The following is a 71,505-nucleotide window of genomic DNA, read 5'->3' as shown; positions in this document are numbered from 1 at the left end:
ATACTGTGTAAATATCTTTATTTTCATGAATTCCAAGGAAGATCCTTTTAGTTTAAACAATCCTATGGGTCTGTTAAATACTTTGTTGACAATTTAACAAGTTTTATGAGCCATCAAAGAATGGTAGGCAGGGAGTTGTCTGCCAATCCTGCATTGTGTTGCTGTCATGAGAATATTAGAGAGAGAATAAGTCCTGCCTCAGACAATTAAACTCCTGCTGCACTATGGTAAAGGCTCCCTGGAAACATGCAGAAATAGTCAACATTGCATAATTAGTTAAAGTAGCCCATAACTGTAGATAAGGTCCCAGATATATAGATGGGTATTTTTAACAATGGCAAGTGAAGCAGGCATCATTACAAATCCATCCAACTACCAGCTTAAAGCACTCGCAGTGCTGTAGCAGAGGTGTGCCAGCAAGGTTTTCATAATAAGGCAGCGAAGCAGTAAACTACATTGGGAGTTGATAACCAGTCTCTTGCCCCTTCCAAGAAACCCGAGAAGTAAAGAAAGGGACACTCAGAGCTCCTCATCACCAGCACCATCTCCTACTGCTAAGAAAAAGATTTAAAATACAAGAGGGAGAAAACTGACGAGAAAGAGAAATGGAAACGATAAACAGAGTCAGGCCCAGGATAGAGACAAGAGGATGGGCTCTTCCCTGAGGAAAAAACAGCGTTATGAAGGGTCTTGTATACTTTAGGTCAATATTTAGACATCACAGACAAATGGCTCATCAGCAGGACCTCTTTGTTGTTTTCAAAACACCATGTGTGCACACACGCAGTGCCACAGAAATAACAATTTGGATAGGATTTTCAAAAATGGCAGGTATTTAGGATATTGGGACTTACCCTGTTTCTCCATACCATACAGACTAATCTCTCACAGCTAACTACATCCTAGTATTAAGGGTTGCCCCGTGGGTCCTTTCAGCAAGATATGGCTGCCAATCCAAGGGGCAAGCCTTCATTTTACTGTTATAATCCTTTTGTTTCTTCAAGTTCAGCGTTGTTAACATATTTATACCTTTACCCCACAGTTGAAAGGAACAATCACTTGCTCATAGTTCTGTTTATACTCAGATTCTGAACACAAGTCCTGATTCTTAGTTTATCCCTGCACTTGGGGCAGGAACTCCCTAATGCAAACCCTATATTCTGTGGCAGCTGGTGAACTTTGCAGCCTCTGATGTAGGTTACAGTTTAGTTAGTTACTGCTCTAACTTAGTGCCCTCTGACCATGCCTCCTCACCACCTACAACACCCCCGTACACCAGTGGGGATGGGAGTTTGCCAGAATGGAGCCCTTGTGCCAGCTCCTCATGAGCTAGAGGCCTTCAGCACAGAGTGGCATAAAGGTGCTTTGGTGCTACTCCAAATCAAACCCACAACTTATGCTCATTACAGCTTTTGGCTACCTGTCACAGTGAGGTGGGCATGCTCCCAAGTGCAGTTCTGCACAGCTATCTTTGTAGTGCTGGGAGCTAGGATGCAACCTCTTAGGAAGGACTGGTGGGTTTATCCTTTCAAAGGAAGGAAAGAAACAGGCAAGAAAAATCTCACCACAGAATAAGAAAACAGTACTGTGAAAAATATATTCAGGTGATAACTAGCTAAGCGATCTTTGGTAATGGGCACTGTTTTGTTTTGTTTTTAAAAAAATATTCTAGATTTTTAAAGGACATTTTTCATTATTCAAAAATATTCTCTCCACATTCCATTGCACATGCACTTTGGGCTGGTGCCATTGATTTTGTTTTAATGGGAAAAAGAGCCTTGAAACATTTGTTGTTTGAAAAATTACAAATAGTTTACATGACTCATGAACTTTTCAGAATAACAAGAGGGTGGTGGTGAAGATATACGATGGATGTTTGGATCTACCAACAGTGTCCTGCAAGTTTTCCACCAATATAAATACACCCCAGTATTAATCTATTCACAAAAGATTTTAAAAAAATAGAATTGATAGCAGACCTGATTCCAAAGCCTGTTAAATCATGGTAAAACTTCCATGGAGTTAACAGGCTTAGATCAAGTCCAGTTTCCATTTCTTTTCTGGGCTAGTTAAGCCCCATAAAAGATAGGAAAAGAGTCACAATTATTTCGGCTATGATCTCTGAAAGTCAAATTTTCCAGGGGGTATTGTAGCGCAATAATGACAAAAACAATAGTTTGTTTTATACAAGTGAATTCCATTAATCCAAAATGGCATGGGTATTTATCACATAATTGGGTAGTCGGATAAACTGAAGTCCTATTTTTAGTTGCGGATTCACATAGCTTCTCAGCCTTATCACTAAGATGTGGTATAAGTGCAGTTTCACTGATATGAGGGGAAAACTGAATAATGCTGATGCTTGCTTCGTATTTATACTTTCTTGAAAAGATCAAAATTCAACTTTAGTGTTAAAAACTTTAGAGTTTTTGTTGCCATTCTGCCAACCTGTTGTTGAAACCGTAACAGCCTTTCAAATACAAAGCCATTGATTAGTGCCAAAAGGCACTACGAGTCTAATTGACAAGCTAGTACAAATTCATTAAATACATGGGGACACATTGTTCATTTGGGTAACTAAGCTGTAGGGATAATTGAAATTCAGATAAATGGAATTCACCTGCAGAGCACTTTTCCCCTCCATAAATTTCTAATCCCTTCACAAAAGAGGATATAATCATTCCCATTTTACAGGTGGGGAAACTGAAGCATGGAACAGTGACAAGATTTGCTTAAGGTCACACAGCAGGTGCGTGGCAGAGCAGGCAATAGACCTCAGGTCTCCTGGTTTCCAAATCTGTGGCCTAACCAGGAGAAGTATACTCTCTGAAGTATACATTTTGCAAATTAAACTAAAGTACCTGGAAGTGTTTTTAAAGCAGTCCTTTTAAAAATAGGATTAAATGAAGATTTTCTCCCACCTGCACAAGGTCTCACACTTCTTACCACATACAGACTAGAGAATTACAAAGAGAAATCTCACAGTTGAGTTCAGCTCAGCTTCACCCAGGTTGTGGAGGAGGGCACTGAAGAGAAAAACTTTATTTTCAAACCCATTTGCCATTGAAGTATACGGAGAAATCCTGCTTGCCATCTGGGCTTTCAGTACGCTGCCCAGGGCAAAATGCCAAGAGCTGTGTTAATGAAACAGAACCAATATAAAATCTCCTGGGGACAGATGCCAAGAGACTCAGAGATGGCTGCCTCAGCAGTGGCCTGTTCTGTGTAAGCAGGTCAGACTAAGAAGAGTTAGTTTGTCTGTCTTGCACCAGAGATGAGCAGAAATTAAGTGATGCAAGTACTTATCACTCACAAACCACTCTGCATGCTGGGTTTGTTCAGTAATCAAATTTTCTTAGAATTAAAACAGCAGGGACGGAAACTTTCCAAGCCTTTTAAAGTAACTTTCACTTCCAAGTAGCTTTATGCTCACAATTGCCATACGCTCCCACAAAGCATATCTCAGAGTAAACTCCACAGCCAGTGCTCAGTAAACAGCTGCTTACATGGCTAGGTTGTAATGCCTTATTTAACTGAATGAGTTTCGTTGTCAAGCTAGGTTGCGAAATAGGATGCCATAATCAGAATCCTGGGAAAGAGGAAAGCTCAGAAGCCTTGCTCTGGACCTTTCTTATAAGGTCAGCTAAACATAGATGCAGTAAGAAGCATGCCATCTGCTTCTAGAAGACTTCCTGATGCCTAAAATATAAGGCTGAACCTTGAAAACACTCCTGAATAGCTTCTTGATAGAGACGCTAGATCATACCAGATTTTGTCTCTTTTAGGGCCTGATCTAAATCCTACAAAAGACAGCAGGAGTCTTTCTATTGACTCCATGAGGTTTTGGATCAGTCCCTGTGGGTTCATTCTGTTGTTAGGGACATTTTATTTGTCTTGTGGTTGATGAAGGAGTTCCTGATTGATTAATGACAAGGCCCTCCTTGATGTCCCAGAGCACATCACCAGTCCAACCATTCCTTAATACCCAGGTCACAGTGGAGCCTAGGAAGGTTACCTAAGAACTCTTGGTGATTTGCTAAGGAAGAGGCTGAAGCTATCCGCAGCTGTTTAATATATTAGGGCACAAATAGTGAATACGTATGGTGGGAAAAGTGCCATAAATATTCCTAAACTACATTTTAAAATCTTACTCTATGACATTTAACTTGGAACCATGCAACCACACTTATTTTCCAGTCAGCATGAAATGAGTTCACGCTTGACTACATCTGCCAGAAAAATATTCCAATTGATCTTGGATTTGATCTGTCTTTCTTGTTTTTCTCCTTCTTGCCTTCTCTGCTTATCTTAAAATTTTGGATTTTCTTCCTTTCAGGCTCATGGCTAACATTCAGCACTGTGATATGTAAGCAATGCTTTACTTCCTCTAAATTGCAGTATGTTTATTGATCTCGTGTTTACATGTAGGATTATTAGCTGTAGTTACAATTATTTGTCAACTAGTGGTATATCAACATAAATTTGGGCAAAGTGTTTTTAAAAAGAGGATGTTGATCTAATGATATTCTCTTACATTGCAAAAGTAAGAACTGTAATCAAACAACACTGTATGTAACGGGAATCAAAGCTTCACAAAGACAACAGTTTTTTAGACTGGTCCTTCACTATAACACTTTTCCAAAAATGTTCTCTGTTTGGGTAAAATGATGATCTCACCAAAGTAAGGAGCAATAAGCACATTTGCTTTAGTACGACCAGGATTTGGCTTTCTGGGCCAGATCTTCAGCTGGTGTAAAGTAGCATAGTTTCACAGAAATCAGTAGAGCCACACCAGCTGAGGATCTGGTCCATTTGCACGTAGCTTGCTAGCACCCACAACTCTGGCACTATTCCAGTCATAATTGCAAGAGTGAAATGTCTTTACTGGTCATCTCCCACTGGTGTTAGCTCAACAGATATAAAGGTGTTGCAACATTTATGGTTTTTCTTGCAAACAGAAGTGGCCTTAAATAACATAGATTTAGTTCCTCTTGTGTTTGTCATGCTGTTGACAGCCTCAGCATATGATCCATGTCCTGCTAGTTTAGCCTGTCTTATCAGTATCATGGGTTTTTTTCCAAGTCTGGAGGCCCAGCCCCAGACAAGGGCTGTGTAAACAGAACAAGTGATTATTTTCTTCCTTCTTTTCACAAATTGAAATGAAGATGAATAATAAAAAAAAAAGTTCATTTACAATCCTTATTCAAAATATAAAGTGGTTTGCATATCTGTAGAAAGGACTGGACTATGCAGCTCACTTGAGAATACTGCATCTTCAAATAGAGATTTCATTTGACTGAAATGTAGTCTTGAGCCAAATTCTACTGTGGAGATGTGGCCTTCCCACAAACGATAAGATCTTATTAGCAAAGAGAAGAGAAACCTCTTTTGGGGAAAGAGATCTGATTATTCATTATCGAGCCAATGCAAAATGAAGTCTTTTCCTAGAGACCCCTCAAGTATACACATTTAACAATAATTATATAAGCAGTCTAAAAGTACATACCTTTGGCATATTCCTGCAGGTAATGAAGGAACAGTCCTCTTACTAACAGCCTGAGACCTTAGAGACAGCCCTCTTTGAGATGCAGGTGTAGCTGATTTAACCCCTTCTTCTGACGGAACTCCCCTGGGTCCTGGCTTCCCCCTATTCCCTAGGGAAACTCAGATGCAGCGGTGCTATGACTATAAAGTCATAAAATCTCTTTTAGATCTTGAAGGCTCTGTACTAGCTCTGACTGGGGACAATTTGTGTATGCAGCTCTCTGTTGTCTGCAAAGGCCAAGCAAACACTGAATACATCAAGCAGTAGAGACGCTTTTATTCATTTCCACAGCCTGGCTGGGAGGCATGTACAGCTGGAGCAGGGGTGGCAAGGAAATACCTGAGCAGCAGTGCAGACGATGGAATGGTAGGCTTGGTAGGACTGAACCTGAGTGAGATGTTGGAGTTCTTGTGGAGCAGGTTGACAGGAACGTGCACGGTTGCAATAAGAGATCTCAGCATGTGTGGGGAAGGGGTAGGGAATCAACTGATTGGGGAAAGGAGAGAATTGATGGATTGGGGCTAGAGCCATACTAGATGGAGCCAGAGGCTGGGTTGGTGGGAAAAGTGGGCTACTCCCCAGCAGATGGTGTGGGGAAAGATTTATTTGGGAGCAGAGGGTGGACAGGGATGATTAATTATTTGGAGATGCTTTTGAGATTAGGAAGGAAGAGACAGATGAATTGGGTAATTGAACAGGTGGAGCTGGGTGAGGCAAAGGACAGATGGAAACAAATGCTGGATGGATTGATAGTGCTGAGGCAAAACAAATGAGAAATGGAGAGAGGAGGCAAAAGAGCTGCAAATCCCAACAAGGGCTAGAGCAAGACAGCAGAGGTTCCTTGGGAAATAACAGACTATGGGAGCAGGAAGACAAAACAGAAAAGGGAGAGCCATGGAAATTAGCTTACATTATAAATGGAAGGGGGAGGCAAAGAAATGGGGGTAGGGACACGTGAATGCAGGGATGTGTCAAACAGAAGAAAGAAGGGTAAGAGGGACAGAAAATTGGGGAGGGTGGAGCTTTAGATCAGCACAGGGAAAAAGTCAATCTGCAGGAAAAACTGACCCAAGGAAGAGAGACCTAGGAGAAACAAAGATCACATGAAGAAAGTCCAAACCAGGGAGACCCAATACATTTGACATCTGTTTTGACTGATTAATAGAAAGCACTATGCCAAAATTTGACATCAAGCCAGTCCTTTGCTTGCATGTTATGAGAAGGGCATGGTAGGACAGACTGCCTTTGGGAACCGGGCATGGGAGCCTAGTTTTGCCATGTGCAGTAAGGGGATAAGCTGCCTTTGGTGACAAGAAACAGATAAATACTTTTTATATTTGATTTTTGTTCAATTGTGTCTAATGACAGTGACATGAGGCTTTTAGAGCTTGGGCTTTTTAACTGTATGTTTGTTGGCATTTAATAGACCGTGATTTGCTCCTGGGAAGTTATGCTAGACATCAAAATAAAAAGAGTGGGTAGGTTTCTTTTTTTTTTTTTCTTAAAAAGCTTTGTCTTAAAATCTTCTAAAAATGCAGAAAATTGCACTTCATATTTCAGAGTTTAGCAGCCCTCCTGAGTGCCCATGTAAATGTGCACTGCCCCCCACAGCCTCTTCGCCTTGGTTTACTCACCATGAGCTACAGTAAGGAAACCGTGTACATACTGGACGTCTGAACCTGAACCTTGCCTGCTCTGACAACACGGAGGGCTCTGTAGGACGCAGCATGAGTTGCTGTACGCCCAAATGCTGTGACTCACTTTGATAGACCGCTGTGGCCTGATCAGAGCCGGCGATCAAGTGGTCACCAAAAGCTTCAGTAAGATGGCTAACGATAGACACACACTGAATATCCAGCCAGGCCACCTTAAAGGCCTAGCTACTGGGCAATCTGGGTGGTGCTCAATCCCTTTGGGATTTGCTATGATGATAAGATGATAATAACATGGCCCGATTAGTGTGTGTGTATGCGCCGGGGGGAATTGAGAGGTGAATTCGATCAGTAGCCCCTGGCACTTTTCAGAATACTCCATTAGCTCTGAGACATTGGCTTCTTTTACGGTATGATAGCAGCAAAACGTTATCACACAATGGCTCTCAGGGTAGACTTGACCATGCCATAGCATGCCCTTTGGAATGGGGATCAGTGAGCTTTGGCCAGCTGTTACAGCACAAGAACAACTCTCTTGTCCATTAGGACGGTAGCCCTTATGGGAGTCATTTTATCCTGTAAGGCTGGGGCCAGCTCCCTGCACAGAAAGTCAAAAAATGGCATTGCCCTCCACAGATTTCAATTAACGGGCAGTCCCGAGAGCCACAAGTTATTTCTCCAGTGTGTGCGGTTACTCCCAGCCCCAGTCTGGACACCCTGCAATTCAGTTCGGCAATGTAGATAGACACAAGGCTCTTCATTCCATGTCATTTGCAGCTGCTACCTCAGTCTGCTGGCAAATGCTTCTATCCTGCTCCCTTCCAAGCTGCCAGACAGAGAACACCTACTGGGGGGAGACTGTAGCACCCTGAGGTGCTGGAAAATGGCTTCTGTGCCCCATGAGATAGCGCATTATAGTATTTTCCAACGAAAGCCTGGAGCATTAGGTTTAAAGAGGTTTAAATCCTCTAAACACCCACTATCCTTGGGACTGAGAGTACTTTAAGCTAGCTGCCAGGAGTGTCTCAGAACTCCCTTTTTAAAAAGCACAGACAAAAGTGATTGGTGTGGCTGGGCCTTTGTGATTGCAGTGATTAAGTTCCATGTGATCACAAACCGAACTGCAATACTGCTGACCGTGCTGCAACCAGGAGTCACACAGGTGTGCAGAGCCCTAGGGGGTAAAATAGGATGCCAGCAACAGGATTTTGTCTGTCCATACAGGCATGAATGAACCAAATTAAGATGTAGTAATTTCAGCCACAACCATCTTTAAACACAAGTGTGCTAGAAGTATTTTGTAATTCAGGTTCTAGGAATTGTTCCCCACCAGACTCAGCATAGCACTTTCTCCCCCTTAGGGATTGTACGTCCAGGCCTCGTTTAAAACTTCAGCCCTTTTTTGCTGCTGCTGCCTTAAAAAAGTTTAATTATAGGGGGTTTTGGTGTGGGGGGGGTTAGCTATGGTTGGTAGTTTATTAAAATGAGTGTTATTTATGGTTGGTAGCTTATTAAAATAGCTTAAAGACATTTATTCAAGTGTCATGTGCACACACACCCAAAAAACAACAGAACAACCATCTGGGCAGAGACCAAATATAGAAAAGTTCTGCCTCAAATGTGACTGTGACAAGGCTTGTAATGGAAATTGGCTTTTCAAATATTAATTGAACCTGAATGCTCCTAGCTGGCGGATGATATGTAAATGAAGTTAACTCACTTGCCACACAAATCAGTAGCAGAACCAAGAGTCCAACCCAGGAGTCGTATGGTTTCTTGTGCTAACCACCAGCCCTCATCCTTTGCTCTGTGTAATTGGTGGTAGAATTTAGCAGACATGTTCATTTACAGCAAAGCTAATTTACTCAGTACGCTTTGGAATAGGCCCTATGATTACTGTTACTCTCTCTGTAGCATTCTTCTCCCATTAACAGAAATAGAAACATATGTCTGCTCACTCATAGCACTTCTGCTCTCAATTAATGCTACCCCCCAAATGAGGCAAGCACTGGGTGGTTGTGGTTTTTTGTTTAAATGTCTGTCTGCCACACTGCTTTATTCTCAAAGCTCATTTTAAAAGAGATTTTTTAAAAGGGAATAGCCTAGACAGCAAGAAAGACATTCAAGGAGGCACAATGCCATTAGTATAGGAAAGTGAACTATTTATGTAAACCAGAAGTGGGCTTCTTTGGTGGTTAACTGTTGGAAGGAGTGATTAAGTCCCTTTTCAAGAAACAAAAAGTCTTTGTAGGCAGGCAGAACGCCCTTTCAGACAAATTTGAGATCCAAAACACTGCTAGGAAGGCTAGAGAGCGTAGGTCTTTGTACACAGCTCCCCTTGCTCTCTCCCCACCCAGGACTAGCCTTCTATAAACATGAAAGGGTACTTGCCTCGATGCCCAAAGGCACTCTCATTCATGTCAATGAGTTACCCTTGTTCAGATGGCGAGCGAGAATATTGTTTCCTCCTGCATGTCATCAATGTAAAAACACAGGTGATGGGGTCTGGAAAGGAGCCAATGAAATTATCTCTTGAAGTGCAGATGTGGAATGCTGAGGAACTGCATGTTTATTTTAATTAAGTGATCCAGATTTGCTAATTTCACTGACAAGATCTGAAATTACTAAAATTTTTGATCCAGGTTACACTTAAATCAAGATTGAGGGGAGGGATAGCTCAGTGTTTTGAGCATTGGCCTGCTAAACCCAGGGTTGTGAGTTCAATCCTTGAAGGGGCCATTTAGGGATTGGGGCAAAAATTGGGGATTGGTCCTGCTTTGAGCAGGAGGTTGGACTAGATGACCTCCTGAGGTCCCTTCCAACCCTGATATTCTATGATTCTATGGCTACTGGTGAGTTTAATACTTGTCATCCCCTCTGGAGGACAGGAGTTAAAATCTTACCCCATGTACCTGGAGACACTTACTCCCCATACCCTAGACCTCTGAAGACCAGGAATCTGAGGGGAAGATTCCACCACTCCCTGTCCAACAAGGTGTGTGTGTGCAGGAGGAATATTTGGGGAGGAGAGGCCAGCCACCATTTTGGTTTGCCTGGCAAAGAGCACTTTGAGGCATGGTGGTGGTGGTAAGAGGGCCATTAATAAGCTGCAGTTTCAAAGAAAAGTTGCCAACACAAACTTTCAAATCCAGCAATCAGGTTTGATTTTGAAGGCTATGTTGCCAACAAGAAGGGCCAGAAACTTTTGGTTTGGCTGCTTGGGGTGAAAGCTGGGAGTAGCACTTACTTCTAAATGGTTTAACCAGGGCCCAGAGTCTTCTTCCATAGGATACAAGCAATGTCCATCAAAGTCAATGAGAGTCTGTCCTATCCTGTGCCAAGAGAAGACTACTCCTGAAAGATAGGCTTGGTCAGGAGTGGACCTACTGGAGTTTAGAGCCATTCACTATTAAACTTGGAATCTTTTAAAGTTACTACCTGGCAACTCCCATTGTTTCATGTGCTGTGTATTTATACCTGCTACTGTATTTTCCACTCCATGCATCTGATGAAGTGGGTTCTAGCCCACAAAAGCTTATGCCCAAATAAATTTGTTAGTCTCTGCCACAAGGACTCCTTGTTGTTTTGGCTTTTTTAAGAACATGTACAGATACTAGTTATCATGTGACAAAATTCACTCAGGCGAGGACAGCCAGCGTAGGCCCTCTGCTGCATTTATCTTCAGAAGGTTGCTAAGTGGTGCAGTGGCCCTGCTACTGGCAAAGCATATCCTGCATCTCCCATGTGCTCTGAATAGGGTCTTTGTGCTAATCCCACCTAAGTCCACATGGAGGGTGGCACTGCAGGTGAGGCCACAAGCTCTCCATTTATCCAGATCCAGTGGCCCAATCACTCTGTGCAAATGGCAGAAGAGTCCCCTGTGTTCATTCCATAGGCCTGAGAAGCAGCCCTGTCCCAGCTCTCTTTCTGGGACGGGTTTAGATGTCCCATCCCTACCATAGTTTACTCACAAGGCTTCTGCAATGGGGCTTTAGGTAGATGAAGCAAATTTCCTGTCACCCATTGAAGACAACTGAGTAAAACCAGCCTTGAATTCCTGATCCAAGGTGAGTTTGGAACTAACAAATTGTTCTAGTACTAACAGCACATCAGAGGGTGAATAATCTTTCACTACTGAGGTGCCATGTACTCTGATGGAATGTTTGCTTGTTTTCACAATTTGTGGAACTAACAAATTTTAATGTTTTAACCAAAGTTCTCGTAGGATACTTAAAACAATGCATACTAAATATACTCCTTTAAATGAGAATTTACTATATGTTAGACATTGCATTGACAATCCCATTGTATTTCATAATACAAAAAACCACTGGTTGCACAGAAAATTTATTATCCTCTCCTGTTGCATACATTGATTTAAGTATTCAGAATGACTTTTACCTATGTACATATTTCATCTTAATTTTAAAAGCCAACTGACTTGCAGTGAAAAAGCACTGTAGTAGCATGGAAATCAACTCTGGTAACCATTACATTAACAGATAAGAAAAACTGCCAGGATAGAAAAACTGTGAGAAACATTCTGTGTTAACAATTATTCATAGCCAAAACAAGATAAAACCACACCTATGTTATTATGTGCAACCTACATTCAATAACTTGTAGACACTTGCAGATAACAACACTTAGACAATTTTATTCTACGCTCAGCCTTCTTCTGGAAGGCTGAGTGTCTGCAGTGCCTGTTGACTTCCACTGGAGTCAGGGGTGCTCAGCACCCCTGAAAATCAGGCCCATGGTGTCTCAGGTTGGCCATCCAAGCATTCGGACACACACAATCAGTGGATGCTACTGAAAATTTTGGCTGTAGGGTCAAATCTCTGCTCGGCTATATACGTGCAACTTCCACTTAAATCAAGAGGAGTTTTGCCAGACTCTCTGAGGGGAAGTTAGGCTCTTATTTATGTTTACATCCAACAACCCAAATTCTAGACGTGGACAAGCTCCTCAGCTTCCAATAGAAGTCATGTGGGGGCACCTCCAAGGAAAAAAGCTGGCCTAATGTCTGTCTCTTTAAATGGTTTGAAGTCTTGTGACCAGGGAAAAGGAGCCGTAGCTGATAGTTTGTGATTTACAGGATAATAAATTCAAGTGTGTAAGCACTCTGTTGCCATGTACGTATTTCTACAGCCAGCAAAGAGAGACAGGAACACTCTGGGGTATGTCAGTAATCTTTAGTTTTCATTTGCAAATAAATATGGTTCTAGAACAACAACAAAACACTGAACTTTCATGTGAAACTCCAGGGGTGAGATCCTCACCCCTAGTCCCACTCTTTTAGACTGGATAAAAGAGTCAGAGCAACATAAGGGAGCCCTAAAAGTCCTGTATTCCCCCAGCACAGACACTGCAGAAACAACTCTATGTCTGCTCTCCAAGGACCACCTCACCAGCCCTAGAATAGAGCGCTCACAGGGGGGCAGGGCTGGAGGTGGGAGGGATATGTCTGGGACGGGGGCACAGCATTGTAGAGATTCTGGGCAGAGCTGTAGTCCATAGGACATCCCTGGTTAGGCTGCTGTAACTTACACAAGTCCCAAAGCTGTCAATTATGCTGTCAGTTTCCAGCTCACAGACCAGTCCACAATCATGAGGGGGGCAGCGGTACCTGTAAGTCACCAGAGCCTTCTCCCCACAGGCTGTGAGTTCTGTGCTGCGCCTCTTAGAAAGACAGCACAGAATTTTACACGCATAACACTGTGTGAGGTAAGTCTCTGGGGAAGCACAATGCTCTTCAAACAACTAGAGGGGGATAAAAATTTCAGCTCAGGTGATCCATATTTTAATTGTAATATAGAAATGTATACGGTCATTACAGGGTTTCTATTACTCCCTTCTTCTTCAGCCCCTACAAACAAAATTGGACTTATAGTGTATAAATCCTGGGCATCTAAATAAGGTATCCAAATCCTGCATTGGGGAATGCCCAGTTACTTCAGGGTGCTTTGGATTAGGCCCTAATATGGCACATAAACACAAAATTTTACATATTTAAGCCCTAGCTAGAGCATCTGGAGGCAAATTTGCCCACATTGGAATAATGGGTTAATTCTGTTTAATTTTAACCAATGGAATGATTCATTATAGTTCAACTTGACTTGAAACTCGTCCAACTATAGAGGCAACTGGAATACTTAAGCTCAGTAATGGACTCCATCTTTCTCTAACTAAAGTCTCTCCTCATCTCATGGTGCTAATTTATTAATAGCTCTCTGGTGATGGTTATGTAACAATTGGTAATCAGGGACATTCAGTTCAATGCGTTCCTTCTTAATTGCATTAGTGATTTGCTTAAGACTTATGCTTCCTCTTCTCCTGGAGCTGCCTTTGCTTATATATAAGGCAGCTACTTAGTAACTCTTAATGTTATACTTAATCTGTCACATGAGATGGATAGATTCTGTTTTGAGCAGATTATGATGATCATTTGATTTCTAATCACAAAATTCAAGTGCAGAGGTTGTGGAGGGGGAATATACTCTCCTTAGAGAGAAACATTTTATATATTGTTTGCTGTAGTAAGTTTCCAAAGGATAGAAGAAGCCCTTTGTTCCTGTTTGATACACCCACGCTCTAATCACATTAAGGCAGCCTTTTATAACTGCAACATTTTTAGGAGCCACATCCATATAAACATGATCATCTTCCCATAGGAAACATGCAAACTGGGGTTTTCCCTTTCAACAAAGTCTCTTTAATGTGTGTCATTAGCCTTCGCCCCCCTCCCATGAAAGTGAAGGTATTTTATGCAGACATAAATTCACCTGTACAACTGCCAAGGCAGACTCTGCAGATGAAGTGATGCCTCTGGCTTGGAAACATAAAATGAGCAGAGTAGTAATATGTGAAAAGCCAGCAGAAGGAGGATGCATTACTTACTAAAGCAGTGGGCATCAAAATCTGAAGAGTGAGGAGAGAGCTGCATTAGGAACTAAAGAAAAATGTCCTCTTTCTATGTACTTATTGAACACCACAGGATTCTACACACCAGTCAAATTCCAAACAGCCACTAGATAACTTAGTAATGAATTCCAATACAAACAGAGGCTATCAAGCTTTCCTGAGCTAATCTAATGCTTCAAGTTTTACTTTATTTCAAAGGACAGTCACTTGATTGTGAGCAAATAAATATATCAATTGATCCTGTAGCTATTTGCTAACTGTTCTGTTTGGAAAGATTTATGCATATTTTGTTATTAGTGCCTCAAGTTTAGCTTTCTGTAATGTGTTGGTTAAAGAACCTCAGCACTTTCCATTGTGCTTTGCTCATCACCGTTCTGTCCACATCATTGTCGGGTAGCGTTCCAGGAGCGCATTTCTGAGTTGCGCCGTGTGGATTTTGTCTCTAGTTTCTATAATGCAGGTGACCTGGGAAAAGAATTAGGAACATTCTTAAACAGATGACAACATTCTCAGACCACAATGGTATTTCCAACTAAGCCATAAAATGCATTCATAAAGGCAAGATGATCAGTCTAAGTTAAAAGCTTCTGGTCTCTGTAGTCCCTATCTTATAGCAATGCTATTCTTTCTCCAATCCTCAGAAACAGAATGTTGAAGTCCTCCCTCGGGCCCACCTGTCTCCCCAACCGATCTCCCCTTTACCTCCAAAATATTTGACTACAGGCTACTCCACTGGCTTTGAATTCCTCTTTTCTGACTCTCCCCTGGATGCCCTAAAATATAGTTTCTGCCCTTTCCACTAAACTGCCATGGAATCACCCATTACCACCTTCTGGATGAATCTCTTCGCTGTTCTCATTCTCATGATTTGCCTATCAACTTGACTTCTTCCTCACTCCTGGTCAGGATTCCCTCCCCACTCTGAACTCTAGGTTACAGATGTGGGGACCCGCATGAAAGACCCCTGGAGGATACGCTGCCACCACCAAGTGATTTAACAAAGAATCAGGGAAAGGACCACTTGGAGTTCCTATTCCCCCAAAATATCCCCCCAAGCCCTTACACCCCCTTTCCTGGGGAGGCTTGAGAATAATATCCTAACCAATTGGTTACAAAGTAATCACAGACCCAAACCCCTGGGTCTTAGGACAATAGAGAAATCAGTCAGGCTCTTAAAAGAAAAGAAAAAAGGTAAAAGAAGCACCTCTGTAGAATTTGAAGGGAAGCTAATCTCACGGGGCAATCAAATTTAAAACCCAAAGGATTTCCCTCTGGGCAAAAACTTTAAAGTTACAAAAAGAAAACCAGGAATACACTTTCCTCTCAGCACAGAGAAAATCACAAGCCAAAACAAAAGTAAACTAATTAATTTCCTTGCTAGTACTTACTAATTCTAATAGAGATGGATTGTTTGCTTTCTTGATCTGTCTCAGGCAAGCACACAGGACAGACAGACAAAAGCCTTCTCTCCCCATCCCCCAGATTTGAAAGTATCTTGTCCCCTTATTGGTCCTTTTGGTCAGGTGCCAGCCAGGTTACCTGAGCTTCTTAACCCTTTACAGGTAAAAGGATATTGTGCCTGTGGCCAGGAGGCATTTTATAGTACTGTATACAGGAAGGTTGTTACCCTTCCCTTTATATTTATGACACTCTTCTTGGATGCTTTCCTCCCTAAGTTTCCATGATTCTGTGCTATCATGGCTCCTTCACTATCTCCACTGGACGCCCCTTCTCCTCTCTCCTGCTTTCTGTCAGCATCCTTTAGGGATCTATCCTAAACCCAACATTTTCTCTACACTACCTTGGGTGATTTCACTTGCTCACATGGTTTGTTATCATCTCTCCAGTCCTCCACTCAGTCCTACATCTCTTAGTATCTCTGCTGGATATTCTGCTACTAATTCAAATTAACATGGCTAAACCAAACTCCACATTTTCCCTCCCACTCTCCCCCCCTTCCACCAATATATTGACAATTCTCCTATGTTCCCGGTCACCCAAGCTCACAACTTCACTGTCATTTTCAACTCCCCTCTCGCTCATCTTTTCCAGCCACTCACATCCATGCTGTCCCCGGATCCTGTCAATCCTGTACGAGCGTCCTAAAATCTATCCTTTCCACTCCAGTTTAATACTGATTTTAATTCCACCACCCTCTAAACTTTGTGGATGGAATCTGAAATCAAAAACACCGAATATAGTTCTTTCTTTTGTGGCACATGCTGTCATGAGGAGCACCAAGTACCTTTTACAATGTACTGTATAGAACTAGCTTGCATAGCTTGTAAGATGCTGCACAACACTGCACAATTTAACCTAATGGAGAAGTCCTCTCACTGGCACATAGCAGTTTAGGGGAAAAATGCACTCTGCTACTCCAAAAAAATTATGGATAACATATGTTACATTTTGGATGTGGCCATTTTAAGAGGACCTTCAGGGGTTCATTGATTACTCTCAGTCACCAGCGACTATTCAGAAATGATACGATATGATGAGAAGGACTCTCCATTATGCTGTTTATGTTACGGCTATAAGGAATAGATCCTTTCAAGGAAGCAGTGAGACTAAAATCATTATCTTTCAGCCTGTCATCTGAAAAATGTTCATGGTGAAATTCTAAAAATCAGACCCTTGAGCATTTCATACTTCCCCAACATAAAGTTTAAAATAAAAATAAACGAAAAAGCCATTTGAATGATGAGACACTCCAAAACCCAGCTACAGTCTGTGTCGAGTAGCCCTGAGCTTGTTTTTATTGATTATGGTTTCCCACTAGCTAACGTGCTCTAGGAATTATTTTGGAGAAGTTCTGTGGCCTGTCAGACTAGATGATCACAATGATCCCTTCTGCCCATGGAATCTATGAAAAACCATGAAATGAAGCATGATTTATTACCCACAACTATGTGCCTCAGTCTGAAGATGGCTTTATTATTTTTCTCCTTTAGAACATAAATCAGTTGTGTATTTCTCAAGATGCTTCAAAGGAATGGGAGTTTGGGTGGTTGCAACACTAGCAAGAACTACTGAATTTCAGTGAAGCAAGGAGGAGGAAAGGAAATGGGGGGCTCATGGAATGAGAATGATATCTGGGAAAAGATACCTCTCATGGAGGCTGGCCCTTTCAGGGGAGTCAGGGACCAATCTCTCTATGACAGGCTCCTTTACGGGGAAACAAGCCAACTCATACCCACCTGGAAGAAATTAAATCCTTAGCGGGCTGGTTGGCAGCTAATTAGCTAATGAGTCTAATAAAGGGTTATCAAGGCTCAACGGAAATGCATCTTAGAGATAGAAAGCTCCCAGAAACTCCTCAAAGCACGTAGCTCTAGAGACAGGATACTCTTGGGGAGAGGAGCTCCCAGAAGAACTCATCAACACCAAGAACCCAAAAGGCTCCCACTCTGCGTCAGGAAGTCCTGTCAGGAACTGCAAGCTGTCCCAGAGAAGAGCTGCAGTTGATGGAGCTCTGCAGCCCCCTGGCTCAGGGGAAGCACACTCCCCAGGTTCTGCCAAGAGGTCTAACTCCAGGGAAGAGACCTGAGCAGAGAGAATCCTAGAGGGGAGGGCTATATGCAGTTGGGAATGGATAAATTAAGACTAACTGTCTCTCATGTAAGATGCTGGGGTGAAGGTTTACTTGTATATCCATTGGACCTTTGGTTAGTAAACTAGCCCCTTCAGAAGGGGCATTACTTGCTCTGTAAAGCCTCATTGAGCATATTGATGACAGTAGCGGAAACTGAGGCAGGGAGCACTTACAGTGCTACACTTGGCCAGCAAGGGGTGCTATAGGGCAGTGACAATGTCAAGTACCTATAAGGTACTTCAGAGCTCTGGAATGGAGAGTCACTTTCTAAAATGAGTAACAATGATATAGACATTTCTGGGTAACTTTTTAAAATGTTGTTTTTTCTCCCCCTAGACAACAGTGAAGGGTGGCCTGTCTTGAGGATGTCAGTCACTGCCCAGAGCTAGGCTAAGCCCTGTGGCTCAGCTTAGAGTACAGGATAGCATGTAACTGCTCTGCCCCAGGATCAGGCCTGGGAAAGCAGCAAGAGAGTCAGAGAATTACAAATGCTCCTTTAACTCTCCTTTTGTTCTGGGGATGAGCACGGGCTGATGAAGTTATGTAGATTGTGAACTCTTTAGGTCAGGAACCACCTCTTTGTTCTGTGTTTGTACAGTGCCTAGAACAGTGGGGCCCCGCTCTATGTCTATGTTCATACTATTAAATAGTAAATGTTGCAGTGGCCTTTCAAGTTTACATATTCTCTCACACTTGACCAGCAACTCTAGCTAGTGAGTAAGTGTCTGGAGCCCATTTGCTCACAGTGGGGAGTCTCAAGAGAGTGGGGCTGCATGCTGTACCTGACATGGAAGGCCAAGCAAGGCAGGAGAGAAATGGGTGGGGACTTACTTCCCTGCTTGGTCGAGCAAGGCCTTGTCTACAGTGGGATTCTAGATTCACTGGTGCAAAATCCTGCTGTAGATCTGGCTTACACAAGTGCAGGGCAATTTTCACTGTTATACAGCTGGGAAATTTCCTAAGTCATGAGGGCAAGTTAGGCACCCAACTCCCACTGACTCTCAATAGAGGCTGGGTGCCTAAGTCTAGACATGACTGAGCTGTGCCAAGTACGTACCCACTGGTTTCAGGCAGGTTGATTTTCGGCACAGTTCAGCCTTACTTCTGCTGCCACTACCCATGCTACTGTGGCTATCGTGCTATTTATACTCCAGCTAGCTCAATTACAGTTGGGGCTCGTGTGTGGACACAAGCAAGGGAAATCAAACTCATAGTTTGGGGTAGCTTTTGATTTACTGTAAAGTTAAACTGTCCTATGACAGAAAGGTCTGATACCCTACAGTATTGTTGCATGGAAGCTGCCACCTTCCTTCCAAGATTAGCCAGCTAGTCAAAGTTAGAAGACCCTTCTTCCTCAAGTGCTGCTACAGATCTGTTGGCACCCATAGAGCCTGCTCCTGCAGTCCTTAGGATCAGACAGAACGCCTGCTGAGTTCAATAGCTTTGCCTGCAGTGTAGAACTCATGGGTAGCAACGTTTCCATGTTTCTTGTGAGTCTGACTATTTTAGCTGGATTTTTTTTTTTAAATTATGGGCAAGTCATTGCAAGTAACTTGATTCCCTAGGACTGTTAAACCAGCCACCTATACTTCCATCCTCTGTATCAGGTAATATAAAGACAGACTTCTATCTATGGGTCCAGGTGGCCTGTTTTGGGTGTACAACAGGCCTACAAGTAACTGGAGGTGGAGGGGTCTTTTAGGGCAGTGTTTCTCAAACTGGTGTCCATGAACCCCCCGGGGTCTAGTAGGGCACTCCAGGGGGTCCACGGGCCCTGCTGATCAACTCCTCCCCCTCCCTCCCAGCACCTGCTGCATGCCGGGGAACAGCTGTTCAGCGGCATGCAGGAGGTGCTGCAAGGGAGGAAGGAGTGGGAACTGGGGGCGCTAGGGAAAGGGGGCAGAAAGAGGTGGGGAAGAGGAGGGGCAGGGATGGAGCAGGGGTGGGAAGAATGGGGCAAGGGTGGGGCCTAGGTGGAAGAGGTGGAGTGGGGGCAGGGCCTGTGGGTCCATGAAAACTTTAAAATCAAAATGGGGGTCCTTGGGTTGCTAAAGTTTGAGAACCGCTGTTTTAGAGTGTTATTCCCACTCCTTCCTTGGGGTTTTTCTTAAATATCTAACTGTCAGCTGCAACTATCTGGACAACACTCAAAAGGAGAAAATAGCTAAATTGAATAATACATTGCACCTCTGTATGTAGGTAATGTCAAACTAAACTATAATAGTGCAGATAAAGGGATTCTTATGTTAAGAAGTTATAAATAGAAAAAAAGAAATGACGGTTTGAAAACCTCACAAATAGAGATTTATGAACAGATGAGCTTTACCCTTATGGTAGATTCCATTGTGGCCAAGAAGCCAAGTTGTTGACCACAACTCCATCTCAGACCTTTAGGTCCATCTTAGACCATTTTTAATATGCTGAGCCCTGGCCACCGAGCACGTTGGTGGTAAAGAACAAGATCTTGAGCTTGACTCAATCGTATTCTCTCTTTAAGACTCTTCCCCTCCCCCCCACCCCCGGCCCCGTTCATCCTCTCACCCTTCAGCACATGCTTAGATTTACCAGCAAACTGTTTACCCACAGTTTACTGTTTACCCACTGTAAATCACTCCATCTGAACACGGACCCCTTCTTTGCCCTGACTGATCCATGAAGCAAGCTACCGAGGGAGAGCCACAGCCCCTTTAAAGTTCTTTACCCACTGACTGACTTTCTGTCCTGCCAGAGAAGAGAGTCTTCTCCTTGATGGTTAGGAGATTGGAGCGGAGGAGGAGGAAGCAGCAACTCACCCAATGAACTGCTTGATGTTGGATACTGGGGGAATAGTTGGGAGGAGAGACACTCAGGACCAGATTGCAGTGCTTACCCAAACTGAGTAGTAGCTTGTGCCCCAAACAGTCCATTGACTTCCACAGGGCTACTCTTGGTGGACAGCAGCATTCAGCCTAAGGGGATCAGAATCTAGCCCTCAGGGAGTTAGACTGATTTAGAAAAGGGAGCAGGCATGAAAAGCTACCACCAGCTGATTAGGTACTTCATCCTCTGACTACGAGATACCTTCCAAAGCACTGGAAATGCCCCCCCTCGCCACAGTCTATAAGCCCACAGTGATGTAGGCCCATTTCTCCCCCGGGTCTGACCCAGACTTGAGTTTGCTATTGCTGATTGTCCATCTTTCTTCAATGTCAACACAAACAGAAAGGGATTGCTAGATTTTTTAAAAAATGATTTGGTAAGAGTATCTCAGCATATTTTTAAATATTTAGAACCTGTAAAATGTTCCAAACTGCATCTGGAGTGAAGCAGGTCATGCCAGTTTGTTAGCACTCAGAGATCAAACACATTCCTTTGGAAACTGGGTGGATATTTGCTTTGTTTAATCATTTCAATAGTTCACCCCACCATATCAAAAATGGAGCACTCAGAACAGCTGGAGGAAGCATATTAATGGTTTTCACTCCTTGATGTTGCTACTTTAATTTTGCTGCTTAGCACAATTGGGAGGCTTTAAGATTTTGCATATTTCTTACTGTAGTTCTATGTTGGCACTGACCATCCTCTTCTGCCCCAGATCTCTTTCCCCAAGGTGCCACTGATTTTGTAGACCCACAGACACACACTTTACTGTCCAATGTGGGACCTAGGCTAGGAACAGTGAGGAAAACATTCCCTTCTCCCTTTCCAAGTCCCAAAGTGGTCACCTAGACCCAGCTCCTCAAAGGCATTTAGGCACCTAACAAGCACTGAAAATCAAACTCCCTCTCTGAAATACCTCAGAAGGGAGAGGGACTAGGATTCTCAGCCCCCAGAAGAGATCTGTGGCCTTCGTGCGTAGAAGGGAAGGAATGGTAGAGAGAGGAGAGAGTCTGGGGAAGGGAATATTCTTGCAGGTATAGAACCCATATTTGCACCCAACTCAGAAAGAAGGCTCACTACTATCCTCTACAAACAGATTCTGCAGGGTGTAAACAAGAGGTGCTCATTAAAACAAATAATTCAGGGAATTGCCCATCCCTAGTTGTTTCTAACCTGCCAAGGACTATTAACAGGTGAAAAATCTTATCTTTCAAAACTACCAACTTCAACATGACCTGGCTCCTGATGTTGCTACCAGACCGGTGATCTGTAAACTACTGCAAGACAAACCTCTCACACTGGTAGAGACCCTCTAAATCAAAGAGGTGCAAAACAGAAGATCTCCAGAAGATGTTCTTGCACATTCTAAAAAACACAGGCAACCAATCCCATTGCATAGGTCACCTCATTAAGCAATTGCTGAACCTCATGAAGCCATATCATCATCAGCGAAAGAGTAAGGAGATTTGTTTCCCCCCTTTTCAATGCTGCTTATTTTCTTCAGCACAAAAGTTCCTGCAAACATTTTTCCAAAAGCAGAATGTGCAGTTGAACACACAGCTTTTTTTTTTTAAAGCCGTCTCCACACAACAACTGGCTAACAGCAAAGATCTTTCCACAGATGTGCACCAAATCAGTCAACCCAAGTACATCCAGGCATCCCACCAGTGAGTAAAGTCGCTCCATCATCCTGATAAACAGTGAGTAAAAGCCAAGTTTCTCTTACTTGGAAATGAAACAGTAAATCCTGGGGAAGATTAAGCACTGTAGTGATTTAACTCTCTGAATGAGCCACTACTTTTATCTTTAACTCCATAGTTCAGGCAGAGAATCCATCATCTGTATTTACAATAGTGAGCATGTCTATGCAGGGACACTCCGGAAAGTTAGTCTGATTTAACAAAAGGTGTGTATTTAAAGTGGATTCGTTAAACTGCATTAAACCCCTGTGTGGACACTCATTCAGGCCTAACATGGCCTAATTCAATTTAGCTTAATTCACTTCCAATTTCACATTATTCACACTGCAAAATTCCTAATGGGATTGGGGATTTAGGCACATGTTGAGAGTGCTTTGCTGAGCAGGAGCAACATAAGAAGAAAAGAAATACAAAGTATGTGCAAAGTGGGTGAATTAATGTTGCTATGAAAACCTAACTTTTACTTTCTGACTTCTGAGAATTTGCAGTCAGAACCTTAAACAAAAGTTTTGGCATTGAGTTCTATAAAGGAAAAAATCCAGAACTACTAAACTTGAGGATTAATTTTAATGCACTGGATAAAAAAAAACCCCTCAAAACATTTTGGGATATTTTGGTCTGGATCCCAACTTTGCAGCTCCGGTTTCTCTCTAATTGTATCATAAAGGTATTCCATCCCCTTCCAGTACTGTTAAAAATCATCATCAGCATCATTCAGTTTGTGAAACACTTTGACCTTTAGATTAGATAGCCATCCAATCCTGTTGCAGTACAAGAATGGAAAGCCTATGAAAATAGATCATATTTAAAAGCAGACATGAGCAATGGCACACTCTTTTTGGTCAGAGAGTATATTTGGTTTCAATATTTTGATGCACTAGCCCCATAGCAAAGGTTGCAATAGACACGAAAACTCTTGTAGCATTCTCTGCCAAGAAACTAGGAAAGATGATCTAGTACAGCTTATTTGGCAACATAAGTAAGTGTTAAGCACTATTTCATAAAAAGCTAATTGAGAAACCCTGAGTTCCAAGGGCAGCAAAATCCAGCTTTCACTTTAAAGACATAAAAGATAAAACTAGGACGGCTTTAAAGATTATTCCATATTGTCCAATTGAAGAGTAAAAAACTTCAAAAGTACTGAAGGCTCCTAGAGCTCAGATCGTCAAACGTATCCCAGTGATTTCAGTTACATCATTCAGTTGTGCGTGACAGTGAATAATGACTGAGGCAAGGAATGAGTAAGAATGATGCTACAGCCTGGTGGTGAGAGGACTCATCTAGGATGTGGAATACCTAAGTTCAAGTCCCTGCTCCAATAACTATTGATACAAAGTGGAATAGCTTCAACAGGAGAGATTGAGACTATCCCATAGCCCTGTGGCTAGGGCGCTTTCCTGCTACATAGGAGACTCCTTTTCAAAACCCTTCTCCCCGTCAAGCAAAGGGGAAAACTGGACCCCCGTCTCCCATGTCCTCTATAACCACTAGGCTCAAATATAAGAATGAGGACAGTGGCACCATCACCACCACATTCTCTGGCCATTTTATGCCCTTTAAAAATGCCCAAAACAAAACCTTCAGGTCAAATTAAATGTTTGACTGGAAATGGATTGTTTTCAATGGGCCAACATTTTTCACCATTTTTGGTTTGACAAGAACAGACTCTTTCATTGATTTATTTTTCAGAACCGCCAGCAAGCCGAAAACAGAAAAATCAGTGCAGAACTGAGGTCCCACCTCTGATCAAAGATTCCATAACACTTGGCCTAAGAACAGCAGCGCTAGCCACAGAGGGGATCTTGGCCCAGTTCAAGTTTGGGTAGTTATACTCAAGCTATACAGATTCCTCCTGAAACTTCAGCTGGATGCTGTTGCTCACCACTTACAGTCCAGAAATGTTATATACACAACGCAGCTCTGCAGTACCAATAGCTGCAGGATTTCACCCAGAACTGTGTGCATTTCAATGATAGGAGAAGAGACTCATGGATTATTTATATGCCTGTTAAGAACAACGTGATTAAGTTGCCCTATAACACAGAGTACTGCTGATTATCTAACATCTTGCTTCCAAAGTCTGTATTTTCTGCTGGGTGGCATTACAATGCCTTATCAACCCACATGATTATGTGAAGATATATGAAGGCAGAAGAGTCCTAACTTCTTTATAATTACAATTACAACCAAGTTTGTGAGAGGCCAACACAGCTGAAGTGACAAACTGTATTTCTCCCTCTTACCTCAATAGTGAAGAGATCAGATATCACAAACATGTGTTCTTGTTTGATGTCCAACACCCTAGAACAAACCAACCATAAATTAAAGAGCAGGGCAAATCCTAGTCATTGTCAAATGCTTTCTGGAAGTGTTTGAGCAATAAACAAATTCATGCAGGTGTAGTTGGAGGAAAGAAGTGTGATGTACCTCAAACCTTTTTCATATGCTGAAATAAACATGGGGTCAGAGCAGAGGCTGTTCAGATCCCTAAAATGCTTTTAGTCCTGCAGCTACAGGCCCTTCCCGACATCTGCTGCACCACTGTCATCCTATTACCATTCCATTTAAAGCAATGGATTGTTAGCACATATCTGGGAAATTTATAGCAGCAATCAAATGGATATGCATTACTGGACCAAAGTGCAACAGCTGGATGGGAGCAGCCAGGAACAGAGATAACACATTCAAATTAGACAGCATTGAAAGACCGGGTAGAAGTTTAACCCTGAAGAGTTTTTTCAATTGCATTCTCCACTGTATCTCCCCTTGCATCTCCCAAGTATTCCCTCATGGAGTCACTTAGCCTGCAAGTTTTGTTAGCACTTCACCAATATATATGCCTCTACTTTTAACAACTATGTATTTTATTTATAGGGTTAAGAGTCAAACTTAGCTTTTGCATGTGTACACAAGCCTTGCATTTACATCAGAAGGCAGGATTTGCCCTGTACTCTGTACTGTTTCATGCTTCTAAGAAGCATTTAATATAGAGATTAAAATGACTAGGAGAGAGACTAGCCCAATATGGGCTAATTCAAAATTTGTTTCAATATAAGTAGAGGCCTTGCAACGACTAGAAGCAATGCAATTCTACATTTCAACACTGATAAGCCACCCAGAGCAGGATAGTTGTAGTTGTAATGTGCCTATTATGGAGGGCACATACCAATCTTCCGCCTGTGACGGGGAAGGTTTTCGACAGAGGCTACAACAGCGCTATCTAAATAGATTCCCTGGGTTACTTTGGTCACTTGGGTAAACCACTGGATTACTCCCTTTGCCTTTAACTGTCACTTGTAAGCATGCAATAGTCTTTAAAAACACTGAGTCAATTGTGCTATTTTCTCAACAGTGTAATACCGGGTATTAATATAGGATTCTGAATTACCTCACTTCCTCCCGAGTCAGTATCTCCAGTAGCTTTGAAATATTTCCTGGACAATCAGAGAGAAGGAGAGAAAATTTGCAGACTCTGTTGTCAAGGGGCAGGGCACGATCTATGCACTGTCTCATCAAAGGTAGCTCCAAGTTACCACTGCATACAGTGATTGCCACTCTGAAAGACAAGAGCAAACAGGACTATTTCCTTCTTGTTTATGCAAAGAAATTCCTATAAAATTGTCATACTGGACAGTAATGCAGATATTTCAATAACTGTATGGATACAGTACGCAATATCTGCTTTTGCCATTTGCTGCAGCTGTCCTCTCCTATTACTTTTCAGATGGCGTATGCTTCCATATCACCTCATGCCATGATCACCTCAGCTCTCATTAGCTAAAGGCAGAATCCGGTCGGTACTTGGATGAGGCACCTCACAAGAGAAAAAACATGATCCAGGAAGTGGTGTTGTCAATTTAGTAGATGTTCTTCCCTTGGAGCCTATACTGGCCAAACAGGGTGTCGTAGATGCTGTCTGCTGCTGGAGGTGGCTGCATTTCTTTGGTGTGAGAGATGCCATGTACACGCCTTCCAAAGTAGTGCAGGATGCTTCAGATGAAAGGCATCATGTAAGTGTAAGTTCATTATATCCCTGCACTGGAGGGGAGCTCGCTCAGTAACTCTGTCTGGAGTTTTTCCACCAGTGACATTCCCCAGGTGCTCCTTTTCCTGCTCCTGTCTAAAGAATGGAGCCCATGCTCCATAGAAGACATGGGAGTAAAAATGTCTGCGCCGGGTCAACATTAGCACTTCCACTGATACAAGCAGGGGAGCTGCACTGGTGTGAGTCCAAGACAGCGAGAGGTGCTGAATATGCTCAGGGGGGATATATTTATTTCCATCTAATTTATATACAATTACACAGAGAAAGACCCAGTGACAAGAATATTGTGAGCGTTGCAAAGTCAAGCACTCAAAAGTTAGGAAGTGCCAGAATTAAGGTGCCTGTTCAATCTCAGTTGAGCCCCCTTGTGTGTACGGATTATGCTACCATCCTTAATTACATGGCGACATACTATTTTTTCCACAGGACCCCTGCCTCATTCAGTACACAGGATGGACAGCGCTCACTTAATCAGTAGCAATTCAATATTTTGTTTTCTCCTGGTTCAATGTGCAGTCCCAGGCCCTATTTACTGCACACTATTCAAACCCTGCTCTCAAGACAGAATTACTGATTTCCTCACAGGAGTTTCTATGGTGCTCATCACCATGGGATCACGCATCAAGCAGCAGCTCATAGTTAAATACCAACACCCACATTCATCTTGAAATCCTCTCACTGCTCTTCAAAGTCATGGAGCTGTAGTGTGCCCTGAGCCCCAGTCCAGAGCTGGGAGGGCATTCCAGAGCCCCCAGGACCCTTATGGAGAACACGTTGTTGGCCACACCCTCCCTATTATCTCAGCACCTCTGTCCATGGCGGTGTGTCATAGGGAGAGAGGTGGTCTCTCAGGGTGTGCGCTCCTTGCTCACATACACACCCTCACACTAGTTCTCACCGAGCTAGCACGAGTATAAATAGCAGCCTGGCCACAGGAGCTCGGGTGGCTGCAGTGGAAGCCCGGCTGAGCTGTGCTGAGTACGCACTCACCCGTTTGAGCACTCACCTGTACTGGGCATGGCTCAGCTATGCCGTTGCTGCCACTACCCCGGCTATTTATACTCATGCTAGCTCCAGGAGAACTGCCACAAGTACATCCACACGAGCAGGGGAATCACACCCCTACCTCGTAGCATAGATGTAGCTCGTGAGGCTCGTCCTGAGCTAGTTGCGGCTTTCGAGGCCTTAGTGTGGTTACAGTTTAGAGTGCTGTTTACTAGAATACCGGGATGATGATTTGTACTGAAGTCGTGCCGAGGAGCCCCAAACATGATCCAGGGCCTTGCTGTGCTTGGCACTGTTCAAAAAGACAAGGCCTCTTCCCCGAAGAGCCCTTTGCAGTCGAAGGAACAACAAAGAGCACAAGGTAACAATGAGACAATACTGGTGCTTGTGATAGGCAGTGGTCTCAACACACCAGTTGCCTGACCGTTGTCCGGTATTTTCTGTAGGAAATTGTGGGACTGAACTATCCAGCCTCCCCAGCTATCTGTGGGTACCATCAAAATACCAACGGATGTTGTCAAGTAAAATGAATCAATAACTATTAAGCGACCCCCATCTAGCAATCACAAAGTAGTATTAAGACTGGCTCAGCGGAACCACTCTTCTGAGAGTCACCGTTAGGAACTTTAGTAACAGTGGAGAAAGCCCGTTGAACATTTGGGTGATGTGTTCAAGGTGCTATATAAACATTAAGTCTCATCATAATTCTGCAGACTGACCACAGAGAGGTTAAGGGCCAGATCCTCAATGATATTTAAGCACCTACCTCTATTGAAATCTAAGTGATTTGCTTGAAGTCACACATTAGTTTACGTCAATGCTAAAGAAGCAGAACCCAGATCTCCTGACTCCCAATTCCAGGCTTCTTCTCTTTCACTACAGTCTTGCTCTGTTTGAATTAATTACACTTATTCTTTTCTAGGATCTACTCTGTAACTTAATTGCCAGTACACTACAAGGTATGGTAGGCTGCTTCACTCAGCAGAAAATTCTCTTGTTGAGCCTACAAAGTGACCAAATACATCCGTTTTGTCCAGTGGAGATCCCATACAATGAAAAAACAAAACTGAAATAACCCACACACATTATGGGCTACGCCATGAGCTTGGGCTCAGTCCTGCAAGGTGCTGAACACCCTGACCCAAATCCAAAGCGGCACTTACGCACATGCTTATTTTTAAACACATGTAGAATCCCACTGATTTACATTGGGGCCAGAGTGATCAACATCTTGCAGGATTGAACCCTTTGGGTCAATTTGTGTAGCTCCATTGATTGTTATGGACAGAGGAGAAAGTGGGCCAGTACGGCGTACTGGTAAGAAGTGGCCGCAGGTAAGGGCCCGTACACAGCTGACATTAAAGCGCTGCCATTCATAAAAAGCTAATTGAGAAACCTCGAGTTCCAAGAGCAGCAAAATCCAACTTTCAGTTTAAAAAACATAAAAGATAGAACTAGGAGGGGCTTTAAAGATGATTCCATATTGTCCAAGTGACACTGCTTTAATGTCACTGCCCCTTTTGCCCCCCCCCCCCGGGGCTGCCGAGGGCGGGGGGCAAAAGGGGCAGCTGCCTCAACGCCCTGCGATTTAAAAGGGCTCGAGACTCCTGGCCACCAAGGCAGTGCCCAGAGCCCTGGGCCCTTTAAATCACTGCCAGAGCCCTGGGAGGGGAGGTCTGGGCAGCGCTGAAGGGCTGGCTGGGGGAGGCTGACCCCTAGCCCCGCTCCTTCTGCCTGAGGCCCCGCCCCTTCCAGGGGTCCTTACCAGTAAGATTTTTAAATTACTTTCACCCCTGGTTACGAAGGATTTCAGCTGAAGGTCTGGCCCTCTTTCTCCCTCTCTTTCAGCAAGTTGTCCCTAGTGCAGTGTCCCACTGACAGTAGTGAGTGATTCAACATTCAGAATAAAGGGGAATAAGAGACCCCTTTCTGTCTGCGAAGTTCAGTGCACAGACACTCCTCTCATGTGACTTCCTTGGTAAGCTCTCTGTTTTTCTCAGCTGGTTTATAGATGCTGTACCTTTTACTCTTTAACTCTGGCAGCTTCCCAGCAACTAAGGCTGCAAGTCCAATAGCCCCTTCTGCGTCCACTGTGGCTCTCTCATACTCCAGCAACCGCAGCATGGAAATTAGAATGTCCTCTTCCCTGAAGGCAAAAGGAACTGTATCAAAACTGAACAAATACAGAGTGAATTTAAAAGAATTAATGGGACAAGACAAGATATTTATGTATTAAGGGATTCCTTTGGTCCTTGGTGGGTTTATTTAGGACTATAACATGATGGGAAACTGTATTGCTGGGTGTGAAAATAGCTCTTGACCACAGCTGCATGGTATTTTTTGCAAGAGTAGAGGCTTTAGCCTCAGCAACCTGGCTAAATATCCAGCTGTGTAAATACATCCCACCTACCTAAATTCCCCCTGCTGTTTGACTTGGATAAGTTGTTTTCCACTGGCTGTCCTGCACTGTTGTATAGTATTGCAATATGCTGTTAAAGGCTATTCCTGCACCATGAATGTGACCAAATTTAACTAATGAGTGAAGTCCTTACTCACATGTGGTAGCCCTTTTGCTACCTTGGGACGAAACATGTCAATAAGGATTCTAAGATAGGGCTTGTTTATAGCATCCAATATTTGGATAAAAGATACTACGTGTGCATGCACATTTTGCCATTTTTCCTTCCACAATGAACCACCAATATTCTCTTTTTTGTGTTATTCTTAATTATTCATGAATTTTGTTAGCCCCCTAAATCTTGGCCTTCAGAATGTTAATATTTGCAATTTATGCTTTGTTGTTTATATGCAAAAGTCACTCAGCATTGTTTCTGTTTGGGTGACTATGTAACCCACACAGAATTGTGTATTTTACAGTGGACTATACAATTCAAAAGTCACCAGAGCTTAGTGTTCAATTTTTGTCAATATTCACACTGCTAAAGTTGGAGGGCTTGAACGTTCATAGAAAATGAACAAAAATGGTTCATGAACATGGCTGAATCTTGATTAGCTTAAACATCCAGGAATAATTTTCCCCACTATTCATCCAGCTCTGACTAAGAGAACCTGCACTATCTCAAGGTAGATAATGCAAGCACAGTTGCCTTGAAAAAGGCATAGAGGTTGATCCTCAACTGGCCAGTTTACCCCAGCTATGGATCTGGCTTACATTTCTTTTATGGGTTGATCATATATTAGGGTAAATAGCACTGAATCATATAAACATCAGCTACAAATTCCATATAGTCAGCCACAATGCCTGTTCTCTGGAAGGACCTCCCTTTCTCCCCATGCCTGTCTCTCCCCATTTTAAATCTCACCTGAAAGCACTTCTCTCCTTTGCTTCTGTATCGAGATACCTCTTTCCCATTTTAAAATATATAACTGGGTAAATATTATTTATGACCCTGAAAGTACTTGGGATACAGCTTGTATCCGATACTATACTATATAAATACTATACTATATAGTATTTATAAATATTAAATACTATATAAAATACAGCTGAAGGCCATACTGTTGAATGAATGACGAAGCAGATGGGAAGATAAATGCTACTTAACATAATGTATTATTGTCAGTTAGTTGGACGTTATCTCCCCATTTAAGAGCTATAGAAAAATCAATAGAAAAACTGTTCCTGGCTTCAAAGAGTTCACTCAGGACCTCAGAGCTTGATCCTGCAGTCCCAAGCAGTTGAAACTTTCATTGAAGATCAATAAACAATGGAATTCAATGGAAGTCAGGATTGATCAGGCCCTCAGGGAGGAGCCAATATAGCCCCTCTCTAATGTACAACAGTATTTCGTTTTACAATTCAAGTCAACATCATTCACTACATTGTTCTTCTTCACCTACCTCACAGTAACAACCTTGTCTACAAGCTTCCCAGTCAACTGCAAAGAATTGGTACCAAAGCAAGGTCCACTCACATCTGCAGATTTAAGCAACACGTCAAAAGTGAAGCTGGCAGTTTTAGTGATGTCCAAACTTGCCTAGAGCCCTGGGCTCCTCTTCTTTATTTTTGTTTGAAATAAAACAAAACACAGCACATTGCCATTATGCAGTTTTTAAAAGATATATATTTTAATTACTGTTATTTCTGTATCCAAAAAAAAGTAGTTTGCCAGCATAAGAGACCAAAGACTTTATACTCTAAGGCCCCAGTCCTGCAGTAAGAATCATACAGTTGCACCCAAGGGCCTGCAAAGTCCCATCGACTTCAGTGACCCAGTGAGTATGTGGTTCTCAATGTGCAACAGTACCTGAATTATATATTATCATAAATCAATATGAGGAGTTGAAAAGGACACCAAGTTTGTGAGCCGTAGTGGCTAAGTGGGGTGGTCAACAAACGAGAGTAGAGAGTGGGAGGGATTATTAACAATAGTAAGAAGTTTGGTTTTGGACATCTGTAGTTCAATTAAGTGGAGGAATATCCACAAGTTGATATGAGCGCATGCATGGGGTGGGGTGTGGGTGAGGGGGAGAGATTGTTAAGAAGGAAGGAGAGATTTTGCATGCTCACACAGCTGTATTTTCAGAGGTGTTGACCTCTAACTTTCATTGAACTCAATGCAGGAAGTGCTCTGAAAAAACCAGCTAAACAGTGGGTTTTGTTTGTTTTGTTGCTTGGTTTAATATGCAGGTTTCTCTGAAAATTAAATGACAAAACCCCAAAACCAGGAACCCAGTTTCCAAAAGCTGCTGCCTTGTTGTTTTATATATCTAAGTAAGTGATCACTGTATTCTGCCACCCTTCTGTTGATTAATGTCTTACCTTGCAAGCCATCCCATTGATTTCAGTGGAATAAGGTACTACTAGTTGTGATACAACTGGCCAAACGTGGCCCTAAATAAATACATTTATGTCCCTAAGTGTTCATTTGTGCATCAAAATGCAGGATCTGGAAGTCTTATTATTGCATCCATGTTTTAAAGTCCTGCTCTGTGGGTTGCTATTAGCAGCATTTATTAAACCATGACACTTCAAATGAGACACATCATTTCATTTGGACTTGATGTGGATTAACTGAAAAAGAAGATTAACAGGTTGCAGAAATCCATAACAACATTTATTGTCTGAATTCCTACTCTTACCTCCATAAAACTGATGGTTGCTGCAGGCCTGGTCTTCAATAGGATGGCCTATCTTTAATGATTGTTGTAACACAGGGAAACTCTCTGATTCAACACCCTGGGAAAGCAGAGAAAAAAATCATCTTTACCTACTACTATGCAGATCAAGGTACAACAGGAACCACCAACACCAGGGAAACAAATTCTGTAAAAAGTGTGGGCAAAGTTTGTTATCATGATTAGCAACCATATGAACCCCTTTTGCCAATTAAATTTTATCTGGTCCCTAGTTCTAAAGACAGAGTCTGTTTGGTAAAGGCCCAAATTTAGGTTCTCTTAAAAAAATGGGATGGGAATAGGTTAAAAATAAAAGTGAATGGAAATGTTTGCAGGAATTTCAAAAGGATCAACATCATTTCCCTACATGGGGACCCAAAACACAGCAGCATTGTACTGGTACAAAACAAAGTGAAATTGACGAGCCTAATCCTACTGACAAAATGACTGACGAGTTATAATGTTGCTTTTAGTCGAATATTTGCCATTTGTTTATATTATAAAACACCTTTCAGTAATCTAGGGCATGATTTTAACTGCTAAAGTGGTGCGTTGATTTTAATTTATGATTTTACCTAGACAGTGGTCCCTCTACAATTTCTCAGTCACTAAACTCTTCCAAATAGATCAAATTAAATCTCTCATTACTTTTGGCACGAGGGAATAAGCTTGTAAAAGGAGTCTGAATTGTTCCTTTTGACTTGTCACCTGATTGTAAAAGATTCCTTTTAAATAACATCAAGTTCTACTGTAATGGGAGCAAGCAATAAATAAATAAATAAAAATGGTTCTTTAATCCAACAGTTCCTTTGTGTCATAGCAAGAAAGGACAATTAAGTCATTGGACTATTACATCCCTCCCTAAGAAGAAAACACACTGGAACCAGCTATCTTAAACAACAGACATCACCTAATTTCTGCAGGCTTTACATCAAAATGAAGAAAAAATAAGACATACAAAAACAGGGTGAAATTCACCCTGATGCACAGGGAGAGTACAAAGGCCCATGTGCCACTTAAGTCCTCAAAATAGGTCTTAAGTAGTGCCTAGGTCTTGGTGGGGAGGGATAGCTCAGTGGTTTGAGCATTGGCCTGCTAAACCCAGGCTTCTGAGTTCAATCCTTGAGGGGGCCATTTAGGGATCTGGGGCAAAAATTGGGGATTGGTCCTGCTTTGAGCAGGGGGTTGGACTAGATGACCTCCTGAGGTCCCTTCCAACCCTGATATTCTGTGATTCTATGTATTGACCCTTTGCCCAGGAATAATGGAATAGCATCAATATCATCATATACATTTCCAGTCTTGAGTACTATAGTCCCCTGGAGATTTCAGTCTCGTCAATGATTCATACCAGCTTCCATTATATTCAGTATAGGTTTGTTTTTCCCTTGGGCCAAGTTCAGAGTTCTATATTCAGGCAAACTCCCAGGATTAAGTAAAAAGACCTCAGGTCTTATCCCCATGTTTTTAATATATAAATCTCATTTATCATGAATAAATCATCATCATCACTACCACCAATATGCAGAGCTGGACTAGAGCCTAAAAATTTGGCTCTTGATTCCAATTTCTTAAAATTCAGAGGTGTTTGCATTTAAGGTTTAGTTTGGTGCCCATCTTTAGGAACCCTCCAGGTTCCTACATTTTTTTTATAGCTATTATACATTTGTGGATGGTTAAAGTCATTCAACCTTGTAATGTTAAGTAACCTTTCCTCATCCAGAAATATGTTGTCTGCTGTATCCCATCACTTACAATTTCAACAGCTGCTAGCTGAAATTTCTACACCAAGAGCCAGAAGGGGTTATTCGGTGTATAATTTGGGATGAATGTTTTATTTTATGGACAAATTTTCACAATAATCCACAGAGATCTCAGTTTTAACCTGAATAGGTTGCTCCTTCCAGGAGTAAAGATTAAGTAATCTCCATACTGCTTTGGGGATCTATCTAGTTCGAGGTCTTTCAAATAACAATTCTACAGTGTCCTAAAACTTGGAGGCAACTCTAGACTTTAAATAAGATCACACAGGTTTCAAACAAGCTAAATAAACATTCCTAAATCCATTAAACAGCCCCAAAACAGGTCAGTTAAAACTTTACATGTAGAGAGTTTGGTCTTATTTGCTTTGAGAAAGGGTTCCTACATAGTTAACAAAACGCCAAATAATTAACCAAGAAACAAAGCAGGCTGCCCAAATTCTAAAATAGAGTATGACTATGGGAACCAATGACCTCGGTCTATAGTGTACACAGACTCATTCCCAGTACCTTAGTAGAATACAGCACCTGTCTGAAGCCTGAGAGATAGGAGGATAAACCTCTCCGAATACACAACTGAAAGCTGAAAAGAACGTACAATCACAGCAATATGTGGGTTGAGATGTTTGAGGGCAGCAGCTGATCCTGCCAGCAATCCACAGTGGCCTCCTGCAGGGAAAATCACTGCATCCAGCTTTGGCACTTGTTCATGTATCTCCAATCCCATGGTACCCAACCCTGACAGGTATATAGCACTGTCCTCCCTGGGGGGAAAGAAAACACCAAGTCATTGCAGAGTTGGGACTTGTTAACAGTTCACTAGTGTAAAGTTATAGTTTATCAGGAAAACTGCATAATAGAAAATATGAGTTAGAGTTTCCAGGAGGCATTGCAACTACTTACTACTACTGATCAGATCCTCACATAAATTGCAGCTATAGACATTGCTGCAATGACCCTTAGTAATCCTGACACTTTCTAAAACAACATTACATTGAAAGACAACATGGAGCAAAATAATCCCATGAGAAGAAACAGACACAAGATCAGCAGTTTCAGCCAGGTCAGCAAATGTTTCAAGATCTCTAAGCCACTTTACTGTGTGCAATCCATCTGAGCATGACGGGGTGATGGATTTCATCCAGGTGAGTCAGGATTAAAGTGACAAGCAGGGCTTTGCTAAATGAATGAGCTGAACTTTCTGCCCCTAGAAAGCCCATCCTGCTAGCTCTCAGGCTACTATAATTATGATCAGGTGAATTCTCTATTGGCGTCGCTGTCAGATATTTAAATTGCTGGAAAAGAGAGGACTTCCTTCCTCTGCAGCGTGGGGCACGGGCCACTTGCTGGAGGATTCTCTGCACCTTGAAGTCTTTAAACTACGATTTGAGGACTTCAGTAGCACAGACATAAGTTAGGGGGTTGTTACAGGAGTGGGTGGGTGAGATTCCGTGGCCTGCGTTGTGCAGGAGGTCAGACTAAACGATCATAATGGTCCCTTCTGACCTTAAAGTCTATGATTCTATGACTCCCATTTCTGTTGCTATAACTTCCTTAAGCTGCATGAGTTCGAATATCCTCCAGTCGAAACTGTAAGTAATAAGAAGGAATCTAGTGTAGGTATAGCGAACTCTGTTCACTTGAGTGTGATTTAGTGCTCACAACAGTGGGAATTTACTTGAAAGGGAAGCAATGTGTTTACGTAGTCACATAGATACAGACCAGCCCAGTGGAGCACAAATCTTTCCACAATCCAGGGCCTTACCACCACCTTGGAAGACCACCCTGAAGGATAAGAGGAGGATTTAATCTGCCTAAGTATTCATTAGAAAAACACTTACAGCTACAGTTTAATGAACATATTAACAGTACACACAGCCAGCAAGGTATAATAAAAGACTGTTGTAACTTCAGAGATGGCTAATTTAGAACCATTTTAATTAAACCTGCAGAATGATTCTAATGACAAATTAATCAAAAACTGTAAGACTCTTGAGTACTTGTGTGTGTTCTACATACTCCGACATCAATAAACCAAGCAGAGTTACTGTACCAGTGATTTCATTTTTTACATTCCACCAACATATTCATTCCTTAATTTTATCTCCAGTGCAAGGGGCTGTGTTTATTCATTAATTATTTGTATCATAGTAGCACCTAGAGGTTACAACAGAGCTCAGGGCCCCAGTGTGCTTGCTGCTTTACCTACACAGTGAAAGACAGTTCCCTGCCCTGAACAATTTACAAAATTAATCAACAAGATGGGGGCGGGGAGAGGGGAGGAATCAATATTATCCTGGTTTTACAGTTGAGGCAGAGAGAGATTAACCAACTTGTTCATGGTCACACATGAAGTCTGTGGAGGAGCTGGGAACTGAACCCCAATCCAGGGCCATAACCCAAAGACGATCCCTTCCCCTTTATGTAGGATTGTTTTACAAGTAAAGCAAGATCAAAATATCACTGGCACTTTGAAAAATTCAACTGGGCTATTAGAACACTTTTTCCCCCAACCAAGAATACATTTTTTTTTATAGTTACCCTTGCAATCTACATGTTGAAGTTCATGAGGACTTGCAAAGGTGAATGTGGACCTGGAAGATTCAATGTACATATAAAGCTGCTTTAAAAATGCAAAGCTGTATCAAATGCCAGATTGCCTCTCATACGGCATGATCGACATTCCTATTAGCAGCTTGGACAGGCATTTTAGAAAGTCACTCATTCCTTGCTAACATTTAGAAAGGACTCCAATCCAAGCCTCCTACATTAAAGTTTAACACTTTCATTTGTAGTGAAACAAATTCATTAGTGTTTTTTTACCTTTACATGCTTAGATATAAAGGCAAATATGAGCAGCACTTTCACTTCCCTCTTTATACATAAACAGTAATTTAATAGAACACAAATCCCACATTTGGATGCTAAAATTAGCACTTGTGATGTAAAATTAGCTATTTGATGATTGTCTATTTACCTCCAAAATGTAGGATTTGAATGCCCTGTTAGATGCCAGTGTTTGAAAATAGGCTCCCCACCTCAGGCATTCGATTATAATTTTTGCATGGCATAGTTTTGTACATATCCTTCACAGCTCCTGGTGCCAGATCCTCAAAGGTATTTAGGCTCCTAACTTACACGGATTTTCTTGTGCAGACATAGCTCTAGAAATATTTAACTCTGTGTACTACTAGATATGCTTCCTGAGGTCGCAAGTTCATCAGATCTCAAGTGACTTAAGGTCCCATCTGGTCAGTACTTGGATGTGGAGTTATACAAGAAACCCAGGACACTCAAAGAAGGAATGCTTGCAATTCTTCTCCCTCCAATCCACAAATGAATCCATGCTTCAGCATTGTTCTGGAGTCACTGTGCTATTGTATGTGTTTTCTTTCAGGAGAAATGTAAAGCTGATGTCCTGAAGACTTGTGGCTATTAAAGATCCCCTGCCACTAGTATGGCATTAATGTGGACATCATGACTGAATTCCAACTTGCAATTACTTACTGCTACCTAGAATTTCACAGGCAGTTTTATCTGAATATAAAGTTTTGTTTTCCCATCTAAAGTCTCTCCTGTTGGTTTTACTGACACAGAATAGCACCTCATTTGCACTCTGGAGGTGGAAGAGTAGTGAGCTTGACACCAACACTTCCAACTGAGAGAGTTTGCTTAGTAATTGTCGACAAGGATCATAACTTAGAGAATGGTCAGATGATATCCATAGCAGAGGAAGAAGGATAGTTTGTTGGTTAAGTCACTGGACAGAGACTTTGGAGATCCGAGTACCTACATAGCTGCCTGTCACAGCCACAGTTGTGACCAGCATAGGCATTTGAACTAGAGTCTTCTTGGTTTAAGTGGAAGGCAACTACTGGCAGGAGACCACTCACTTCTGAGATTTACTTGAACCTAGTCTCGCAAGGTCCAGGTATGTTAACGTCCTTGTCACACTCTTTTCATATTTTTTCAATAAAGTGTGTGGATGATAGGGTATAGCTAGTGTGTGATGAGTACATCCACATGCGTAGTTTTTAACGGGATTGTAATTGCTATTTGGAAAGGCATTATTATGATTTTTAACAGTTTGGACTCAGAGCCTCAGGCACTTCAAGTGGGTTACAAATCCAAAGTAGAAGAATCAAATCTTGTGGGGGGTTTTGAGGTTTTTATTTTGGGTATTTTTGCACAATTGCTTACAAAAAAAACTTCCAAATATTATAAAACAAATATATTACAAAACCATGAAACAAATACTCCTGGCTCTCCATACATAGCCTAACTTTCCAAAACACAAGTTACTCCACAGGAAAACTGGGACAGGTGGGGTTGAAACTTCGGACACACAAGCTCGGGAGCTCAAGAGGATGAGAAGCAGGGATGTCTCCTGTGAGTGTCCATTATTCAGGAATGCTGTTCAAAACTGCACCCAAAACAGCATGAGTCAGACATCCCTTTAGGGCACGGCTTTGTGTTTTCTTTTTAGTTTTGGTGTCTGAGTGATGTTTGTACGTGGAATTAGGTTTTTGATCACACAGAGTAATAGACCAGATGCCTTTGCTTTATTATAGTTGAGTTTTGAATTAGCCAAGGTGCTTAAAAGCCACATGGTGGAAGCATCTATATATTGTAATTGATATTTATAGTAATCAATTATAATTGCAACTTCTAAAAAAATTATCACAAGCATAATCTGTTGACAGCAGAGATATTTCAACCTGGGAAGATGCTTGTCTCAACGTTGCCAGATTTATAAACTGAGCTGAGACCATGATGTAAAAAACCCCCATCAACGTTAGTTGTTATACATGATATGATATTCCAATGAAACAAAAACTTCTCACTGGTAAAAGTGGCATCCAGTCAAAACACAGGTCAAAATTAGTGAGAACAGGAGGAAAATGGATGAGTGGGGATTTAATACCTAAGGCTGTGATTTTCAAAGGAACCTAAGGAAATTTTAAATTCATTGTGGTTTGGGACATTTAACTCCCTCAGACTTCTTTGAAAGTTCTGACCTAAGACTATATATTCCATCTCGAGTTCATACATGGAACTCCTGCTGCCCTAATTAACTCTAGTCTACAGCGAGTGACATATTGTGAACTGAAAAGCTAGGATTTTCTGTAAATCTGTTCCAAAAATCAAACTAGAAATGGATGAATCAATTAGGAAAGACTTAAGTACCTGTTTCTTCCATCTATTTTACCATGTTGATTCTAAAACAATAACTCCTTACATTTTTTGCATATATTCTCCCATTTTAAAACAATGTCCCCTAGATCTGGCCTTTCCAATGTCCTCAGACAGATAATCATGCCTAATTTTTTAATAATCCTTAGCTAGTTTAATACTTCAGTCATGTCACCACTTAATCACCTTCTCTCAAGGCAGAGTGCCAGTTTTGTCAATCACTCCTCATATGCAAGACTCTCCATTCCATTAATTTCTCCTTGCCTTACACTGTATTCTGTCCATTGCAACCAAGAAAGGGACCAAAATTAAATACTACTTCATAAAATATCAGCACAATAAGAGTAGACTTATAGAATATGCCCCTCTTGACACAAGCCAATATTTTATTAGCCTTCTACACTTGTGCACATGGGACTGAGAATTTAATAGATGTGTCTAGCAAGATATCTAGATCTTTTTCCTCTTCCTAATTCAATCCCACGTATATGGCACTTAGCTTTGTCTATCAAAACTCATCTCTTTGCTCTTAGACGCATTTGATTTCATATTTCAGCTCTGACCCCATATACCCAACCAAGATCTTTCTGTAAAACAGATGCATCCTTCTGAGTTTTAACCATCCCCTCTCTTTCAGTATTACCTACACGTTATGATCCCAAGTGGGGAAGTTTCTTCCTAATACATGTTAGACAGTAGTTAGCAAGACAGATTATACTCTTTTTTTTTTCCTTTTCTTTTTTTTAAAAAGTGTCCCCACCCAAGCAGTGATCCAAGCTAACATGGCCACGGTTACTCAGACAGGCCCCAGACAGGTGGCTACAGCACTGTCCAGCAGCTCTCTGGCCATACGTCTGAGTCTATAGCCATGGGGAGGTTGACGGATCATACTCTAAGATCCCTCTCTATGGTTAGTGTCCTCCAGCCTATGTCTCTATAGACAGGGCTGCAGCCTCGTGAGCTTTTGCAGCTTTCCGACTTGTAAGAGTGAAGCTTCTAGTGAGGAGCAGTGCAAAAAGTGGCCAAAAAGAGGAATCACCTGGCCAGTCTGGGAGATTTAATAGGTCTGAAATATGCAGAGAAACCATTTAGGTTCCCCGCCATTTCTAAGGACTGCTCCCATGATGAAAGATCTGCAGGATTGTGCTTTAATAGGAGCTCTGCCACCATTTTAATATTAAATGGTTAGATCTGCATCACCATATTCATGCGGTCCATCTAAAATATTTCTATGCAGCAAGAGGAGGAAAATAGGGGGTGAAACATCACTTCAAGTTTTGCTCTGAACCAGTATAAAAGCTCAATGTAAATTCCAACCAAAGCCACTAAATTTGCCTCATTTAGAGAGGAAACCATTCAAGAGTGCCAGTGATCATGGGCTCACCAGAAAAATGAAAATATGTCAGTCCAGACTCTCAGGAAGTCTGTCCCAGGCTCACAGGAAACTCAGTGTAACTTTTGGTGCGCAAGGGTCAAGCTTTACGGTTGTAATAAAATACGACACCAAATGGGTTTTGCAAAGCTGAAGATTATGAACAATTATCTGATAAAACTTACTTACTCTTCAAGGTATAGATAGCCATTCTCTTGGGCCAGCCTCCTTGCGTGGATCTGGGAATCCTTGGCTGAAGTGCCATAAGAGATCACCATGGCACCATACTCACGGCACATTTTCACTCTGGCTGGCGAAGTGCTGGTAGACATGATGACAAATACTGGAATGCGGAGTTCTGAGGCATGGTATGCTACTGCCATGGAAAAGTTACTGTCAGAAGCCACTATCACACCCTTTCTCTGCTGCTCCTGCAAAACACATTTGCTTCTAGATCACACAGTGTCACAGAAAATGTCATATAAGCATGCAAAGATTAATGGTGGATGATTTCAACTGTCCTGTGATAGCCTTTTTAAAGTCTTCTTCCCCAGTGTAACATTATCAAGATATGGCACAGATATACAGCATATGCATCTCCAGGTGATCGAATGGCTTAAAACACAGGACTAGGAATCAGGAACTTTTGAGTTTGAATCCCAGTTCTAACATTCCCTGGGCCCAATCCTTCTCCCATTGAAATCACAGCCAAAGTCAGAATGGTTTTAATAGATACAAGATCTAGTCCCCATCTCTGCCCTTGGGAAAATCACTTGACCTTTCTGCCTCACTTTCCCCCTATGTAACATAATGATGCAGAGTGGCTGTAAAAATCAATACTTCTAAAGTGCCCTATCTAAGCTAAATATTATTTCTTCTACAGATAGGTAACACATCTTATACAACAAGGGGAATAAAACCAATATTCAAGTACTGCTGGAATTCTCTCCAAAACTATTCACTAATCCAGGTTCTTCTCTCAGAATCCACACATAATTTGCGATTTCAACATTTTTTTTTCAGTCTACTAGTATATAATATGCATCAAGATCAACGCATTCAAACACCACGAATAAGCTCTAAAATCTACATGTGTCAAGGTTCCTTCCCCACTCGGAATGCTAGGGTACAGATGTGGGGACCTGCATGAAAAACCTCCTAAGCTTATCTTTACCAGCTTAGGTCAAAACTTCCCCAAGGTACAAAATATTCCACCCGTTGTCCTTGGATTGGTCGCTACCACCACCAAACAAATACTGGTTACTGGGGAAGAGCTGTTTGGAAACGTCTTTCCCCCCAAATACTTCCCAAAACCTTGCACCCCACTTCCTGGACAAGGTTTGGTAAAAAGCCTCACCAATTTGCCTAGGTAACTACAGACCCAGACCCTTGGATCTTAAGAACAATGAACAATCCTCCCAACACTTGCACCCCCCCTTTTCCTGGGAAATGTTGGATAAAAAGCCTCACCAATTTGCATAGGTGACCACAGACCCAAACCCTTGGATGTGAGAACAATGAAAAAGGATTCAGTTTTCTTACAAGAAGACTTTTAATAGAAATAGAAGTAAATAGAAGTAAAGAAATCACCTCTGTAAAATCAGGATGGTAGATACCTTACAGGATAATTAGATTCAAAAACATAGAGAACCCCTCTAGGCAAAACCTTAAGTTACAAAAAAGATACACAGACAGAAATAGTTATTCTATTCAGCACAATTCTTTTCTCAGCCATTTAAAGAAATCATAATCTAACACATACCTAGCTAGATTACTTACTAAAAGTTCTAAGACTCCATTCCTGGTCTATCCCCGGCAGAAACAGCATATAGACAGACAGAGACCCTTTGTTTCTCTCCCTCCTCCCAGTCTCCTCATTGGTCATTTTGGTCAGGTGCCAGCGAGGTTACCTTTAGCTTCTTAACCCTTTACAGGTGAGAGGAGTTTTCCCCTGGCCAGGAGGGATTTCAAAGGGGTTTACCCTTCCCTTTATATTTATGACAACATGCTACAAACTTCTCCTTCAATTATTCCCATAAATTGTCATTAAAAAAAGCTTGTTGATGTGTCAAATATAAAGATACAAGTACAATGTTTTAATTAATTTATTCACAGGCATGTCTAGGCTGCTCAACCCAGCAGTATCTGAATACTAAATGAGGAAATACAGCAAGCCAGGGAGGGTTTACAAATAATAGGGTCACCTTTAATTTAATAGCATGAAGTTGCACAGAGATTAAGCATGTTTAATTGTTTTTTTGTTCTTTATAGGCTTGGATAATTTGTCATACCTGCTGTAGAGATGTTAGCAGGTAAAGCACACCTCGCTCCTTCACAGATCCTGTGTACTGAAGGAACTCTTTCTTTAGATAGATATCCATTCCATATTGCTTTGAAAGTCTAGAATACTAAAACAGAGGAAAATGATTATGTTGCTGCGGTATTTTACACGCCTACCTTCCAAGTCAGTCTTTCACTTGCTTTACCACAGCACAATCATTAGTCAGTTCCAGCAAAATATAAGTATTATATATTTCCATTAAGAATACATGATGGTCCAGTGTAATTTCCAAGATTCTTGGGAGTTATGTAGATCATCCCAAACAACTGTCCATAAAACATTTACACTGCACCATTATGTATCTGTATATGCCACATATTTTACAGCAAAAAATAACTGAGGTTTTTTAGAGTAATACTTAAAAGAAGGTTATAAGTTTTATTTTTCACTTCCTTCCTTGAATGGAGCCACCTTACCTTAATACCACACGGGCATCATCTCTCACATGGATATGGATACCTCATGCAAGTTTGCATTTTTTTAATATTACTTTTTTATATACACATCACTACATGAACAAAACTGCTTCTCTTGCCACCGAAATGCAGTCCTCTGGTATGAATGTGACAGTTATATAAACAACATACAGCAACTTTATGAAACAAGGACCTGATTTCCACCAACTTAAGATGGGCGTAAGGACTATGGGTTTGCAGGATCAGGCCCTAATTTAGGACAGCAAATGAAGAGGGGTTGTGTTATTTTAAATATATAGCTGGACGATATATATTAAGTCTCTCAGTCAAAATTGGCAAACCTATGTGCAATGGGGCCCTGTTCTCAGCTAGGGCCTCCAGTTGCTACTGTAACACAACAGCATGCACATCAAGAACCAAAGCAATCACACGAACTTATTGCTACAACCCTTTACATCTGCATGCACACTCACTTTCAAAGTTGGTATCTTTATGGAAGATGGTTCAAACTGACTGGAGAGATGCTGAAGCATGTTATATTCTATCCTTCACATCATATTATGCTTAAAAGCCTCAACAATTTCCCTCAGGCCCTGAAAATATAGCTAGAAAATATATCTCTAATGACCTCTCCTTAAGTGGTACTTTGGAGAAGACATTCATTGGTGTATAACATGATGGAGTGACGGTGCCCCATGGAAATATGCTTATGAATATATGACATAACTGGAATATGTTTTATGCTACATATGCCCTGTAACATATCTATGTAAAGGTTATGATCTACTGAATCTAATAATCCTATTTGTATGCATGTATCATTTTTGTACTCAAACTTATGAATACTGGCTTGTTTTCTAAACAGCCTTAGTAGAGCATTTGGTCAGCTTCTTGAGAAAGGAATGTGCAAATTAGGTGCCCAGTCAAGAAACACTTAAAGGACAATGAATCTTGTAAGGCTCCAATCCACGTAAGAAGTCTACCTGAGGACATTCAAGGAAGCATGTGAACCATGGCTGCCACCTATTAGTTCTGAGTCATGCATGGACAGGTGACTTGCCCATGTGACTCCAAAACTCCATCTTGGAGCTGGACTTTGCATAGGAGAGAGGAGGGGGTCTTCACCCACACAAGAAAGTCTATTTAAGCCTGTGGAAGACCCCTCCATTTGGTCTTCAGCTGGCTAAGGAGATAGCCTCTCCACCCCCAAGGGTACCTAAAAGAAACTGGAACAAAGGACAGTAACTGCAGGGGGTGTGAGTGCTTGCTGGACCCAGACTAGAAGGAGACTAGTCTGTAAAAGGAAGCTTACTGGGTGAGGTTTTTATCTGTATTCAGTTTTCTTAGACATAGACTTGCGTGTTCTATTTTATTTTGCTTGGTAATTCACTTTGCTCTGTCTGTTATTACTTGGAACCACTTAAATCTTACTTTCTGTATTTAATAAAAATCACTTTTTAATTATTTATTTAATTAACTTTATTAATTAACCAAGAGTATGTATTAATACCGGGGGGGGGGGGCAAACAGCTGTGCATATCTCTCTCTCAGTGTTATAGAGGGCGAACAATTTATGAGTTTACCCTGTATAAGCTTTATACAGGATAAAACAGATTTATTTGGGGTTTGGACCCCATTGGGAGTTGGGCATCTGAGTGTTAAAGACAGGAACACTTCTTTTGTTGCTTTCAGTTAAGTCTGCCACTTTGGGGCACATGGTTCAGACCCTGGGTCTGTGTTGGAGCAGACGGGCATGTCTAGCTCAACAAGACAGGGTGCTGGAGTCCCAAACTGGCAGGGAAAGCAGGAGCAGTAGTAATCTTGGCACATCAAGTGGCAGCCCTATGGGGTTTCTGTGATCCAACACGTCACAGATGGGTTTGCCTTTTTCAATTTGGCCCAAACAGAAAACATGTTTAAAACACATTGCAGGCAATTAGATGGCCCAGGGGATTGGTAATAAAATGCAGAACCTTTCGCTTCTGTGTTTCTGGCTCCAGTCTATCCAATGCTAGCAATGATGAAGTCACTGCCACCTGGAGGCTGGCAGATGAGTTGTAATGAAACCACTCCCCCTGCTCCCAAGTTCATGCACCAGTACACTTCCTTGTGCACAGGTATCCATATCATGTGGAACACTACCACACTGGCAGTGTCTGTGGAGAGGCAAAGGATGAGGGAAGACTCCAATTTACAGATGATCTCACTAAGTGGGCAGTCTCTTGATAGCACTGTGAAGCTTGCTCTACAGTCACTTTTGCTGAATCTGTCTGGTTCCTCATGGCTTCCCACCCTTTTGGAGTCCGAGTAGGGTGACCATATTTCCCAAAGGGAAAATGGGACACCACATAGGGCTAGCCTGAGTTGCTCACCCGAGCCCCCCTCCCTGGGCAGGGCTGGCCAGAGCCGCTCGTCCAAGCCCTTCCTGCCCCCTCTGTGGCACAGGACTGGCATCACTGATTGCCCGAGTCCTGCCTACCTCCCACCTGAGCCATGCCCCCTCATGGGGTCGGCATCACTGCTAGCCAGAGCTCTGCCTGCCCCCCACCCAAGCCCTGCTTCCCCACCTTGCATGGGGCTGGCATCACCACACACACACACACACACGTTCCTCCACACCCCACTTTGATAGAAGTGGGCATTTGCCCCATTTGCTCTTGCCAACTGATCAAAAAGGGACTGTCCCAAGCAAAATGGGACATATGGTCACCCTAAGTCTGAGCAGTAGCATTTGCCACAGAGGTAAATGATTGTGTGAGGTGCATGGAAGTGAGAGCCCAGGCTATCAGTGCACAAGGAGTCAGTGCAGCATTTAAATAGAACTTGCCTTTTAATATATTCTTCTACAGTTTTACTTCATTAGTCACTGGTGCCTTTTTCATTCTTTTTTTCTGTCCTAACCCCCCTCAGTTATGCTCAAGTCTGGACTTTATAAAGAATGGTGCTTACATAAAACCTGTAGCTTGCCAGAACTTTTAAGGCATCTGTGTTCTGTGGATTCCTGTGACTTAAGCTGTATTTTGGAGAGGTTATATTAAGCAAAACAAATGTTAAAAGCCATAGAGATTTTTATAACTAGCCAAAATCAGTGAGGAAATGGTAAATTATTTACATGTTACATACCCAGCACAAAAAAAAAAAAAAAGTTAACTCAGTTCTAGTTTTTTCCTTAATGCAGTTGTAAATCTGACAGATAAATACCAGCTCAAGTCGTTGAGCATAATGAAACATACAGAATCCATACACCCAGCTCACTGGCTCCAGTACAGATGCTTATCTACTCTTCCTGGAATATTCACTGCACATAAACAAAAACTTGACATGTCAGCACCAGTGTTCAATTAGGCACAGAATCTAAATGGCCCAGACAGAGAAAAAATGGAATAGAGTTCTCAACAGTACAGATAGGGAATACCATGCAAATCAACCAGTTTGCCTCTACCTTACACCATTCCAGCTAATACCTGATCTACCCAGTTGTCTGTACCTCTGCAGAGATGAGGTCTCCCTCACTTCCATTGAGTCCACTCTACTGCCCACTTGCATACAAAGTGTTAGAAAACCTTAGCTATGGGCATCATGCCACTGCTCTGTCTAAAACAGACTGACAAGACAGGACACAATGGGAGACTCAGGGAAAGAAGGTGGCTTAAAAAAATTTCTCTGTTTTAAAAAAATAAATCTACTTTTCCTACTATCTTTCTCTCCACCGTGAGGCAGTGTGGAATGGTTAGGGAGAAAAATAAGGGGGTGAATTGTGTTCCCTCATGTTATTTCAGTCGTTGGACAGTAGAAATAGTGAAGACCAACCTGATTCTTACTTTGTTGTGGCTTAAAGGAAAAAATCAGACCAAAGCAGAAAACACATGGAAAACAGAGAGTTAGCAAACCTGAACTATGCAGGCTTATTCAAGTTTACCTAGGGAGCAAGATATTTGGGCTCCTGAGGACCCAATATACACAACCCTATGGAAAAGGCATATGCATCTTGTGCTCCATAGCTCCCCTGCTCGCTGCCTGCTACTTACAGAATTTAACCCTGCAAGTTTAGAACCACGTTTGTTTTACAGATCCCATGATGTTCAGTCCCCATTTGGATCGCTGTCTCCAACACACAGTGCATGCTGGGTTGTTACGCTGGAGCCATCACCTCAACCCCAGAATACCTGACTTTTGCTTCAGCCATATAATGGGTCAGATAAGCGCTTTATAAAGGATGTGGCAAAGTTTTACATAATTTCCATTGGTATATTGGTTCTTAATCATTTTATTTTTTAAACAGATTACACAGTCATCTGCCACCAAATTTAAATCTGAGGCTCTGCTGAAGAAAGGCTGCCTGTGAAGTGGAGAGTTTATGTGCTTGAAGAGCTGACATAGCCTTCAGTACAATATTGCTGAAAGGGACACAACAATACACAGGTTACTGCTGCAGAAGTGAGAAGATACTTGTGGCAAGCATTTTCAACTAGGTGCATAATGAAATAGTATCCTTCATTCTACAGGTCACTGTAACCAATTGAGAATTCAGGATGGTGAAAAAAAACAGAATTAAAAATTAAACGTTGGCTGATGTCAGCTACTCTGTTGGAAGGATCATCCTCCTATAGAGATTCATCTTCTGCTATTAATGCATGTCCCCCGATCATTTCTGATTAACTCCCATAAGAAGAGAGAGATTCAGAGAACAAAGCATTGTAAATACCATACCATGCAGGGGGTTTTCTGGACACCACTCTGGATTTTGAAAGCTGCAGCACTAATATCTTCAAATCGAATCAGCTTATTGTAGGTTGGCTGGCTGCTTCTACTGTTTGGCTGAGTGACTGGGTCAAGGGCATCTCTGAGCAATTCCTCATTGTGGCTCACTATCTTCATTTCCCAAGTCTTCACGTCCCCATTCAGGTAGTCCTCCTCCCCAAAATCTTTCAGTCTCTCGGGGTTGATGGATGGTGGCCGCTGCCCAACATGGCCATTTCTAATCAGCCCCTCCTTACAGCAATGATGTTCGTAAGGTGTTGGGGCATCTTGTTTTTTCACTTTCCGGTCACTCCTAAGAAAGAATGAGAAATCATCTTTGAGAAAGCAATGAAAGTCTGTATGATTAAAAGATTGACATCTATTGTTTAAGAAGGACACCACGCCTCATCTTCTCTTTCACTCGCATGCCTCAGACAGACAAAAATTAAGTTATTAATGGACTATCATGTTCCTTGTAGATAGAGAGCCCATGCAGCTAGCCAGCTGGCACAGTAGCCCACAGATACCTGGGCACATGAATAAACCAAGGAATTATCATTCCCTTGCTAATGGGGATGTACCTGTGCACCATATGGAGCTAGATTTTCATGAGTGCTCAGCACCAATAGCTCTAATTTGTTCAGTGGTTGCTGAAAAATCTGGTCCTGTGTTTGCAGCACTACTGAAGTCTGGAAAAAGACAAATGGCTGTGACACAGCACTCCCTTAAAGCTCATAATAGCAGTAACAGGTGTGATTATATCATACGCATCAGGTGGCTGCTTCTCTGCTCTTAGATACTTGCAAAGTATGCAGTTAGCAGCCATTATCTGGCATGTGATGGGGATGGGCTGACTGCAACAAGAGCTAATAATTATGCTCTACTATGAAGCCAAAGGACGACAGCTCCTAAGCCCCAATTTAAAACATTCTGTACATGGATAAACACTTGAAAAGAGGGGAGAAATAAAGGGAATTCACCCTTTGGGACCGATCAGAAAAAAGAAGAAAAAAAGGATGACAACTAAAAAATGCTAACACCGTACATAGGCATAGGTTGTGCCAGTGGATCTCCAGTCTCTTATTAGCTTCTCTGAGAGATATGCACATAATGCACAAGTGTAGCTACCTGAATTCATTCATTCATTCCTAAATATTTTTAAAAAATAAGTAAATTAGCAAGTCATCAAATCAGTCTTACAAGCAGTTAACCAAACCACCAAACAACCTATGCCGATGTGTAGAGCCAAATTGAGCATTCATTTTCACCGGTAATACCCATGGATTTCAAAGCAGTTTCATAAGCAGAATCTGACTTAGTCCCAGGATAGGAACTATACTTTATTGCCAACATTAAAATAAAACCCTCACTTAAAAATATGAGGGGGGTGGGGAAGTATACATTTAAAATATTAAAAATTAGTGACCTAGGTACCAGTGATCATGATCTGGTTACGTTTATTTTGTGCAAAAAAAATATGGCATCGATCAGTAATAGGGCCACTTTTCCAAAACTTAAAGCAATTGTCAACATAACTGACCAAGAACATAAATTAAAAAAGGTGGGAAGTTTTAACAAAAATTAATGGATGGCCAAAAACCCCACAATTCCAGACATAAAAAAAAAGTTACACTGGGCAAAAAGTTGTCCTAGTTAGAAGAAGATGGGGGAAGTGGCAATAAAACAAAGAATTTACATATAAAGAGGGGAATTAAACAGCAATGAATAAGTGAAAAATTATAGGCAACTGATAAGGGAAGCTAAAAGAATAAGTGAAATATCAGTAGCCAATAGGTTTAAGATAATAAACCAGCATGATTTAAACATTTGGGAAAAAACCCCAAACCTAGGTCAGGTATAGGTCCATTGCTAGATACAGATGGTATAACTGTAAATAGTAATGTAGAAAAAGGTAGAAATGTTTAATAAATATTTCTGTTCTGCATTTGGAACAAAGCTGAAGGATATAGCCATCCTATATGATGCTGTGGATGGAATAGAAAGGAACAAAGGAAGCTGTGAAGCAGCATCTCCTAAAATTCAACATTTTCAGATCAAAAGACCTGGATAACTTACACCCAAGAGTTTAAAGGATTTAGCAGAGTTCTTAACCACTAATGTTAATTTGTAACAAGTCTTGAAAAACCAAATTCCAAAGGATTGGAGGATTGCCAACTCAATTTCAACATGTCAGTCCTAGGTACAAGAATGCAATGGTTGATTTGAGACCATCAACAAAGACTTGGAGGCTAAAATTAAAATTAATGCCTGTTGGCATGGTGTCATGGAAGGTAGATCAGATGATGACAAAAATATTTGCTGGTAAAGTTTACAGCTAAAGATTGGTGGGGAAGTAAGTAATAAGAGGGCAGGTTACTGTTGTAAAGTAATCTGAACTGCCTGGTTAAATGGTCACAATCCAACAAAATGCTTTTTAATACAACCAAATGCAAGGTAGTACACATGGGAACACAGCATGCAAACTATGCCGATAGGATGGAAGACTCTTGGAAAACAAGCGTCTCAGAAGGACTTAGGTGGGTCATTGTAGATAATCGCCTCAGCATGTGTTCTCAGTGCAATGCTGGGGCAAAAGGGGCTAAATATAAAAGTGGTATATCAAGTCGGGAGGTGATCTCGCTTCTGCGCACAGCATTGGTAAGAGTAATGCTCGACTACAGCATCCACTTCTGAAGTCTGCTCATCAAGAAGGATGTGGAAATATTAGAGAGAGTTCACAGGAGGACACCAAACATTATCCAGGGGTGAGAAAACATACATTAAATGTGAGGCTTAAGGAGCTCAATCTAGTCAGTTTATCAAAAAGAAGGTTGCGAGGTGACTCAATCACTATGTATAGATATTTACACACAGAGAACACAGCTGATGGGGATGGGGGAGCTTTTCAACCTTGCTGACAAAGGAACAACAAGATCCAGTGGCTAGAAGTTGAATTTAGACAGGTTCAACCTTGAAATAAGACTCAGTGTTCTATCAGTGAGGGTTATTCAACATTGAAACAGTTCACCTGGGGTGAGTCCTCCATCTCCATCACTTGGAGTCTTTAAAAGGAGATTTGGTATCTTTCTAAAGTATTTTCTTTAATCCAGCCTCTGGGAGAAATGCTGTCTCCCGGCCCCGGTGTGCTGGATGGTGGTGGTGGTGGGTCTTTTCTGGCCTTGGAATCTGTAAATCTATGAATCTGCTGTTCGTTCTCAGCCTTCATGGGCCATGGAGAGAACAGAAAGCTCTGAATTGGCTTTGCAATGCTCATAATAGTTACAGCTCTACATTATGACAATGATTCTAATCAAATCTCATGCTTCAAGACTTCAGCTGGTTGCCTGCGGGGGCCCAGGAAGGAATTTTTCCCCCTGCTGCACAAGTGACCAGATGTGTTATGGATTCCTCCCCACCCTGACACCTTCCTCTCAAGGACTGGTCTCAGCTCGCAACCGGCACCAGATGGTGTAGGCCAGTGCTCTGATATGGTACAAAGAATCCTCTTTCCTTGGCTAATCTGTATTGCTCAAGGTCCAACCAATTGCCAGATTTGGAGCCATAAAGATGTTTCCCCCAGATTGATTGGCAGGGACCTTGGGGTTTTTTTCCCCCCTTCCTCTGAGCCTGGGGTGTGGTTCACCTGCTGGGACCAGCCAGGCATATCTCATACCACCATCTCCCGATCATTAAAGGGGCCTTGGGCACAGGTGGCACCTTGGTCTCTCCTGTTCTCTGCCTGTGGCACACAGCTGTTCAGTCTCCTGAGGATTGAAATGCTTTAATCTAACTCAAGAGGTTGGGCTCAGTGTAGGGGTATCTGGGTGAAATTTAATGGATTCTGATATTAAATTTGTAATGAAAGAGGGGCCAGGGCTCAAGCAATTTTTTTACATTAAGAACGGATGCGGGAAGCCCACATGTGCCGGGGCTATGAACTGCCAAGCCTAGAGGTGTTGGGGCTCAACCCTGACACAAATTAAGCACGGATAGGAGGTTAGACTAGATGATCTAATGGTCCCTTCTGGCCTTAAACTCTTTCAATTCATAGTTTCATGAAGTACTCAGAGGTACTGTGGTCTAGTAGATTGATCACTGAACTGGAACTCAAGAGACCTGGGTTCTATTCCTGGTTCTACTATCCTGCTGTGTGAAATTGTCAAGTCACAGCACTTGTGTGTGTATTTTTCCCCTCCTCCCATCCTTTGCCTGTCTAGTCTACATAGATTGTGAACTCATCAGGGAAGATACTACCTCTTATCAGGAATATGGACAGTGCCTAGTGCAATGGGGCCCCAAGATTGGTAGGCACATCCAGGTACTACTGTAATGCAAATACAGAAATAATGAATCTGAGGAGCATATAGTACATTCCCTGGACTGGTTGTATTCTCAAAATTACATCTTCATTTCACTCGAGACAAATTTTTCATGGGAACTGCTAGGTCATATTAGCAAGGCTAGTTTTATCCTCTCTTATCAGAAGATATTTTTATTATTATTATTAAGTGGGACAAGACCAGCATTCCAAATCATTATCTTTACAAGTTATTTGTTGGAGATCATAATGTATAGCCCTGTGCATGAATTCTCATGGACTGCAGTCCCTTGAACAGATAAAGGCCAAACTTCCAAACACGCTTGGAATTTAGGAAGCGACTTATGGAGGGAAAGATATAAAACAGAACAGCAGCAATTGAAAAGATAGGAGGTAACTCCCTTGCTCATACTTCTAAGATTTCAGTTCAAAGGACTGAATGATTTGTAAGGAAGGAACAGATACTAGACACACTCCGATTTTTCTATTGCTATTAAAACCCCCCACAAAAACTCTTAATTAGCTTAGACTGATGTAGATCTGAGGCTATGATGCGAGACTCCCATCATGCATTCATGCCATCAAATGTTTTTCTCTACAAGAGAAGAGGCCAAAAGGGCAGATTGGGGATTTTGGCCTTATTCCTGGGATTTCCTTGTTTTGGCCCAGGAAAGGGCTAGAGAGAGGTGGAAGGGGAATAAATCAGAATCTTAGACTTTGTCTAGTCTACAGTTTTGATGGCTACAGGAACGCTGTGCCAAATTGCCTCCTGGCATAACTCCATTGACTTCAGCAATTACTCTAGTTTACTTTGTCCACATGAGAGCTCCCGCTGCTACTATGTTACCACTGGGAAATTCTTGCCAAAGAGATTAGCAGCCACATCACCCAAGATACAGCTTCAGGTTAAGGTATGTGCTGATTGTCTCATATGTATTTTATCTGTCTCATCAGACAATAAAATTTTTCCCTATAAAACCCATCTGGATGTGCCATCTACCTATCGAGAGCTCATGATCTGTAGAGGTCAACAGCTGATTTGAGGGTTTGCAAATCCACCAATATGTAACTTATTGCCATGCCAGGTCATGTGCATTTATCTTCCTGAAGGCAGTTTGTTTACTTTGCTTAACTCACTTCTTCATGTGTATCTTTAGCAGAGACTTACTTACAGTTAATGCATGTATAAAAACAGGCAAACAACAGTCTGTGCAATGAAAAGTAGAAGCATGACTTGTCATGCACCATGACAGTAAGTGGTATATGATTTAGTGGTCAGATCTAGAGCTGAGCAAATAACTGATTTTTCACTTCAGTGGCCCAGCCAGAAAACCAAAAAATACAATAAAAATGGTGGTTTGCTTTGAACTGAAACTGAATGGTTTTGTTTTTTCCCCTCAATAAAACACAAAACGGAAAAAATTTTGTTCAGGTCAAATGCAACGTTTTAAACGTCAATTAAAAATGGTTTAAAAATCAAATGTCAATTTTAAGTGACATTTCAAAATGAAATATCAGTTCAAGTAAACATTTAGTTTCAAAAATGTCATTTTGAATTAACATTTCATTTTGAACATATCTAGAGAAAAAATGTCAGCATTGTCATAACAAAAACTATTGTGACTTTTCCAAAATTTTTGTTTTCAAGGTTTTTTGGCCAGATTATTCACAATTCAGGTCAAATTCTCAAATAGTTTCAGTGCCCTGGAAAAATTTATTTCTCAGTGAATTTGTTATTCGTAAGGGGGAAGGGGAGAAATGTGCCCAGCTCAAATATATTTGTCACACAATGTAAATCATGGCTGTTTCCAAATGAATCAGCTGTGCTTTTCAATCGATTCTCCTAGAAAAGTTCAGTGAATGAGCTTCTTTATTTCCATGTGATGCTCCAGCGCACACATTAAACAAATATCCAGCTGTCAAAGTTTTATTGCATGCCTATAATTCATGCCATTTCACCTTCAATGTGGTTAGTAAAAAAAACCATGCAAACATGGCTTATAAACCTACTTTTCTGTGAACAGTTGCTCAGCATAACTGGAAAGAAAAAAAAAAGATCCATATGGAGACATTCCAAAGAGAATGAAGGAACTGTAGGAAAATTTACTTATACAGATAGTTACTCAATGCAAAGTCTTAATGCAGCTGCATGGTCATTGTTTTGAAATATGCTCTTAAAATGATGAATAAGTTTTGTCTTTTGTTTTGTCTGCTTTCAAAACTCCCAGCATTGTAAATTAAGCAAAGTAGCATTTGGGGAAAAGAAAATTCTGCACACTTTATTCGAACCACAAAATTGCCTTTTTTGTTTCAAGGAGGAAAGAAATAACCACTTATTATAGTTATCTTGCAGTACCTCGTCAACTGGCTAAACTCCACACTCAGATGCAACGTAACTGCTAAATGAAACCAATAGGCATAGGACACATATAAGAGGACAAAATCTGATCCACTTAGCTCATTTTGCAGTAGATAGAAAGACTGCCAACAGAGTATTACGGGCAGAGATGACAGAAATATGGACATCCATACAAGAAGTCACTGTATGGCTTATATTAGCCTAAGATGATACAGGAATGTAGAGACGGCTGGATGTTAAAATACCAGAGGCCTCCCTGCCTTCCCCCCATCCTCCAGCCAAAAAAATCTTCAATTTAAAAGATGATAAAATGTTTAGGATGGCTTGAGAACATTCTAACTGGGCATTTATAATTTCAATCTGTTCTGATACAGCTAATTTCACTAATTTCACATTGGGCTTTGAAATAGGTTGTATTTACCGGGGTAAGTACTTCTGGGAACACCCACTGAGTAAAGAACTGCTCTAGTAAGAATAGGTATGCTATCCTGATGCCACATCGACAGGTCAAATTCAAGACCAAAATGCAAATTCAATGAAATTTTAAGATGATGACCTTATATAGCAAACCTCCCACTCCTAGAAGAAATCATTTGAATCTTGCTGTTCAAACAAGCAAATCTTGTGCATTCTGACAGCTGGTATTAATGAGTAAATAGTAATTAATTGCACAAGATTTTGTGGTGCCAGGGGCCAGTCAAAGCCTTAATTACTACTTATTAAAAGATAGAAGGGTACCTGTTGCTCTTGTAAATAGATTTTACTTACTTGTGGAAGTACGGTTTAAACAAAGTTGATTACAACATTTTCCAAAGAGCGTTCCTCAAATCAACATGCTCAATAAATCCCCATGACATCTAAACCTTACCAGCTTCTGATGACTTGCACACCCTGTCCCTTTGAAAATTGAATATGCTGACAATCTAGTGGAAAGTGACAAAAATGACTGGCTATTTCAGCCATTTTTAATACTACGGTGTGGTTTGTGTGTGAAATACTTAATTTTGTTATCTACTTTCATTTAAGAAATTATGGACTCTAGTACAGTTCAAGAAAAAATTGTTTATGTATATCGAAGATCATACTTCATTTATCTGTTCTTATGTGGTCATTAGACTACTGGAAAACATGCTAGCTTATTTAGAGATTACTACTGCTCACAGTTCACCAGAATTTTTGCTATCATTGTATGATAAGTAAAAGATAGTCCATGGAAATAGTTGCAGTATCTATCATATAACTGTGAACACAAGAACAAGCCTTTATTTATACAGGCTGTCACAGAACATTTCCTGCCTAAGTATATTGAATTCTCAACAGTATGGGAACAATATTAGAAAGGTGATATATTTTATTTCAGTTATAAGACAACGGGTCAAATTCTGCCCTTAGTTACAGTAAGGGGACCTGTCTGATTTTTATGTGTTTCACTAGTATAATTGAAAGGAAGGATTTGATTCAATGGGCCAAATTCAGCCCTACTGCACGTGGGTGAAACTCTACAGATGTTAATAGAATTGTACCTGCTTGTGTGGGCCAAATTAGGTTCATTGGACAAAGCTTTCCTAACACAGGCACCTAACTTCAGGCACTTGAGTGCACTAAGGTCAATGGGAGTGGAGGTGCTTACTTTAAGTACCCAAGTTATGCATGTTTTGGGCAGTGAATCTAATGTGGCCCCCCAAGATAAGCAGGTGCAAATCCACGGGTAATAACCATTCCAGAATGCTAGACAAAAGGCCATTCTTCCCCATAAGGGCAATGACTGAATATTCAGTCTCCTTATGAGTGTAAAATATGAAGTTATGCAAGTGTTATTTGTTAACTACAAGAGATACCTCCAAGTCCATTAGAAAGCATCAAGCTTTCCATGTTATTATAGGGTGCCTGCTTCACCAACTACTACGTAGCCATGAAGAAACTCCTGAACATGCTAGAGGATATAGCCACCCCAGGCCTGCCTAATATCTGACCACCAAACCCCGACAAACTGTCCTGCTCTAGAACACTGTAGAATGTAGCCAACTGACAGGATCTGAGAACTGTGAATTACCCTGGTTACTCTCGATTGCTCCTCCCAGAGAGGGGTTTCCTTTCATGGAGGAAACTCATTCATATGAGTTTGTGTAGTGCTCTTGAATATTTACAAGAGAGGTCACAGTTAGGAGTCAGAATGTTCATTTTTTTAGCTGTAGCACAGTCAGAAGAGCCAAGATTGCAGCTCTCTTCTGTGGTACTGGAATTGCTATCACTTTTCTTCGCTTCCACAGGAAGTTTACTTGGGCATGCCTTGGAGCCCAGCCCTATAGGGTAGGCTGTTTGCTTGCTATATATCTGTTTGAGTAGCAAGCCCAGAGGGCATTAGAGTCCAGCTTCCTTTGTTCTGATGTTATCTAAACCCAACAAATGAGGCCTTTCTCAGAAGGGGGTCTCTTTGTTTGTTTAAGGTGAGGATGGCTGGATTCCAGGTCCCCAGAATTATAGAAGGTTGCCTTGTGGAGGCAAAGTGGCCTCAATTGATCACACAGCCTGTTTGTTACAAGTAGCCGAGCTAGAACTCATGTGGTATAAGGGAAGCCTTCTCTTATTAGAAGGTCCATTTTCTAGGCTTGACCCCTCCAGTATTTCTGGAGTCAGAGGCCTCAGAGTCAGGCTGGATATTTTCTTTTGAGCTAAAGAGGTAAGTGGAACGTGGGGCTTGTCTGATGTCCCACTCATCATGAAGTAGTTGGATAATTGTAAATATATAAACATATTCCTTCGGGCACTCATGCCCCTGAACAAATAGACAACAGACTAAGTGGTGTTTTATGTGACTAAGCTATGAGGAACCATGTCCGCATGGATGGCCAGTCTGGAAAAAAAAAGAAGAAGAAGAAGAAGTTTTTTCGTAACAAGAGCTGCAGTCTAGATGCACAGCACATTCCTGGCATAAAGAAAGTGATAACAGATGGGTTGTACCAGGGGAAAGGTTCAGGTCCAGAGAGATTTCTTCCCCCGTGTCACACAATGTCCAAAGCTGGGCTTGTTCATCAGTTCTGAAACACCCACACTTTTTTAGAGAACAAATGTGTTCTTGATGCCCTTGACAGGACCCATTGGCTTTCTTACACCACACTCCAAATAGTTCTGGAAAAATTAATGAAGGGTTTGCCAGAGAAGCATCTGACCTTTCCCATTGAACTTCCAGGCCCCCATTTATCAGTGATACCATTTTAAAAGTCAGACTTCCCTCAAATCATCTGGAAGCTGGGTAAAGTAGCATGCCAACACTGGGAGTAGGAGGACACCACTTTTGTGAAGGGTTCTCTAATGATAGTGCTTACTGTCTGGCAATAGTTCCTCTCGAACATCTGTGCGCAAGTCCCATGCTTTGCATGGGCAAAGAACGCTTCTGCTTTTTTTCCCCCTTTGCTGTTATGTTCATGACAGATTAAAAGACCCTGGTTCTGAGCTTGGATAGCTCGGGAATGCCTATGAAACCCCTACACAGCTGCCTGCACTCAGATTATTCAGGTCAAGAGGGAAAATAAACGGAGCGGGAGTGCAGTGAAAGAGGGAGGTATTTGCTAAGACCCACAGAGAAGTCCCCAATCCCTAGGTCCCGCCCATAATGCTGTGCTGTGGCTGAAACCATCAAGGAACTGCGGATGGTCTACTGAGTGTGAAATCCAGAGTTTTGTGGGGTTGATGGCAAGTTACAATTGGGGCACAACAAGCTTCTCATTGATGAGTCGATATAAGTGACCAACAGAATTTGGATCTACAAGTTAAGTTTCAGCTCTAGTACAGACACTAAGAGACAATACTGTGGCTATTAAGGGAGGATGTTAGAAGGGTCATTGTATGTGTGTTTATTTCTATATGATCCAAAACTCCTCTGCATAAGTCACAGTGGACAATGGTAGTGTGCAAATTTGCTAGGGATTATTTATGCATCAACTCCATTCTGATAACGCCAGTTCATGTGGATAAGCCCCCAATTTATTTTAACAAACATCAAATCTGGGCTTAAAAAAAAAGAAAAGAGCCAGATTCTTTTATAACCAATAGGCCCACTTGCAGTTTGCATTCAAGATAAGGGCAGTCAGATCTCATGCTTCTAAGTCTCAAATGACTACGAGGGATGGAAAGATTCCTACCTCCGTAAAACATTACTTAGCTGAGGCCTGACCCTCCAAGATACTGAACATCTCGTTAAAAATGCTAAGCACCCTATCACCTCTCAGGAGTGGCTCAGCAGTTTACAGGAGCCAGCCTTTGTGACACGCATTACAGATTTTTTAAAAAAAACCTTCCTCAGAAGCAGGTATGGGCCTCTACACTTGATGGACTAGAAGTCTGATTGACCAAGACAAATACTGTAGACCAATCCTCCAGTCAATGGTAGTTTTGGACTAAGGACTGCAGATTCATAGATTTTAAGGCCAGACGGGATCATTATGATCCACCAGTCTGACCCTTCTGCATAAGACAGACCATAACATTTCACCAGAAATTTCTGCATCAAGCTTATAACTTGTGGTTCAGCCCTATGTTCTGAAGTGCATTGAGAACAGAGATCAATGGAAAACAAATCAATACTTGCATATTTATAAGTTATAAAAGCATCACCACCAGAAGCAATTATAAACTGCAATATCAATTTCGATGTATTTTCTCTATCTGCGTGTTATAGCATTAGCTTCACTAATTCAGCATCATCATAGGCAGAGGCAAGTCAACCCCTTCATTAGGCTTCAGCCTGACCAACAGTCCTGTCTGAACAGTCACTGTGACCTCAGTCCAAACAAACGCCATTGCTTAAAGCTGGCAGTATTATCCCTTTAACGATCTGACACCTCCTTAATATGGGAATTAAAAATGTCGCAGCACGATGAGTTTAAGTAGCTACACTTTGTATGGTTCATTCCCTGTGATGCTAATGCTACAATAATTCCGCAAAGTCCCTCAAATGGATGGAGGCTTCTTCCTTAAGAAAGTCAAATGAACAATATTTACTTCAAGGCTGGCTGCATCGGTTAGGAAAGTGAAGGATCAAAGCTAAAATGGTTGTAAACATTTTTATAATTTAAAAAAAAAAATCTTAAAATGCAGAGTTCTGAGTTTATTAACCAAATGCGAAGTTTTCTATTAGTTTTCATGTAAGAAATGACAAACAGCACAGATGAGAAGGGTGGTCTTGTGTTAGAGGCACTGGACTCAACTCTGGAGATATAGGTTCTATTCCTGACTCTGCTGAAAACTTCTTACATGACCTTGGAGAAGTCACTCTCTCTCTCTCTGTAACTTAGCTCCTCATTTGTAAAAAATGGAATGATAATACTTCTGTCAGTCTTGTCTGTGTAGGTGGAAATGCTCAAATGTGTGCTTAACTTTGGGGCTACTGAATATTAAGCACAAATGTAAGGATTTGCAGGATCAGGGTGTTGGGTTGTAAGATCTTCGGGGCAGGGAACGTTCATAGCTGTCTGTACCTAGCACAACTGGCCATTGATCTCTGCTGGGGACTCCACACACTATTGTAATAATTATATAATAATTATAATAATTGACAGTAGACCATGATCACCAGCAGAAAGGCATCTAACATGCCATTAACACCAGATTCCAGAAATACACACAAAATAAATGTCCGACAAGACCATTCATTTTTCAACATCTCATTGACCACTTCAGGCCTTTTTCCATCAGGATATGTTTACAGAAAGGTAAAATCTTTGAATCCCATAGATAAGTCAATTCAGTCCCCATCTGTACTGGTGGGACAAGTTCATTCCCAGCGCTGCTCCACTGATTCCAGTGCAGTGACCTCAGCGATCACTTTGGCCCACTAAGAGCTTTAGAAAACACTGAAAAACTACAATCACTTTTGTTTTTCTAGGGAACTGGGAAAGGAAAGGGAAAACAAAAAGCATTACCTATAAAGCAGAGCAACAAAATACACAAAGAGGTGAAGCACAACTCCAACTATAGCACCATAAGGAGGCAGAAGGGATCCAGGGGAAGCGATGCCCGCAGCTCCAACCCCAGGTACAGCCCGGGGGCCGTCCATCACTCGTAAGTAGGAGAAAGGAGCAATCTAGTTCTAAGTCACAGAGCAATATTCTCCAACCTTTGCCAGAAAGGATCATAGTCTTCCTCTTCCCTGGAGCATTCCCTGGGAGTTCTGTTCTTTAAAAACTTGGAGTAGAGAAACTGCGCTGCAAAATTCATAGCAATTCCCAGTGTTAGCCAAAGTGGCGAGACCCCAGGCAACTGACTCACTTGCCTTTGGACTGTACCACCGCTATCAAGCCTGGAAGGGGTGTGTGCTCTGTAGGCGACTTGCTGTAAGCAGCTCTCCAACTCTAGACAGGGCAAAATAAATGACTTTGAGAATTGGCTGCTGCTATTTAAAGAGATTATTTCCCAGGCCAGCCTGTCCCTGTCAATTTGAGTCAGGGCCTGGATTATACTTAGATGACATTCAGATGGCAGAACATGCAAAGCTTTAGAGACTTAGCTACAGAGCATGGTCTAGGTTTGTTAAATGGATCGTGAAGTTAGCAACATTGACTTCTGCAGAAAGAAACCGCAAGGAGAAGCTGCCACTTTCCTGAGGAGGTTTGTGAATTCACAATGGGGCGTTTTACTGAGACCTGGGTTTTTATACTACTTAACCCACAAGCCTAGGAAGCAGAGTTTAGCATGCTGGATCCTTGGAAGTCTGGAATCCAAGCCCTGAATTCAGCAGTGTCAGCAGCAAAGTTGCTGAGTGATGGGCTGCTTTGCTCAGGGTCTTCATAGTAGGAGAAAAGACTACACAGCTCATTCAGGGAAAGTAGGAAGAAGAGCCCTTTGGGGCTGGAGGTACAAGATTACAGTGACATGTCTCGTAGGTTAATTCCAGGAGCATTACCAAAAATCAGTGGCAGAGGTACAGAGCTGCAAGACTTCCGTATTATTGGTGCAGAAAGATACATTAGGAACAGGGAATCTCACTTCTTTCCCAGGTGACAGAGCATACAATTTAGACTGCTTGGGAACCCCTGCATTACTGCAAACTTGTCAAGTGTACCACCACAGCCGCAGTCATTTTCTCTCCTTCCTCCCCACAACAGGCCTGTAGGCATTCACCCCCTCATGCGTACTCCCCAAGCTGTGACCCAGTTGCTGTGCTCTCCCTCAACTCTCCACACTTCCCCCCGCCTTTCCAGTTCTCCACCTCATCAGCTGTTTCAGGTGGGGAGGTGGCCTTGGCTGGGAACCATGAGAGGCCACGCTACACGCAGTCTCATCTCAGCAGAGTGCCACGGGTGCAGACACACCATGTTCAGGTCAGTGGCTACAGCCTTGTACATGTGAGCTAAGTCCAGGGCCATTGTATTAAGGGGCAAGGAGGGAAGGTGAGTGGACTTTCAAGGAGTCGTCAGCTGCTTTACTCAGAGAACATTTGAAGTGTGGGGATAGAGTGGATATAGGTTCACACTGCTCCTGTTGATATAAACCAATGCTCTTCATTTAAAATGTTCGGAGAAGGATCCTATTATTATTACAAGCATTTATGAGGCACTCCTAACGAATTGCCAAGTGCACTTCACATGGTTTCAATTAAAGACAAAAACATTTCCCAAGGTATAGGGAGCCCCTGCAACATTGCTGCTTTCAGAGCAGAGATGGGGAAAACTTGCACTGAATGTTAGGGAGAAGGGAGAGAGAAACGAGGACCATATATTTCAGGTATAATAAAAGTGGTGAGTGCCCCATGCTGGCCTGGCACCCCCAGGTTGAAAAACACTGTTGTAGATGCTGAAGACTGCTGTCCCCATTTTAAAGATGCTACAAGCCAAAAATTAATACTAATTTTCCATTCTATCACTTCTCACATACCAGCTTCTCAGGAATTTATTTTACTCTTTTAATACATGGGGAAGCTGAGGCACAGACAGACAGTGACTGACCTGGAGTCACACAGTGAGTCAGTGGCAGGGCTGGGAACAGAACCCACAAAGTCAACTTCTGCCAATGACCACATACTTTTAGGTTTGTACAGCACCTAGCACAAAGGAATCCACGTTTGGGACCATGAGGTGCTACTACTATTGTTTGTATTATGGTAACAGGGAATCCTTAGAACTATTTTGCCCAGCAGCCGCCAACCAGTTTACCAAGTTGAGGCTATTCTGGGGAGAAACATTCAAAACTAAACCGCCATCCTGCAAAGACACTCTCCAACTGCTGGGAGAAGACACTTCCACAGTGAGGTTCAGGTCCATGTCAAGTGTCCATATGCCAGACTGAAAGCCTTGCCAATTAAGTTTAGGCTGGAAACGCTGACTGAGCTGTATCTCAGAAGGCGCTGCATTACCAAAATTGCTCTAAGTTAACAGCTGCTATTTCCTTAACGAGAGATAAACGGTTAACCATGCCCTATTATTAGATGTCTCTTCCGCTCATTCTTGCCTGTCAAACTTCATTGTCACTGAAAGCTTCTTACACTCTGCTGGCTTGCACTGCCCAGACACATGCTGGCCCTGCTTATGCACTATACCCCACACTCACACTCTTACCTGCCTTGCTTTCTCCTCTTTTAAAGCAACCGGATTTTATCACCCTTTGTGGGCACCAATTTTATTTTGAATGTCTATAATTATTTCCCTGCACTTGACCTCTCTCCATCTCACTTAAATCCTCTTCATAGCTAGGCAGCCTTCATCTAGGAAGTTAATCTGGTCTTTCTCTCTCCCTAACATCCCTCTCCAGGAAATTGTATTTCCTTCCTTTTTGCTACTACTATTATTAGGAGGAGTCAGATTATGATGGTGCACTTCCCATTGCTGTCCAAAAACGCGAAACATCCAAGCCTGTCTCCAGTACTGAGTAGTAACTCTAGGGTTTAATAATGAGGCACATGATTCCCTTTTTTCTTTACAGAGACCAAGGGACCTGTCTCAGACTCTGTGCACCTTTCACTTAACATTAAAAAGGTCATATAAATCCATATAAAGATATCCCAAAATAGTTTATCTAACGCACATTAAGATTTAACAGAGGTGGTCAAGAAAATTTTAATTCAGAAATTGGAATTGCATAAAAATGATTTTTTCCCCGCACAAGAAAATTTTATTGTTGATTTTTTTTCCAGTTTCTCTTAACAGGAAAAAACAATTTCCAAAGAGATTTGTTTCAGAATTGTGGGTTTTCCTCCCTGCACACACACACACACACACTTTCTTACTCCTCCCCCCCAATATTAGAAAATGGTAAGAAAGTGTGATAACAGCTGTGAAGAGTTGAAAGTATTACTTTCTGTCTAGTAACAACACTTTCAGAGAAAGTCATATTTTCACCTTTCAGAGTAATGCTTCCGAACACTTAGCAGTATTTCCTCACACAGTAAGAAAGTTTGTGTGTTGACACTTTCCCACCTTTTCAAAATTTCCTATGGGAAAAACTCAAAAGGGGATTTTTCCTGCAAATAATTTCATGGAGGAAAAATCATGGGTTTCCATCCAGCTCTAAAATTAAGGGCTTGCCTACACGGCCCAACAGTTGGATTATAGGGGTATGAATAGACACACACACACACACTCCCACCCCTAAAGTACGGCACCGTAACTTCCATGTCTGAACATGAACTAAAAAGTTCCTAGTTTGCATTAATGTTGTTCTGTTTGAAGAGGACTAAATTAACGTGAACTAGGAACCCTTTAGTTTGTGTCCAAAGTGTTCACGTAGGGCAGTGACAGTGCAGGACGTGGCTGTGTACTGCTGTTCACACCCCCACAGTCTGAACTGTGGGGCAGCGCAGACATAGTCTAAGAGACCCCTCCTGTGGGACTTAATTTTAGTGAATTCTGAAGCACCTAAAACCGGGGCAGCTAGACACTGCTTAAGGAATTAAAAGATGGACCAAAAGCCAAACTGCAGATGTGGCTATGAACACCTCACTCTAACAGATACAGCCAAAACCCAGAGTCACATCACTGCAGAACTCCAATGGTTCCAATCCAGACATCCCTCTGGTTTAGGGAGTTTGAATTCAGCCCAGTGCGGAGAGAGAATGAGCTTCAAACTTTTGATCAAAACTCAAATCCAGGAGGTTGGTGCCATCTTTAATTACAGATTTTATGTATAATCTGCAGAGATTAGGTTGTGAGATCAGAAGTAGCATTTGAAATAGCCTATTCACAATGGAAAATTAAATTAGTTCATGCTCCTATACCAACACTTTGCTACAAATATCCCCAGCCCCGATTCAGCAAAGCATTTAAGCAAATGTTTAACTTTAAGCATATTCTTTGCTTAATAGGAATGGTCTGGTTTTAAGCACATACTTGATGCTTTGCCAAATAAGGGCCTAAATCCAATACAAAACTATAGTATTTAAACTGTGTTAACCATATCACCATAAGCAACAACAACGTGGTAGTTTTAGCAGTCTTATTCCTCAGTATTTCATGGTCTTTTCAGGCTTTCCCTCCCTCAGCCCCTCCCCCCCACAAAGCACTGTAGTTGCTAGAGGTACTTTGTGCTGGTCTGAATGATCAAGTAAACATAGCAAAGAAACCCTGAGATTAGCCCCACAACTGGTCAAGTGGACACTGACTAATATTGGAAAAAGGCATTTATAGGGAATTGGATGGCTCATTGGGGGGGATTGTTAATGGGATAGAGAGTCATCACCATGCAGTCACCACACTAGCTCTCTCACACTGCCGCCAAATGCAACTACTCTCAGCTGTGAGGAGGACATCAGTCCACCGGGAGCGGCAGTGAAACATTTCATATTGGCCACCAAACAGCCTTTTGGTCACTACCGGCCAGCAACGGATTTGAACTAATGACCTAGAAGTGAAAGATGCTCTATCCCATTAGCAATCCCCCCCAATAAGCCATCCAATTCCCTATAAATCCCTTTTTCCAATTATTAGTCCCAGTAAGTCAGTTATTTGCAAGCTTTAGTAACTATCACAGTTGACTGAGTGACCCGCAAGGTGCCTTGTTCCCTGCTTGGCTCTGCAGCAAGCAGCATACTTATGCATCTGCAGTACACCATCTATTTTAAGCTTGATCCAGATAACCCTTCACATGTAACCTCACCGTCTGCCTCGTGGATATGAATTACCAGCTGTCCCACAATTAGCTCTTGCATAGCACTGGATAAAGTACATTGTGTTAGATTCAATCATTCTGAACCAGTTCTGAAACTGGAAAAAGAGCACATCCTTCGGGACATGCCATCTCACGAACCTCTTATCAGCCGAGTGCAAAGGGAAGTCACCTAACTATCTAGGGAGTGGTTTGTGCATGTATTTAAAGAACAGTAACCTTACTTCCAAGTCAGCTTGCTACAATGATTTTGGATGAGTTCAAGGTTCTAGCCAAACTCTTTAAATAGCCCTAAGAGCCCTTGTAATTGCTGACTAATTTTTTTTAAGGATTTACTAGACTATTAGCCTTAGTAATACCCTGTGGCAGCGAGTTGCCTAGGACACATTGTCCCTTTCAATCTCTTCCTTGTTCATGAACTTCCCATATTGTGTGTAAGAAGTGCAGGGCTTGGGATTCACACTTTTCTCAGACTCCTTGAATATCTGGATTCAACAAGCTGAACAGAGGAAGCACGTGAGCCCTAACTTTCAGCCTCCTTCTATGAAGCAGTTTAACTCAGAAACCAATTTACTACCACCACATTTTGCTGATCTTGCATGGACTTTTTGTTCTTTGACTCAGCTTTAAATGCCAAGTATTGCAATTATGCTGGCAAAACACATTTCATAGGAATGCAATTAGTTTTGTAATTGTATGGGGGAAGTAACCACAATTTTGAAACAAAACAATTTGAACAGGGCTACAGAGTGAGGGGCTTATCCTACAAACAGTTACTGCTTTGTATATTTCAGAGTCCCAGTGACTTCTCCACACAGCAGAGCCCATGTCACCCGAAAGGGTCGTAAGTACATGATACAATGAAGTGACATACAGGGATCCATTTATTCCCCACTGAAATGCAGCCACCTCCAAGTCAGAATGCTGTTGAAGAACATACAACCAACACAGGAAGGAAAAACCACCTTTCACAATTGAAATTATAATGGGAATTTAAATAGACAAGACAATGAACCCAGTGGCCTGGCTAAATTCCAGCCTGAAATAACACCCCTATTCAAATACAGAACAATTGCTATGAGATCTTTAAAGACCATAAGGGGTCAAGATCTCAAGGCAGAGAACTTCCAAAAACACTGTGTTCTTTAAACACCACACTGTAGCTCAGTACTGACCCAAAAGGAAAGAGAGCCATTATCTTCACACTATGCAGCATTCTAGGAGCCTCTTATTCATCCCACACCCACACTTTATCTGGAGCAGGGAGATCGCAAACCAAGGAAGCATGGACTATAGGCACATCTAGCAAATGGTTCCCAAGTAAAGTCAGCCTTCTGTCAGAGGCCTTTTAAATTTTATAAAGAGACAATCTTTTCCATGACTTTACACAGTATACCACAGCCCCCCCCGCCCCCACCCATGGTTCATATATCTGTGGTATTTTATTCTGGGTCTTTAATTCACTACCAGTGTGACAAGTTTTACCTACTGTAGCATTTTATGCCAACACCCGAGATTAACTCATCTTCAGGGTGAATGTCACATGGAAATCCTTAATCTTTTGCACCGGCACATGAACACTTCACCTTCAGTGAAACTCAAATCTAGTGAAAAGATATAGACAGTAATAACAGATAGTCTTTTTATACAAACGTTTGTGCTAACTTTTATGCCTTTTATACACTTCTGACACACACCCAGTCATAAAAACGCTCTGCATGCTGTACTGGGCTCATTAAGGTACATCTTATTCCCCAGACAGCCTGCCCTTGGCACTGACCGCTCCCTCCTTCTCATGAAAGACATCCCAAGGCTGTGTAATGCTTTCCACGTGTGAAAGAACAGCTTGCTTGTTTGGCTGTAGCCCTTGTTTAGAAAGTTCTGTGCTGTCCTTTTTCCAAAGTCAACACAAAAACAAAGTGATCATGTTGGCTTTTAAAATGGGGGAGGAGGGGAAATTCACTTGCATGAAACCAGAGTGAACTCATTTTGGACAGCACAAGAGGCTATTATCTGAGTAAAGAAAACCTCCCTTGAATTATATCACTTAAAGGTGGGTTCACAGGATGTAATCAAGTTTTCCATATCTAAGAGGGTAATATTTCCAACGTAAGTATAAAATGGCATGGGCGGGAACTAGAGATCTCTGCAAGGTGGAGGGCTCTTCGGGGAATTTGATTAGCTACAGAAGGAGGGAAAATGGGGCCTGTGGTAAAGCCAACGCTAAAAGTTGTAAAACATGGTAACACAGGAAACCAAAATGATCACTTAGAATTATGCTGTGCAGTGATGCAACTGACATTTTACAGGACATCATTATATAAAAACTAATGTGGATACACAAATTATGTGAGGTAAAGAGCCAACAAGAAACTGACAAAATATAGAACAAACACTAACCGATGTCAAATTTCTCTTGATCAGTTTCAAGTTCTGTTCTACCTAATGCTCTGCTCAATCTTACAGGCTGCATAACTCCGGCTTCAGTAGTGAGTAAGATCAGAATGTGTCCCCATCTGTTCACATTTGTAAAATAGCAGCTGAGGTATGTGGGCAAGGTTTCATCTTATTGTTCATTGTCTCCAGGGAGCAATTGAATAACCCCCCCAAAATGATGCAGTAGGCTGAAATGAGTGGGAACAGATGCAGCTTTCCTACGCTATGTCAGGTGGGGAGAAGGGAGGAAAACCAATTCAAAGAAAAAAGGTCTGTCAGTGTAAAACTCTGGAATGGAATCTGAGACTTCTCTGCGAGACGTTGACTGTGTGGGATACAGACACAGACCGTGTTCATTTATCATTCAAATACACATGCAGAAGTTAGCTTCCAGAATTCATATTTAGACACCTATGTAAGTGGCCTGATTTTCATAAAGGCTGAGTACCTTCACATGCCTAGGCCAGTATGCGCTAGTCCAGTGACACGCAGACCTCAGTGGTTCAGGAGCCAAATGTTGGTTGCTATTATCCAAAAGAGCCACAGTCGTGTGAATTCGTTGTTTCATTTACAATAGTGCTATAGATTCGTATTTAAACAGTATGAGAAGGGAAATATTTAATGTTTATATCTTATTCTCACAGCAAAATGACTGACCAAGTAGTTTTATTTTTTCAACTACAATTGGTTAACGTAGTAAAAGCATCCTGACTGGTTAATAATTAAATCACACAGTATTTTAATATCATGTGCTGCAAAGAGCTGCTGGACACACATTAAAGAGCCATTTGCAGCTTGCGAGCCTCAGTCCGAGTATCACTGCTCCAGTCCTTCCTACAGTTCAGAGACAAAAATGGGTGTTGTGTGCTCTTTACACAACAAACAATGTGAAGGAACCACAGGCACAGTGGGGACCAAATGAATGCGTTTACTCACTATTTACAGCACACTAAGCTTCGCTATTACTCTGGTCAGGTTCTACTAGACTCAAACAGAAGAAACAGTGATGGCTACCAAACAGGGCTCACAAACTATTTAAAGGGATAGTACCCAACTTTTATACCTACAGTTGTGCATCTCTCTAACTGCCAAGGCTGATGTATCAGTCACAAAATGTGGACAAAAAAATTACTTATGCAGGCAACTGATTGCTGTGGGATTCATTCCTTCAGTGTAAGTAAATTTTTATACTTTCAGTTTCATGCTTCATTTCTGATTTAAACCATTTGCAACAATGAAAGTGAAGCAACTCCCAGTTTGGTGGAAGGAAGGTAACTTTGCGACTAAAATTAGGGTGACAGAAAGTAGTGCACCCAAGTGACCTGTGGTTTAATGCCACAAATGAGGCTTCTGCTTGCCTTAACGTCAAAAAGCATCATTTTAACACAGACAGACGTAGAGACAGTAATGCTAGCACTGCAGATACACAAAAATGCCTAACAAATCTATTAGAACCAACATATTATGATACTGACCAGGGAAAATGATATCCAGGTAGAGATGTATGAATAAATTCATGTTGCTCTACCACACCAGTCTTTACTTCCCCTTTTACAGACACTAGCGTCCCTTGGTGACACCAGCATTGTCCCTCAGATGAGTGGTAGCAGATGGCTGGGGCCTTGCAGGTTGCCTTCCCAGCGCAGGAGAAATCAATAACTCAGATAGATTATATGTTTAGTTTGCACTATTTACACGTGTCAGTCCTGGAACAGAGGTGGTCAAACATCATGCAGGGCAACCCCATTTTTCAGAAATCACAGCCCAAAACTGATGTCTGGTTACTAGGAATTTACTCTAATTTACAAGAATTTACTCTAATCAGAGATCAAGCTCTGATGCTGCCTCACAGCTCCCTCTCCAAGGACCCTTGCCCCTACACACAAACTTGCAAAACAAAAACTAGCAATAACACAGCTTGTGTTCCAAGATGGCACTTTTGATTGCTTGCACACTAAGGAAGAACTCAGAAGAAAACTATGTAACACACCACTGGGGGACACCTGCCAAAACAGCATACTAAAGACCAAAGACCAATGAGAAAAAGACGAGAATAGACAAGAAGAATGAGCATCAGGAAAGGAACAAGAGTAAACTGATGACTGAGGTTTTCCCCTTTTGTAATTCATTTACATTTGTCTCCTAATACTGGAGTGGAGTGTGATCTGCCATTATGGATTAGGCAAAAAAGGAAAGTCATCCTCCCCACCCCACCCTGTCAGTCTGATCATGGCCTGAAGGTTCTGCGCACATCATCTGAAGAGTACCAAGATGTGATCTCGATTCAGTCCAGACTTATACCCTAACAAGAAAATACTTATGCACTGTGAGTAGTCTCATTGATTTCAATGGAACTACTCATGGCTTCTAAACTTAAGCACCTGCTTAAGTCTTTGCAAAATTAGGGTCTAAGCCCTCAGACCTGCAATTGCATCCAGGCAGGAGGAACCCCGTGCAGAGCCCCTGAAGTCAGCAAAGACCTGCCTGGAATCAGGAGTTGCTTGGTGCAGACTGGCATTCTTGCAATTCAGACTACTTCTTGGAGGGGGAAGTGGACTCTTCCCACCACTTTCTGGTCTTTTTCCTCTAACAGCTGTGAATGGAAGTGACACATTCCATAACTCACAAGGCTCAAGAAATACAGTATTACTATCATTTTCTATTAGCTGCCCTTCTATTTGTTTCCCCATCTGTGTAATGAGGATAATGATACTGACCTCCTTTGTAAAGCACTTTGAGATCTATAGATCTCAAACTGTTATATAAGAGCTAAGTATTGTTTATTTTTAAAACCCAATATTAACTCAAAATTTAAAAATCATTCATTTTATGTACAATGTATGTATGTCTACAAATGTAGCCAAAGAGCTAAAATCCTAATAAAAACTGAGAGCAGAGACACAAGTAGATTATTCTAGAATTGCTCAGAGTAGCTAGTATTCCTTATGGTGTTTAGTTATGTGGTGTGTTGTGTTTAAGAGTTCAAAAAGCCTTCATTTATGATGAATTGCTGCC

General features: G+C 41.7%; 1 protein-coding gene across 3 annotated transcripts; it reads right to left on the bottom strand.

Annotated features, from left to right (window-relative positions):
• Positions 1 to 11,452: 11,452 nt before the first annotated feature.
• Positions 11,453 to 61,306, bottom strand: LOC125639659 (L-threonine ammonia-lyase-like). 3 transcript variants are annotated; one of them, XM_048857220.2, is made up of 12 exons: positions 60,882 to 61,161; positions 54,612 to 54,638; positions 48,254 to 48,596; positions 43,078 to 43,194; positions 40,976 to 41,217; positions 34,820 to 34,985; positions 32,426 to 32,522; positions 31,184 to 31,259; positions 29,343 to 29,468; positions 25,661 to 25,828; positions 24,516 to 24,573; positions 11,453 to 14,586 (listed from the first exon to the last, which is right to left on the bottom strand). In XM_048857220.2, exons 1-12 carry the CDS (start codon positions 61,013 to 61,015, stop codon positions 14,488 to 14,490), a joined length of 1,653 nt encoding a protein of 550 aa, XP_048713177.1. In that variant the 5' UTR covers positions 61,016 to 61,161; the 3' UTR covers positions 11,453 to 14,487. The 3 variants fall into 3 exon arrangements, with proteins under 3 accessions (XP_048713177.1, XP_074986894.1, XP_074986893.1); XM_075130793.1 differs by lacking the exon at positions 54,612 to 54,638 and having other exon boundaries at positions 61,076 to 61,306; XM_075130792.1 differs by lacking the exon at positions 54,612 to 54,638.
• Between the last annotated feature and the right edge of the window lie 10,199 nt (positions 61,307 to 71,505).

The sequence above is a fragment of the Caretta caretta genome, chromosome 7 (assembly GCF_965140235.1).
Source record: "Caretta caretta isolate rCarCar2 chromosome 7, rCarCar1.hap1, whole genome shotgun sequence".
Taxonomy (NCBI): domain Eukaryota; kingdom Metazoa; phylum Chordata; order Testudines; family Cheloniidae; genus Caretta; species Caretta caretta.
The sequence above is the reverse complement of the archived record's forward strand: the minus strand, read 5'-3'. Positions and strand labels throughout refer to the sequence as shown.

Coding starts and splice junctions, on each gene's coding strand:
- LOC125639659 (XM_048857220.2), bottom strand. CDS start 61,015: ATGGACGGCCCCCGGGCTGTACCTGGGGTTGGAGCTGCGGGCATCGCT. Junction 48,597..54,611: donor GAGCAACTGTTCACAGAAAA/GTAGGTTTATAA, acceptor ATTCTTTCTTAG/GAGTGACCGGAAAGTGAAAA. Junction 41,218..43,077: donor TGCTAACATCTCTACAGCAG/GTATGACAAATT, acceptor TGTGTTTTGCAG/GAGCAGCAGAGAAAGGGTGT.